The sequence below is a fragment of the Tyto alba genome, unplaced genomic scaffold (genome assembly GCF_018691265.1).
Source record: "Tyto alba isolate M040663 unplaced genomic scaffold, T.alba_DEE_v4.0 Super-Scaffold_33, whole genome shotgun sequence".
In the NCBI taxonomy this organism is placed as follows: domain Eukaryota; kingdom Metazoa; phylum Chordata; class Aves; order Strigiformes; family Tytonidae; genus Tyto; species Tyto alba.
In genome coordinates this window covers 11,674,699-11,746,134 of record NW_024881308.1, presented here as the reverse complement: position 1 = coordinate 11,746,134, position 71,436 = coordinate 11,674,699, and the positions used below count along the sequence as shown (strand labels likewise).

General features: G+C 39.3%; 2 protein-coding genes across 3 annotated transcripts; one reads left to right on the top strand and one right to left on the bottom strand.

Moving 5' to 3' along the window:
* Positions 1-12,047: 12,047 nt before the first annotated feature.
* PCK1 (phosphoenolpyruvate carboxykinase 1) lies at positions 12,048-19,682 on the bottom strand. The gene is made up of 10 exons (XM_032982503.1): positions 19,596-19,682; positions 19,126-19,400; positions 17,574-17,755; positions 16,768-16,971; positions 16,257-16,444; positions 15,153-15,315; positions 14,798-15,022; positions 14,573-14,704; positions 13,729-13,824; positions 12,048-13,126 (listed from the first exon to the last, which is right to left on the bottom strand). The coding sequence occupies exons 2-10, from the start codon at positions 19,347-19,349 to the stop codon at positions 12,672-12,674; spliced, it is 1,869 nt and encodes a 622-aa protein (XP_032838394.1). The 5' UTR covers positions 19,350-19,400; positions 19,596-19,682; the 3' UTR covers positions 12,048-12,671.
* A 13,750-nt stretch (positions 19,683-33,432) lies between these two features.
* Positions 33,433-46,917, top strand: CTCFL (CCCTC-binding factor like). Of its 2 annotated transcripts, none has more exons than XM_032982508.2 (10): positions 33,433-33,684; positions 34,616-34,823; positions 36,495-36,665; positions 37,124-37,257; positions 39,234-39,354; positions 40,614-40,763; positions 42,555-42,715; positions 43,345-43,527; positions 44,312-44,432; positions 46,725-46,917. In XM_032982508.2, the coding sequence occupies exons 1-10, from the start codon at positions 33,466-33,468 to the stop codon at positions 46,877-46,879; spliced, it is 1,623 nt and encodes a 540-aa protein (XP_032838399.2). In that variant the 5' UTR covers positions 33,433-33,465; the 3' UTR covers positions 46,880-46,917. The 2 variants fall into 2 exon arrangements, with proteins under 2 accessions (XP_032838399.2, XP_032838397.2); XM_032982506.2 differs by having other exon boundaries at positions 33,433-33,702; positions 34,571-34,823.
* The last annotated feature ends 24,519 nt before the right edge of the window (positions 46,918-71,436 follow it).

The window sequence follows — 71,436 nt, the reverse complement described above, 5'->3', positions numbered from 1 at the left end:
CCAAAGAAATATATATTTTTCAGTAAAAACAAACGCTGCATGGTCTTGTTCTTGCTGCTGGCCTGTGTCAGTCCTGAGGTCTGCTCAGTCCCTTCCTCACGGGTAGCAGACAGCAGATGTCCTATGGCTCAAAAATGAAATCTGCCCCGAGAGGAAATGCCTTCCTGGTACCCAGCTGGGAAGCCTGAATTTTTCTGTCCTTTTAAAATACATTTATTTTTTAAAAATGTTCTTTACCCACCATTTTAGCTGAAGCCAGAGTGGTGAATGCTGCTGGGAAATGGGGTTTGGATCTGAACGCTTCCTCTGTGAGCTCCAGAGGGGTGGTAGAGTCTTATCGCTCCTCAGTCTCCCTTGGCAACATCTATATACATGGCTGCACAAGCTGCTGAAATAGTTACTTCATCGTAGCCTTTTGTTTTGTTTCATTGGAAACCAGTATTTTGGCCATGTCAAGGCTTGAATTCTTTTGTGGCATATTTAATCCAGGTTTGATGGCTTGCTCAGGTCCCAGAGGTAGAAAACAGAGTAGAAATAAATACAGGGAAGGGATTGTTGGGATGTAAAAGAAACTGAGGTTGGGGCGGGGGGGAGAAAGGAGGAACCCCTGAAGTCTCCACAGTTTGGCAGAAAGCCTCTGTAATTTTTTTGTAGTATAGCTCACAAGACTTTATAAATATCTGTTTTAAAAAGAGGAAGGACATGGTTTCAAAGCCTCTGGTGGCATGGCCAGATCAGTAAGGAAGGTGTCACAGACTGAAGGGTTTTGGGTTTCTGTGCACAGCTGATGGGGGTTAGTCCATCCTGCAGGTTGGGGATGTTCCTGTTGCCTGTACTTTTCCTCCTGGCTGGTGGCAGCAGCACAGGACAGTTTCAATGGGTGTTGTCTCCTTCAGCCCACAGTGATGGGGACCTCACTGGTAGTGCTGGCCTGTGAGCTGGTTTCTAGTGCCTGTATCTCTACTTGCCTCTGTATTTTGTAAGCTAACAGCATCCTCATCCTTGCACAGAACTGGGGAAGAGCCTGGGGGGGAGCCTGCTTCCCCAAGGGTGGTGGCCTTGGATTGTGTCTAAAGAGCCACCTCCTGCTGGGTCTCCCACCCATCCCTGTGCCTCCAAGGAGGACTCTGGGTGCCTCTTTTTCCTCCCATCTGCTCCATCTTGCCTGTTTTGACCATAAGTTCTTTCAACAAGGAGCTTTAGATGGAAATGGGAGGTTATTGTCCTGTTTGTGCCTGGGGGGTGCTGTTATTTCAAACAACCAAAGCAGTATTTCTGCTGTGGCTGAGCAGCCTTTGCCCAAGTATGTATTTGCATGGGAGCCTGGAGGAGAATTTCACTTACTGCCTTATCAGCCTTATCTGCTTCTCCCCTGAAGCCAGAGCGGTGATGAGTGTTTTCTTCTCATTTATCTGTGTACCTGCCTTAGCAATTGGCTAGAAGAGATGGGGAATATTGTAGATATCTAAACAAATCACTTTCTTCTGATGTGTATAACTTACTTCAGGAATCAATTTTATCACATTGCTTATTAGCCCTGATAGGGCACCGCTGCTCCCTTTGCAAAGCTCAGAGGCAAATCTAAGCAGAATCTTTTGGAAAGCTTTTATCTTGATTTGATTTCTAGCAAAGATAGGCATTATCTGCACAAAATAAACCTTTCTGCCCTGTAACCTCCAGTGATATTACAGATGAGAGGCCATGACAGGACTGCCAAAGCAGAGCCAGATAAAGGGCCACATTGCATTTGCTTCTTGGGCTTGGGCTGTGCTGGCAGCAGTGCCTGGCTCTGCTAGCCAAACTGCAGCCTGGTCCTGCTGGGCTGCTCAAACCTGCCTTCAAAGGTGCCTCATTCCTCATTGCTGCTCTGCTGTCTCCTTTGAGCTCCATGTGTGCTCCCAGCCCTCATCCCACCTTGCAAGTGGTTATCTTTTTTCCTTCCTTTCCCCAAGCCCATAGGGATGCAGCCCCAGCAGGCGCCACATGCTACCACTGCATAGGACAGTTTGTGCTCCTCCTTTTTCTCATATTCCTCTTCCTTCTCCCCTCCCACTGGTGTTAAGGGGCTGGGGAAGTCTAACCCTCACCCCAAGGGGACCCACATCACACCTTCATGGTCACTGTCTTGTGTTTGGCAGCACATCATTGCTAGTGACACAGGATAACTTGGGCTAAATAATATATTACAAGAGCTGATCACACTGTGCGGATCATTTTGCTGGCTTTGTAAAGTTAATCAGTTTACATGTTGCCATTAGGTCAGGAAAGCTCCATTTACCTTAAATAATTAATCAAGATCAATTAAACACAGGGTAATTGTGAAGAACAGCAAAAAGCAGAATGACCCTTGTTTCTTCCAATTCTTTATCCTGCTTAGACAACCCAGTGCAATAGCACATCTTACAGAGCTCAGGCAGTGGAAGAGTAACTTACATTTATGTTTAGTGGTGACAGCTCTATCCCAAAGGTTTGACCTAATTACTATGTCTTGTCTCGACTTCTGTCTGGGAGTTATTGTTGTTGTCAAAGTGGCAAATGCAGCTAATGAAAACACCCAGTGATTCCATTAAAGTATTAGTGTGGCGAGTTGGCTCTGTTGTGCAAGTGCAAAGGAATGTTTCTGTATTTCTGAATTTTTTGGTGACTGTCTTCTCAAATGTATCATCAAAACAAGTATTTGTCAGAACTCCTGGATGATTATCTTCCAAAGAAGAAATTTATTGAAAAAAAAATCTATAATGTATTTGATAATCATTAAAAAGCTGATAGAAACTACACAGGACTGAGTTTCTGGCAAGGTTGGATGAGGGAGCAACATGTCAGACCAGAAAGCAGCATAAAGCATCTCCTGTAACAGGGAATTGAAATGACTCTTATGTAGGAAAACTTTATAGAGGCTGAGAGCTTTGGCCATTTTAGCTGATCTAGGAGCTGCTTGCTGGTAACTTGCAGTACACAGGTGGTTTCCTGGGCTCTTTATTGCATAAATAAGTTGGTTCAGCGTAGTAGCAGCCAATATAGAAACTAGCAGAAAGGCACACGGTATCTCCCGGTGACACAGCTTCAGACAAGCCCTTTGGAGGTGGGGGCTGGATGGACAATGCAGGATGTTCCTGGAAGGAGCTTCTTTCCTTCACTCCCACTGAGTTACAAAACTTGTTTTCCCATTCTGAGAATCATCAGTGCAAAAGGACCATAAAGAGTTTTAAGAAGACTTTCTTCAGCTTGCTTATTAGGAAGCTCTTTGCAGCGAACTGGCAAATGCCTGCTGCTTGCTGGCTGGCCTCCTCCCAGAGCAGGGGAAGGATTAGGTAAAGTGGCTGTGTTTGTAGTCCTCTTAACTGGTGTAAGAATTGCTTTAGTATGATAATCTCTCTTGCCCCAACTTCCGGAAAGAAGAACAGCAAGTCTCTGAGCCATGGCAGACTTTGAGAATAGCACAAACCTGCAAGATACTGTAACATGGGCTCTTTTTTCAAAATGGGAGACTCTTATCCCAAAGAAGCAAAGGCAAATAGTTTATTGCTCAAAAGGGTGTGCTGACAGAGATGAACAGACTGGACATGAATTATGGCTCTGAAATGATCTCTTCTGCTTCCTTTCACTCTTGTGGAGTCTGTCTGCTTGTGGTCTGTTGTGATAGTTTTGCTTATTCTTTCTCCTCAGGCATGGTATTTTTACATGGATAAATCTATAAATAATACATTGTAAACAACATTCTGCACAGTGATCACTCACTGATCTTTTTGCTTCTGATTGGGGAATTGAAGAGGTTTTGTTTGGCTGTAATTCCTAGGGATCAGAATGTTAATGAAGTAGTTGACGAACTTTGGGTTGGATGTTGCAATGTCCTGCGAGCTGTAGTACTTATCTGGATTACTTTTCAGAGGACGTGTGTCCTATCAGCTCCACAGGTGGGTTCATAGAGCAGTCCATAAATCCTCAGTAATGCACACAATGGATTTTGTTTTAATTTCTAATCTACCTCAAGTCACAGTACACTGCTAACTAGTTGTTGATCTGGCTGGGGTGCCTGCTGTAATGACATAACCAGTGGGCAATGTACACTGAATAGCTCTCCAGGTAAACGTGGTTCCCCTTCAGTCTAAATCCCCTTACCTGGCAGCAAAGCACAATGGTCTAATATACCCAAGGCCTGGAAATATTTATGCTAGAGGGACTTCTGGGCTAATGTGTGGCTGGTATTGTGGGTTCCTGTGTTGTGTACACCATGCAGCAGCAACTGTCAGGCACCTAATTTCAGTAGTGTTAATATTGAGAGGTATTTGGTTCTGCACACAATCAGGCTGCAAACCTTCTGTTAACAACGTAACCTCCAGTCACCAAAATCATTGACCTACTTTCTTCAGAGGGGTTGCATTCCTTCTCTTAGATACTTTTGAGGTTTCGGGATAAGGGAGTACTGAGTACTGTAACCAGAGGTTTGGGGGAGGAAAACTGGCAGCTGCAGGAGCCTTGGGTGCCTGCAAAGAGTTAACTTGCACCACTGGTTGCATGACAGCCCCCAGCTGTCTGTGCCTTCCCCTCCAGCATTTCTCTCTATTATTTCATCAAAGCAACAGGCATGGTTTTAATTTTCCATGACTTGCTTATGAAATATGATCCTTGCTGTAATAAAGAAATGATTTGGTTTGTAATGGATACATAAGAAATCAATTTCCTATTTTTAAATTAGGTGGGATTAACAATGAAGCAAACAATAAGCAGAGCGACGGGGAGAGAAGAAGGATGGGAGAAAGACCCAGCAGTCCCCAGACAGGGCTGACTGCACTTGGATGTGTTACACTGCATTTGTTAATGGCTTTACCAAGGCAGTCACAGCTGTAGTGTTTCTTCCAATGTATATTCATTTTCTGCTTGAAAATTATGATGTTGGGAAGATTGCTGAAGTTTCATGACTTCCCTTCTGCCTAGCAGTGACATTTAAGGTGCAACATGGTTTCTGTTCAAATTCATGGTTCAAAAAAACCGGCACAATCATAAATGTCTTGGGAACAGATGCCCTCCCTGGCCTTCACACTGTGTCTGCAGCAGGGACAGCATCCAGCAAACACATTCACCTGGACTGGGAGGTTGGGAGCTGCTCTCCAGCAACTGGAACAGAAGCTTCCAGCTTCTACTTTCTAAGGGTATAGCTATATGGGAGAGCGCTGCTTGTTTGGAGGTACCGCAGCAGTGTCACATAGCCTGTGGGGAGTTTTCTAGCTGTCATTGCAGGAAACCTCTGGTCCTCCTCCTTTACCTTCCTCCTACAGCACTGAACAGTGCTGCTTGGGGACCCCCAGGCCAGACAGTTGTCAGCAGTCCCACAGTCCTGCACAAGACTTATCAGTACAGTCACTTTCCTGGCAGCTCTATGCACTGTATCCCTAAAAAAAAAAAAAAAAGGGGAGCGGGGGGGAGGCATTTTCCAGTCCCTGCTGTAGTAAATATTCCCAGCAGCTGGTAAGCCTGTGCTGGTGTCTCACATACTCTGCCTGTTCTGGCAGAGCAGTCCCTCTGGTGAGGTCTGTTGGAGGGGTCTGAGAAGCACAGGGATTAGCCTTTAACCTCTTGAGATGCTCTGTGTGCTTTTTTTTTCCCCCTAGCTCCCTGGGAAATTCACCTCCGGTGTGGCATGACGCAGGTCCAGTGCTTGCTTGGCACATGTCAGGGGCCTGGTGCAGGCTGCGCGCTTCAGAGGTACCGATTTCACTCCAGGACACAGTTCCTTGAAGCTGCAGGCGTCTCTGAAGGCAGATTGCCCTTTAGACCTTGGACTGCAGACAGTTGATATAGGTTCCCCTGCCAAGCCGCACCGAGCATTGCCAGCGTGTTTTTGTGTCGTTAACAGATGTGCTGTTACTCCGTTTTCCTATGCACGCACACGGCGCGCGCTCTGCTGTGCAGGGATCTCGGGGATCACAGTGTCCCTGGAGCTGTCTGACTTGGAGGGGTTCGGAGGTGGGGAGCTGTGCGTTTGTGGTACTGGGGGTACAAGCCTGTCCCCCTCAGCAAATCACCAAATTGCAGTCTGGACTTGCTAGAGCTGCTCTTCTGGTGCCAGCGTCTCCTCCTGGCCCAGCTCCACGCTTGTGCTAAGTGGCTTTGGAGCTGCCCCAGGGGTCTGTCACGGGTTGGAATTAGAGTTGCATTTGGCTGGCTGGTCCATCTTTCCTTCCTGGATGCTATTGCTTTTTTTAGCTTATCTCAGTTCTGCATGGGTTTGTGAGTTCCTGCTGAAGTCTCTAACAAGATTTGTATGGTGGCTTCTTTTTCCTCCAAGCAATCATAATTTGGCCAGAAATAAATGTCTGCAAAAATCTTTTTAAAGTCTTTCCTTCATGTAGGTTTCAGCAGCCTTCTTGAGAGACAAGCCATAAAAACTGATAGGACTTTTGGAAATGGCTGGTGGGACTTCTAGGACTGGGCAGAAGTCCAAATAATTTCTTGTAATCTTCTCCACATAGATCTGTTATTGCTGGGGCAGGTACCAGATGCATTATCACTACTAATCTCCTTCAAGGGTGGAGGGGTGCCTGAGTACAGATAACTATGATGAAATAGAGCCAGATTTCTGTCTTTATAGAATAAAGAATACTCCATGGAATCTGAGGCCTGCTTCTACTTACTAGTGTCAGAAGGATATTGTTTTTATACTCTAAGACCACCAGTCAACCCACAGTTCTCAAACAGCCCCTGTCTCCCTTTCCAAACTGCTGTCCTAGTTAAATTTATAGCTTTTTTTTTTTTTTTTTTCTTGACTGGCTACCTCTGGAGCTTCAAGTAATTGTTGGTAGTAATCCAAACTGAAAGGCAAAACCAGACTCAATGTACAAACACAAGCCTCAGCAAAGAACCCACAGATTCTTCTTGTCACTGCCGAAGCCAGCGGGAGCTCTGCTGTCCAGCTTCACTGTCACTGCCGTGTGGCTCTTCTGAAACTTGCTATTCAGCATTAAGGCAATCCAGTGATTGAGATGGAACAAAAGTTCAGGTGCACTTACCTTGGCCTGGTCATATTTGAACGAGCTTTAGGCAGAGGAACATAGGAGTCAAGTTGCTTGATGGGGGTCACTGCAACGCACTGTCACCTCCAGAAGTTTCGCTTGGGTCACACCACCCTTCTGGCTTCTGCCAGCAGGAATAACTCCTGGGAGAGTTGTATCGCTCTAGGCTTAGCAGTGCGTAAGTCATGCAAAGTCATACCACTTTTGTAGCATTACTGGATACTGATGGTGATGTTGTTCACCCTGTAGGCTGGAATTTATCTCCATGCCACTTGCAAGCAAGTCTCTGTTGGCTTCTGAACCAGCTGAGCTGGCAGCATCTTGTAGCATTTAGGTTTCACTCTCTTTCCAACCTTGGTTAAATTTAAAGCTGCTATTCATAGCTGCTCTCAGGAGCTGTAGCTCCAGAACACCATGGGAAGTTTCTCATCTGTTCAGGAAGACACAGATAAATATAGTGATGGTTTCCGGTGGGTAAAATGAGGTTTTGTTGTGCTCTTCACATTCATAGCTGAGATGGCATTTGTACGCACATGCTGTTGCTGTGCCAGTCTCCACCATGGTGACAGGGCCTTCCTGGGATTTCACTAATGAGATGGGGAAGGGCAAGAGTTCAGACTATTAGTTTAGTTTAAAGACCCCACAACCATACAAAGCAGGGGTAAGATCTATTAACTATGGGCCTAGAAGTTTTTTTCCATGGATGATGAGCTTAGTTTGTTCTGGAGAACAGCCATTCAACAGGAGCAAATTTCTGGGAAGGACTGTTCCTTGGCCATCTCAACCTGGGAAATGGTGTTGTGATGCTTTACAAGAAAAAGAACAAAAACTAGTAGCTTGGTTTAAAAAAAAAAAAAAAAAAAGGACAACAATAACAGAAAAAACCCGGCAGTTTTACAAAGGTTTGGTTTTTTTTTAGCTGAATAAAAGACCTTGAGACTGCATAAAAACAGCACAAAAAATTTGATATGTTCCTTTGGGAAGATTAAAACAGATGTTTTCTCTTTTCCAATAGCCAGTATCTGACATTTCCAAAGAGGACACAAAGAACATTTCTGGGATGTGTGTTAGAAAAAGTTCTGCTAGCAGTTTATCGGCTTGAACAAAAGCTGGAGTCAACTAATCTCAGAACCTACATCTGGTCACACTTACTCTGGAGAAAAGCCACGGCAAGTCTGATGGAGCCAGTGTGAGGAGGAGCAAGATGAATGCTGAGGTGACCAATGTCCCTGATGGTAACAAAGGCAGCATAAAGCCCTTCATGCTGGGTAGGGACAGCTCAGAGGTCTTCTGAATGGCCTGTTACAACAAAGATGCCATAATGATGTTTGTGTTTGCAAGGATCAGATACAGCCTGAATTTTGCATATTAATATATGTGGATTGCCGCAATTTGCTGACAAAATCCTTCTCTGTTAAAAGTTTTGCAGCCAAAAGTTATATCCATGATGGCTGTAGAATGCAGTAAAGGCATACAATAGCAATTCATTTTTTTCTTTCTTCTCTCTTTTTTCCACCTAGCTGTTTTGCATACAGATTCACAGATGTGGCAGGATGTGTTTTGGAATCTCGGTGACTGGGGTTTGCCAGCACCCATTTGACAAATGTGCCCTTTTGTACCGCTGAGGTTAAACCACTGCCAGAAATGTCCTCTGTGATCAACAATAATGATTACTAATTTGGAATTTAGAGCACTCTGCCATTCATAAGCAGCATTTCAGTAGTCTTCCAGCCAGGTACATATCTAGTTACAATAATTGTCTTTCTGTTAGGGAGCTAATTGACTATACTGCAGCAAGTATGGAATAAATCATGTTACTATGGTAGCCAAGATTTTTGGAAAACAGTATTTCCCAGAGAACAAATGCCATTTCTCTGAATTTTACTTCTTTCCCTGAAAATAACCCTATCATCACAGAATTGTGAAGGACTTGAAGTTGGGGTTCACTTTTTTCCAATAAGAGTTCAGCAGCAAGCTCGATGTTGCTTTTCAGTTTTATTTATTTGGTTTAACCTTCATTATGTTGACAGAATACAGGTGTGTGGATATCCTATATACTCAAGCTAATTACTATTGAGACTGACACCTGAGAAAGGGATTTGAAGGAACAAGACAAAACACAGTCAAAATTTGACCTTGAAATGTTATCAATGAGTCCAAGGGATGGCATCAGGCTTGGAGACATCTCAACCTGTGCAAATATTGGACCAAGGTCTGGGTCTGAGCTCTATGGATTTATCTGTGTTAATGGGAGTACTTGGCACTGAAGACAGACTTTTTGCCTGAGTAGATAAAGGTCGTTTAGAGGGACTGCACTAATTTTAAGGGAGTCGAGCACAGCCTCCTCTGCATGTGGTGCATCCATTACTGTGTTGCCTTGTTCAGTGAATCATGGCCTAAACAAGGTACCAGAGACTGTATCCTCAATAGCATTAATGATTAAACTGTGATTTTGATGTTGTCTCTCTTCTTTCAGCCACCGGTACATCCACAAGTGTTTTAACAAAGTATTTTGTTTCTTGCTTCCCAGAATACCAAGTGCATTTCATAACACAGCTGTTGCAAATGTTATGGCTCTGTACACTTCATGTGTTAGTCTTTCCTGTGCTTTCCTTCTCTGAATCACATTTAATAGGCCAAGTTTTATATTTCTCTACTAATTTGTTGAAATTTATTGCATTTGTTGCCTTCCCCTCTTTCTTTTGAAAATCAGGGGAACTTCCAAATTTCAATTTAAAAGCATTTTGTTCTAATTCATTTTGTTTTTATGGAGCATAGTATTTGTTGGAGGGAGAGAAGTTGAGATCATAATTTGGCATGGTTGACTAAGTTTCTAAATTTTAAACCATCGCCTTCTCTCTTTTTAAACATTTTCTCTGCCAATACTAAACATTTTGATCATTCAAAATGTAAATTGTACTCCCCATAGATGCTGATGGGTTGTGGACATATTTACATACAAAGGAGCTTTTGAATGACTCACGCAAAAAGTTATTTTCTCATTCTCAGCCTTAACAGTACAGCAGGTTTTTTCCCCGTTTTCTGTAGTTTCTGGAATGATTTGCGTGCCCGTCAGTCTCTGAGCAGTGTTTGTAAAGGTGCATGTGGTTAAAATGTGTGGAGTGGGGGGAACTGCAAGTGGTTTAAATATTTCTGCCAGAAGTGCTCGTGATACTCACTTTCCATGACTTGCGTTGTGTTACATGGAAGGAATACCCAGAGGAGAATCCCGAGGGCAGCGGCGGTCGAGGGAAGGAAAGTCTGCCAACCTCTTGGGGTGAGGAGGAGAAAGCGAGGGTTTAGTCAGAACACTAAATCCAGTGTTTTAGGCTGGGATATGATGTTTTCAAGGCAGTTAGCACCTTATAACACCAATGTTGCTAGCTGGGTGTATGCTCTAAGATCCCAGTTATGTTGGCCAGGAGTGATGGTACCTATCTCCTCACTGAGCAGCATTCTATGGGACAAGTGTCACTCAGTCCTCCCATGTCCATATGCCTGCTGGTCTTGGGCCTTTGGCACAGATTCCTCTGGCACAAAGTATGAGTCTTTTCTCTTGTAATACTCAGAATATCGAGCCTGGTTGTGTTTGAGAAGGCAGAACAGCATGCTGGAGCTGTTCAGAGGGCTCTGGAAAGCCCCAAGCCTCTGTACAGCTCCCGGGCAGTATTTCAAAATGTGCTTGGAACATGTTTGCAGGGCTCAGGACTGGAATCTTCTCATGAAGCCCATAAGAAACTCTGAGACTGTAACTGGCTATAACTCTGATACTAGCATGACAGATTTTCTTAGATCTCCTTGTTCTTCCTTAGACATATCCACATACCAGGTCCAATACTGACATATCAGTTTGGAATATCCCAGGCCCTCCATCAACTATTTATAGAATTACTTTATAAACAACTTTAACAACTTTGTTTTATTAATGTGATAGTAGTCCTTGAATCTGAGGAGTGCATATACTAGTCTGTCTTGGCTCACTTCCTCTGGCTTATTTACTGTCTTTCACCTTGATTTTTCTGTTAGTTTGGAGCCCACTCAAGAGTACACAGGCTAAAGATGACCCTATAGGAGACTTGCATCCATGCAGATGTGGTTTTTGTCCAGCAAGCAGGTCAACTGATGATTATCTCTACAGAGGCTGCACTGCTCTTCTCTGCTTTCATCACAGCTTTCTATTGTCTGTTTTTGGTGTGATCTATCTATTGACTTATGCTGTATTATTCGCTTCAGAATTGATAATGTTTGTGTTAAGTCCTCAACATCGAGTCAGGGGGTAGTTAGAGGCTTTTCAGGCGATGTGACCTCTCCTAGCAAACTTTGAAGGGCATCTGTTGACCAGCCCTGGTACTGTTTGTTTTGCAAGGAAGCAGGGTCTATAAAAAGGCTTATTACACAATGTAAGTGATTTTCTTTTTGCTAAGCAAATATTTGCAATATATTTTGGGAGATCAAGCATTCAAAGTGAAAAAGCAGGATACCTGCCAAGGACATGGGAAGCATGTAAAGGACACTTTTAATTGGGACAACATGGGATGGTTTTAATATCTTGGCTCTACAAGGAAGCCAACACTCCTACCCCTATTTTCATTGAACTCACTAAGGCTTTAGGCATCTCAACAAATCTGGAAATCTCTTCCCAAACTTCAATGGCTCCACTAGTTATTCTTGCAAAAGCCAAGGTACTGTAGAACAGAGACAACTCCTATGACTTTAGCAAATGAGCAAGATCCTAATATGGGGCTTTCCTAGAGGGTAGTTTATTTTATAAATGCCTGAACTAACAATGCCCAGTTATGGAGAGCACATCCCTAGCTGGATGACTGCTTGCAGCTGGTATCATAATTTCTGGACCACTATTTTGGCTTGAATAAAAGTTGCAAAGATAGTATGTGGCTTAAACTAGTTGGTTTAAGAGTAGCAGATCAATGCTAGTCAACATCTAACTTCCACATGTGAATTTTTCCCTGTGCTGTGGTATTGACAGGAGGCCCAATTTATATGCATGTAGTTTATAAACAGTAAGAATACTGGAAATGAGGTCACATTTTGTATAAACATTTATTTCAATAGTTTAAAGAACAAGCCATTCAAAACATCTGGAAATCACAGGAACATGAGTCATATATAATAGCAATATCTTAAATATGCATTAGTAATACAAAGTCATCTCTCTGATAAAAGTTACAACTTCATTTTTCTAAAAAATATTTAAGCCATGAAATATGTTTAGGTAATACATATATACAGCATCTAATTTTCTTTCTTCTTTCCTGTAGAGTTTGAAACTCTAGAGGTTTGTGTGATAGAAACAATATGCTACACCTTGAAGGCTGGATTGGTTTGGATTGTATATGCAGAACTAGGCAAATAATTTACACACATCATGGCTATATGTGCATGTAAGTGACAGATCAGGGTTTTGAAGACCATGTGCACATACATTTCCACAGCTGCTCACCTTCTTACAACAACTGATGTAGTTATAAATCATTAGGTCTGGAGTTACTTCTAGAATGCCCCTATCTACATTCTAACTAAACTAAGACCTACTTTCATTATAACGCCCTGCCCATCAGATGCTTCCAGTGGTGATTTAGTAAAATGTGTTTGTCTTGTCTTAGTATGTGTGGATTGATAAATAATTGTGGGTTTGATCAGCTACAACTGTTTTATCCTCATCTCTAAGGCAAGGGTTTCCCTTTCTATTTCATAGGGAAGGTCAGCATTAACTTGCATTTCAAAGTATTGTTTGATTTCTTCTACCTCCTTTTCCCAGAACTCTTTGGAGATACCAAACAGTTCGGTCAAGTTGACATCTTCTAAACCCTTCAAGTTCAAAGCAGTGTCAGCAGGGATGTAACCTATGGCAGTTGGCTTGGCGGAGGCTCTCCCTTCAATTCTGTTGAACATCCACTCCAGTACACGGGAATTCTCTCCATAGCCAGGCCACAGGAATTTCCCTTGGCTGTCTTTCCGGAACCAGTTAACATGAAAGATCCTTGGTAGTTTTGCAGCTGGACGATGTGCCATGCTGAGCCAGTGGGCCAAGTATTTGCCAAAGTTGTAGCCAAAGAAAGGTCTCATGGCAAATGGATCATGCATAATGATTTTGCCTGTTCAAAACACAAATGGAGAATGTAAGGTAATAAATAGCACATTTTTCCTAAAGCACAAAGATTCAGATCCTCCCAAGATTTAGAACCCATGGTCCCTTAACTCCACTTCTGTATCTGAACCAAAGAGCTTTAAGAAACAATACAAGCATTATCCTTGATGTACAAAAAAAGTACAAATTAAATTAATTTTTGTAATCAGTAGAAATTAAATTTCTTAAATCTCAGGTCCAGCAGCTTAAATGAAGATCCTCAAGAGCTGGTTTTCATCATTCATGTATTTCTGTTGAGCTTTAGCAGAAGAGAAAATTTAAGTTTATTCATCCCAGACTGTAACAAGAACTCCATATCAAGGCTTCTGGCAACCCCACGCTTGCACCCTGTTCTGTATGCTTGCCATCTAGGGGATTATTTTGCTTAATTTGACTTTTACAGAGAATTTGGCTTTTAATTCCAGTACAAATATTTTCTATTGTGAAAACACACAGGTTGCAAAATTAGCTGCCAAATCTGAAATGTGAAAGAGCAGGGGAGGAGGACAGAGCTAGCAGATCACAGGGGATTGCTTTTAATACAGGTAGGCAGATTAAATTTTGATTTACCTTTGTGCTCAGCAGCTGCTGTTGCTTCAGATCTCATAGCTGCTCCTATAAATACTCCATGCTGCCAGTTAAAGGCCTCATATACAAGAGGCACACCTGTAAAGAACAAAATCACTTCAGTACTTAGAGGTCCAAAACCAGTTTTACATCAGGTTTTGTTACCTGAGATACTGCTGAATGCATGTTACTGTATAATGTATTCTATTTTTTTTCTGGTTTTTAATCAGTTCATTTCCTGTCTTCTTACAGCAAAGGTTACATGAATGTTTTCAAAACTGGCTACTGATTACTGAACACATCCAGGTTCAGCTGCTCAGTAGGAGATATCTGGGAACTCAGAATCCCCAGCAGATTTTACTAGAAATAGAATCTGGTCCTGTGGTCATGATATTAGCTCACACTTAGCATCCCTTCTATTTCTTTTCCAGCTTTAGGTGACTTTTAACAGATCATTTTATCTTACTTCCTTTTCTGTAAACTGCCTATAACCGGTTCATTTCTCTAACCGTTTCCTATCTGAACTAGTTAAACTGCAAGCAAATTGAGACAAGCATAGATATTTGCTATGCATCTATGTATCACCCAGGTTAGCAGGTCTTGATCTCTCTCCAGTCCTTTATTATTACTGTTATCTGTTTTGTGTTAACATCTAGCAATTCAGACATTGAAATATCAATGGCTGTTAAGTGTGTGTGTCAAAGGCTAACATGGAGAAATTAGACTAACATGGTTATTACCCTACTTTTGCAGCTGTGAAAGCAAAACCTGTGCGTCTAACCAGTTGTGTTTCAACCCTTCTGTTGTCAGCACTTCAGCCCTGATGTGTGGCTGCTTTATCTCTTACCAACAGGTCTGCGGCCTCCAAATATTATCCCTTCAATGGGCACACCTTCGGGTGATTCCCATGCAGGGTCCAGAATGGGGCACTGGCTAGCTGGAGTGCAGAATCGTGAGTTGGGATGAGCACAAGGTTCCCCTGTTCGGAATACAATAAAAAGGGTCATAATGGCAGAACTAACTTGAATTAGGTAGAAAAAGCCAACAGAGACACTAGAATGGGCCAGGTTACCATTATCTGGGGTCCAATCCTTGTTCTTCCATGAAGTCAGTGTTACTCCTGGTGGTAATGGCTCATCAATGCCTTCCCAATAGACACCTCCATCACTGGTTTCTGCTACATTGGTAAAGATGGTGTTCTTGAATATGGTTTTAATAGCATTGGGGTTTGTTCTGACTGAGGTTCCAGGGGCGACACCAAAAAAGCCATTTTCTGGATTGATTGCCCTTAAGTTGCCTGGAAGTTAAATGACAGAATATAAGTAAATCAAACTGGATTAATTCTATCCAGAATTTTGTAGCATGTCTTGCTGCGCCTAAAAGCAACTCATACTGGACTGTAAAACAATCCAATTTGAGTTCCATACCTTGCTCATCAAATTTCATCCAGGCAATATCATCACCCACACACTCAATTTTCCATCCTGGCAGGCTTGGGTTCATCATGGCCAAGTTAGTTTTTCCACATGCGCTAGGGAATGCTGCAGCAAAATACTTCTTTTCACCTTCTGGATTCGTAATGCCCAGGATCTATTGAAGAATTAATGCAACTGTTGAGTGCAGTCTTTTTTCTTGCACTTTTCATTTTGAAGATTGTCTTCCAGCAAGTGGTAATGATAAAATATTTAATTATGCAAATTAAATATTATGCAGAAGCACCACATAATGTAGTTGACAAATAACTCAAACCGTACTTTATTAATCAAAACGTCTACTCGTCTTGACCTTAGAATATTGGTAAGGAGTTCTTATGTTTTTAAAAAATGTCACGTATATACATAATTCAGTTATTTTTATTTTGCTGATTAAAGATATACAGACTGTATACAGCTGTGTTTCTCAGCTGAGACAGAAGAAAACCAGGCAATATTCTTTTGGCTGCACAACTGGAGTGAAGTGAAAGCACTTCACATATGGATACTCCTGCACTTCTCAGAGTCCACAGATATTTTTTCTGAGACCTTTAAATTCCTTTTATCAGTGGAATTTTATGGTAGTAGAATGTTTAAATGACAGCAGAAAGTAAAGGCAGGAAGGGCACAAAGCAGAACCCATTTAGAAAATCAGTATTTGCAGATTTTTGAGTGCACAGGCCTCCTTAGAATATGAAAGACAATTTTCAAAACTTGCATTCATCTTTTGCTATTAGACTTGTAGAGTCTATGTGGATGCCTAGTGATGATGTTTAGGTTCTGCTCAGGTACAAGAGTCTGCCTACAAGTAGCCACTATCAGAAGTGCCAAATCTTTCTTGGTTTCTGATTTTACAGGTACTATTTTAAAACATTTGGTACTTAACCTTGCAGACAGTTTCCTATTTCTCATAAGCCTGCCATGTGATAAATTCATATCTAATGTTACAGGACTATCCATACGAGACTAATTTCACTGATAGCAAGATGTGATGTATTTATGTTGAGCTAATTTAGGGTTTAACGGCTGTTCAAGCACACATGATTTAATAGCTCTTACCAGCATGTGCTCAGCTAGCCAGCCCTCCTCTTTGGCGATTCTGCTGGCAATTCTGAGAGCAAAGCATTTTTTCCCCAGTAAGGAGTTTCCTCCATAACCGCTGCCAAATGAAATGATCTCTCTGCGATCTGGGAGATGGGCAATCAGCGTTAACTCTGGGTTGCACGGCCAGTTGTTGATTAATGGTTCTGCAGAACAGAATGTTATACTCATGAATGCAGCAATTTCCATGCTGGATCACACTGTTGTTTCATCAGCATCGAGCTTCTGACAGCAACCCCTACCAGATGCTTTAAAGGAAACCCCCTGGTAAGTACTAGGGATAATAATCTCCTTTCTGTGAAACTCTCATTGAGCTTTAATTCTGTTAACTGAGTTCCAAACCTAGTGCTGTGGCACAAACCATCCTGGTCTTCTACGGTGAGTGTCTTGGATGTGCTGAGAACACACAGTCAGCTCTAAAACATGGCCCTGGGAGTTTCCAGCAGTGACAGTTTTTAATGTCTCTTACCTTTTAGCGGTAGAGGACATCCAACTGAGTGAAGGCATTTTACAAACTCCCCATTGCTCAGGGCTTTCAAAGCAGCTGTTCCCATCCGTGTCATGATCCTCATGCTGGCCACTACATAAGGTGAATCTGTCAGCTCAATCCCAATCTTGGACAAAGGAGATCCAATAGGCCCCATGCTGAAGGGGATGACATACATTGTACGCCCTGGAAAACAGGGAGTAGCAAGATGTGGCAATGAGCAAAACAAGGAACTTTTGAAATAATCTTTATTAACATGGAGGTTGTTGCTCACTCCTTTAAAAGCTGTTTGTCTTGTGGGTGTTTCTGATGATGTTTAAAGAGAGCTCTAGCTTTGTTTGTCTAATTGTGAAGCAAGAAGTTCTATTTTAAATGCCAAAAGCAGCTGTTCAGATAAATTGTCTAGCCAGTAGTAAAGGTGGCTGGAGGCCAAGTTCTCTGCTGGTGTAAATCACTGAACCTGAAATTATTGCTGGGGATGGGGGTCCTCCATTCTCATCTCACTTCCTATCTGCTGCTTAGTTGCTGCGTGGCTTCCTGAAAAAAATCACCCAAATTTTCTTACCTCACTTTGCCCCCCTTTATGAAGAGAATAATGCTGGAAAGAGACTGAGGACTATCCTTCCACAGGCATTCGGATCTATGGTAAAGATCCAGATGAAACCAACAAATTACTAATATCAGGGGTATAAACCTAAATCTTCAGCTAAAATCTTTGTTTGAAGATTACAGTAGTAGTGTCTCTGTACTCCTGGAAGTTCAACGTCAACCACCTTTTTCTTGCCTACCTTGCATGCAGCCTGGGAACCTGGTATTGAAGGCTTTCTCAAAATCTTCTTCAGACATCCAGCGGCCCAGCTGACTAGTTCCAGTTTTAGGGATTGGAGTGGTATCTCTCTGTTCTTGAGTGATGATGACTGTTTTGCTCTCAATTCTTGCCACATCTCTTGGATCAGTGAGAGCCAACCAGCTGCATTTCACCAGAAATCAGGAAATTAGACTTTCATTATCAATATAGCACTTTTTACCCTTCTGTGGTACTGGTTTAGCCCCAAAATGTATTTTTTTGGCCTTGTAAGGCCAAAACGACAGTGACAGAACCAGTACAACAGACAGTCTCAAAAATCAGTCAGATACATTCTCTCATACAAATTGTTTCAAGACTTTCCAGTATGCATAACAAATTATATGGCCTAGGAAATTCTGGTTATGCGTTAATACTCCTTTGCCTCTTATCGTAGTCTTATTCTCTGTTGCTAACTTCCAGGGAAAAGTTAATCTCATTTAATTCTCATTCTCATCAGTGTGAAGTTGTTTTGCATGGGGACAACAAAATGATGCCTCAAGCAAAGTGGATGCCAAGCAAGTACTTTAAGTGTTGGTGTAAGTGCCTGTGGGATCAGAATCCAGTTTAGTAGATTGGCATAGTCCTTTAAATTAGAGGCATCACAAAAGCAATATTAAGTATAAGCATGATCATAAAAAGTGAAGGAATTTATTAAAGGGGATTCTTTTTCTCCTCTAAAGAATTTTTGCCATCTATTTACAATAGAGAGAATTGTTTTACATTTTCACCTCTGTGCATAGAAATTTTCCACGAGTTTAAAAATGTTCTAGTTGGGCTGTCATAACCATCATCACTACAGCTAAGCATATAATTAACAATGAATAATTTATCTGGTGAATCTTGCCCTTTTCTCTCCCAAATAGTCTGCAAACAGATTGCCAAATTCCTGCACTTAGTTATTCAAAAGTCTTTGCAGATTTCTTCCATGAAGATCTCTTGGTCGGCACGTAATTCCTGAGTATGTACTTGTTGTTAATATTCTCCTTTCATGTTGGGTTAGTTGGGAGAGATGATGAAATATTTGAAAAAAGCATTTGCTGAATACATTACAGTCAAAGCTCATCGGCACGATATGAATAATGCTTGTACTGAATAATATTTGAACACCCACAGAGCTATTTGAATGCCACAAGAAAGTATTTGATGAATAAACTAATTGACTAAAATAGTAGAATTCTCCAAAAGATGTATTTGCTAAATAATATTTAGCCATTGCTAATGATTAGTTACATAAGTCTCATGACATTATTTCAGTTCCTTGATGTAACTAATCAATAGACACAATGTACAGTTGGTAGTCCAATTGAATAATACACTTTATGTTAAATTTTAGAGGAAAAAATTTGCTTTTCCTGAGTATTTCACCTATGGAAGCTACAGTGCCAAAATATTAATGGAAAGAAAATACTGAAGGGTTAGAAGCAGTTTTAAAAGTAAAGAGGATAGAAAATGCATATTCCGAGATGGTATTTAACTTTCTTCAGGCTACTTACCAGTTCTCATACTTTCTCAGGTTCTTGATCATGCCTTGTTCTACCATGATGTCCAGAATTTTTTTGTTTTCTTCTTCTGAGCCATCGCAGATATGAATGTTCTCAGGCTGGCACAGCTTGGCATTACTTTCAATGAAATCCCTTGCTTCTGGAGGCAGACTCTGCAAATCCCCCTGGACAACCTTGGGCATGACATTTACCTCAGCTTTCAGCTGTGGGGGCATTATTGAACCTGTAGTGGATCTCGTTGATGGCTTTGCAATACTGATCACAATCTAAAATCAAATATATTGGGTGTGTTAGCATACTATTGACATTCTAACCAGTGTCAATAAACCTTCCTGACAATGTACATACAAAGGTAGAATTTGTTATAGATTTGATCCTGTACTTCTGCTTTAAAATCAATATAGAGAACTTGGATCACCGGTAATTTAAAGCTGGAAAAAAATACAGGCCATTCTACTTACTGTCTTTATAAGATTGAGTTGGATGTCAGAGAGGAATCTGCTGTCCCTTTCAGTTGATCCCGTTCCACTTGCTTTGGAGGACTCTTGCGATCACTGCTTTACAAGGGAGCATCCTCCTTCCTTAAATATTCTTCAAGGTAGTGTCCATCCCACCAGGTGAGGTGAGGGAGGCTTGTCCTTTACGTCACCACTGGATGTGTCTTGGGACAGTGCCACTGACATTGTCATCATGCAGAGCTGTCAACAAAGCAGCCCTGACGAGGTAATCATTTAACAGGGCTGATTAATGAATGTTGAAAGTGGTGATTCTTAGCCCCTGGGTTTGCTGTTTTGAAGCAGTTACAAAATTTAGCAGTTTAACCAAACTTTGATCCAATTTGGCTTTGAAACCAAAAGCGTTGTAACTTCTCAGTGCGTGGGAAAGGTTGAGTACAGAGTATCTGGAACCGGGAACACGGGGGTCGTCCAGGCAAAGCGCAGTTGGCACATTTGGTAGGCAGATGCTCGCTAGTTGGCTGTGAAGTGGAGGCTCGTCTGAGGTGTGTTTACTCATCTTGGGAACATTGCCTGATTCAGGGATAAAGTTCAACAGTGAGTACTGACAGGCCTGAATAACCCCTACATACGCCTGCCTGAAGGCCTTATTCTTGTCCACACAATTCTGAAAAAAACAAGCAATGCAAATCTAAATATTGGATTTCCTTCAGTGCAGGAGAGAAGATTTTTGCTTATGGCTTGCTTTAGGCTCTTGCAAACTGAACAACTATTTTCTAGTGCTACAAGCTCAGAAGAGGCAGATCAGCAACTGTCTCAGTGATTAAACCCCTCCTTCAAAGGATATGATTTATTTTACTGTGAGTCCTATGGGGGTAATAAAATACTAACCCATCTTTAAATTAGTGCATGAAGAAAATGCACAAAACTACACAGGAATGTGGCTGCACACTTTGTTATATGCGTAAAGTACACTGTATGTGTGTGTATATATATGCAGACATGTACATATCTGTATCTGTTGTGGCAGTATATGATACCAACAGCCACTACTACTCTTAGAATTCTGAGGGTGAGTGTGACCTCAGACATTTTGAGGTTCTGCTGCTAACTGTTCCTGCCTGCCTGTCTTTCAGCTGTTTACCTTCCCCTACACCATTTCAGACCATCTTGTCCATAAAGAAAGGCTGATCTTTATGTCCATTTGTCCATGCAGTCTGGGTGGGTGAAGACCGAAGTATTTCAGACAAATAAAACTGCAGAAATAACCCTGCTGCCATTTCATCGCACCCTGCTTACTCCCAGTCCCAGAAAAGCATCTGGGGCCTGGATGGAGGCGATATTTTCCTGCCAACCTGTCACTTTTTATGGTGACGGGGCTTCCACCATACATGTAAAATATTGTCAATGGTAGTTTGCAGACCAGGAAATCTGGGAATCCCAGCTAAGTTTCAGGGAGTTCTTTAAGGTGGCAAAATTGGTGTGAGTCTCCTACATAAAGGATGTCCATAACCTGTCACCTGCTCGGGTTCATGCAGTCAATGAGATGTTTCCTTTTGCTGAGGCAGCCAGCAGTGACTTGCAAGCCCTGAAAAGCCAGGTCTGGCAGAGCTGCATGGATCAGGATTGCAGCTCGCCTTCCTGCCCTGCAAGCCTGAAATACCATGGAGTTGAAGCTCACACTGCAGAAACACTTCCCCTGGGACTGTATCCTCTATCTCTCCTGCAAAGCTTTTTATTATGTTTTGTAAATGCAAAGGGAAGAAAACAGTGAAGTAAGAAGAGCTGTCCTTGATGCACTGCAAGGCCAAACATTCCTGAAAAGGAAAACAAAAATCTGGTAGGATAAGAGGTGCTAAAGAATGCTCCAGATGGGGCTCTGCCGTAAGCAAAGGTAAAATCAAAGACAACTTAATAATGACAGCAGTGGTGTTTGTCTTTTGGAGTCCACATACTGTGCTGCTGGTGGACCTGATCAGAAATATTTTGGCCAACTGTTTTCCTTTCAAAACATATCATTAAATACTGCATTAAAAATAAAATGGGGCATAATCTTCTGCAATGCTACGCAGACCCCTTTTTCAGTGAAGTACAAAAATACCGAGTCCTTCCTGCTGGCCAGATCAGTCATCATACATAGAACTAACAACTGAGAGTAAAACAGCAATGCTTCAGTTGTCAGAAAAAAAAGAGCGGACCAGAAAATTATCATATTGCAGCACAAGTAAAGTCAGAATAAAAGCTTAAAATTGACAGTGTAAGACAGCAGGATTAGTCCTAGTGTCTCTTCAGTTTTGAGCAGAGGAAAAAATTCCCAAACCCGGAGCATTAGTTTCTGCCAATTAAATTATAGTCAGGCAGGTGTTGTGCAAATTTTCTCACACTGCAATCCTAACCTCCCACAATCTTGCTATACAAACTGTGGGCTTCTCTTGAGAAGACACTAAATATGCCAAATTGGTGGCACTGTGTTATGAACATATGTCCATTAAAAATCACATTAAGGATTCCAAATGTTTTTCATTTGTGATGGCAGCAGGGCTCGAGTGCAGATGTCCACTGGGAATTCTAGACACTTAAGCATCAAATTACTTGTATTTAGGTAACACCTCCCATCAGAGGATCTCAAAGCATATCACAAACACTCAGTAAGCCTCAAGCCCCTATATAAAACACGCATAGTATTTACTGCAATGAAATAACTGGAGCATATGCAAATCAGGGCCAAGATTTTTTTTCAAGAATCTTCTCATTTAGAGATTCAGCTTTTTGATACCCAACAGAAGGCATTAAAGGTTTAATCTGAAGATACTGATTTCTCATAACTCAGTATCTCCCACAGAAAAAAAAAAAAACAAGAAGTAGCATCTCTGATGGCTCAGTTACAGTGGTCTTGAGGTGTTCACCCAATACCAGTATGTACTGTTTGCCATGTATGTGTCTGCCTTCTGGATTCAGTTTGCCAGAAGATCTCACTAGTGAGAAACATAGGAGGTGGTATGGGGGCAATGTAAGGTCTTTTTTTAAAAAAAAAAAAAATTCTTGAATGTAAAGTTTATTTTCCATTTAAATGAGAAATCTTTTTTAGTAGTAACTATATTATAATACTCATCTAATAGCGGATAGAATTTCTTCGGATTTAACTTTTTTTGGCACTTTTTCTCTGTGCTTCTTGACACTTGAATGTGATGCTCATCAGGTGTCTTCTTGGAAACTGTCAAATTATTTAAATGAGTGTGAATCTGACATTTTGAGATGATAGCGTTCAACAAGTGCCTTGAAAGGAATGTTTTCAGGATGTTTGCTTTGATGGACACTATTCAGGCTGTTCAAAATAGAGGTTTTGAGCACTTCAACCTTTGCAGACTTACTGGAACTCAATGCAATAAATGTAAAGCTTCTTAGATGCTCAGAAAAAGTGTCACAAGAAAGCTTAACTCATCACTACAAACTGAGGTGCAACAAAGCACTCTGAGATCTGAAAGTTGTTAATAGCATATAATAATACTCAGAAATTCTGCTCCCCTCCCATTGCTAATTATCCTACATATTGTTACCTCTAAAGAGTTTGTCACTTGGGTTTTTTGTTATAAAATTGTAGGGTTTTTTTTTAAGATTCTCTGAGTTATTCTACTAACAGAAGAACATTGATTCTTGATTGTTATTTTTGATTTGACGTTGTGCTCAGCTGATACTGAGCATACTGCAATTGCTGCTGGACTGGACACCCATGAGCCCAGATCCAAGGGCAGCTCTTACAAGCATACAGCTCACAGAGACCAGAGCAGGGACTGCTCCCTCAGTTTCCAGAAGAAAACATGAACCATACAAATTGCCTGCAGTTACAAAAGAGTCTGTGGCTGAGCCAAGTGTTTATTCCAGACCCTGCACAGCCCTGTGTGATATTCCTGCCTCTCAGATCCTTTTCTTACAGGCACTGACCTAGCTGCAGGAGGTCTGGGGGCTCTGGCCACACGTGCTGCACACTCCTCTCCTCGTCCATCGTGTGAATCGCGAGACTGAGCCTTTGCGGCCAGGCAGAACAGGTAGCAGCAAACTGGTTGCACAGTGCTTCCCTCCTTCTCTTCTAACCCTAAATGATATGTAATTTGTCTTGGGCAGATTGTAAGATATAACGTTTGTGGGTCACTGAGGCAATGTTACATTTTTTGTATGTCTTCAAGTGGCTTGTTCTGATGGTAAAGAAATGAGAAAGGTCAAAAAAAAATACCTGGATTTATTGTGATTAGACTGCACTTCCATTAGCCTGTCTAGCATTTTCATTTGATAACAGACATGCTAAAACTTCTCAAAAATAATAGAAGTAAATCTCAGCAAAAAGGAGCATGCATTAGTGCATGTTTGTGGTCTCTGATGAAAGTCACCAACCTTTCATGTTTAGTTTAGTATCAGCGTGAGTGATCAGTTCTGGGCTGTATTTTAAGGAAAGTCCTGGCTGTGTTACAGTCCATGCCAAGGCCGACATTATACCACAAGCAGACTGGTTTCTTGCTTGTTGTTACTGTACTTTGGCAGAGCAACCATTTACTCTTTTTGGTTCTCTTTTTCATTTTCTCTTATAAGGAATAAAAACTGGAGTCTTGACTTGCGTGGTAGTGTGGCACATGCACACATTGCCTGTGAAGGATACTGGCGGTTTAATTCCCTCCTGTCTCACTGGTAACCCTTGTCAGCAACACAAGACACTTTGTTTGGACTCTGATTTCACACCTGAATCTCAGGTGGGAGATGGCACCCCACATGCAGAGAAGCAAGTGGCTCCCCATCAATGGTGTTTGCTCAGTTAGTGGCTCTGAGCAGCATGTTATTCAGTGTTCACCATTCTCTCTCACCAGCTCGTTAGCTCTGGAGATGGGATTGATTCATGTGGTCTTAACCGTGATAAACAGTCGCTCTTTTGGAGCTAGTTCTCAAGCTGTGACTCTAATCTGGGGACTCTCCCCCATAGGAACACTGTCCTCCCTTTTGTAAAACCCGTATCTGGCATCAGTGTAAATATGAGTAATGGGCTTTGTATCTGACCAGTGGCTGGGTATGTGTAACCCTGTCAAGTGTGAGCTCGGGAGCTCTTCTCGTTTACTGTAGAAGGTCTAATAGCCACACAGAGAGTTTGGGCCCACCAAGACTTCAACTGACTTTACCTTAGCTGGCACAAGGTTGATAACATGACAATGATTTTTGCGTGGTTACTGCATTTTTTTGGCTGGATGCACAGCAGAACCACAGCCAGGAGAGAAGGGGACAAACTGTACTAAACAGAGTGGAAAACAGTCAGCATAAGGTTGTGTGTTTCCCATCACCTATGTAGCATCTGCTCTGCTCAGTCATACAAAGCCCAGATGGCACTGAGATTCAGCTTTGCAAATAAAAATGGTAACCCTTGCTGGAGCGAAATATGTTTACCACAGAGCTGTGTGTTTGCAGCTGTCAAGGGCTCCCTGCTTCCTACCTGTGGAGGGGGTAAATGACAAATCCTTGCACAGGTTCAAGCAGCAGGAGATGTTTCAACCTTTTGTTCAAGAGCAGTCTTCTGGCTTCCTGCTGATAACTAGAGTCCTGCTCAGGCCTTAAGAAATTACATGGCAGCACTTTTTAAAATTTAAACTATTTTTTTTTTTTCTAGGATGAGATAACCCTGTCTCCTTTTGCTCCTTCCTTTTTCATGCTATTTGTTATTTCCCCGTGATCCTTCACTTACTAGCAGTGTTCTGTTGTCAGTTGTCATTTCAGGGTTACACAGCTCTGCCTACCTGACTGGCAATGTGTTTTTTCTCATTTATTTAAACACTTCCAGTTGCCTTTTATCTTTCTTATCCCTCATTACATGCACTCTGGTGCACGGGACACAGTTCTAGATGCCCTTCTTGAACCAATTTCTTTAAAGAAGGATGTAAGTGTGGGTACAGATTCAGGTTTAGGTTCTGTTTCTTCCTCTGCTATGTATTTCCCATTTGACTTTGGACATGTAACTTTACATCACCAAGCCTTCATCTTCTCCATGGGAAGGGAGCTGGGAGGTGATAATGCCAATTTCTCTCTGTTCTTGGGCATTCTTCCTAGTTGGATAGATAGTTCCTGGCTGGAGAAGTTTAAAACCTAATTAGACAAGATCATTATCTCTTCTCATCTTTATATCTGTGCCACAGATAGTCCCTGCTGGGTCCTCTCTAGATTACTGTAGTGCAAATAGAATGTTATTATTTGAAATGAAAAACATGTACTATAACCTGTTTTCTACTTTGATAGCAACACAAAAGCACCATCTTGGGCTGAACCGTGTTTTCTGTTTCAAGCAAGATTTGTTCTTTATTTTTCCCAGGAAAATAGCTTTGATTAATGTCTCAAGCATTTTGTAACACTGGAAGCAACAACAGGATAGAGAAGCTGATTGTGAAGAAATAAAAGCCAGGCTACATCTAAAGGTCAGAAGGCAAATGTGCCTATGTCAAGCACTACATACCTTTTGGTTACTGAACCTGACTGCTGTAGGAAAATCAACATTACAAAAATACAATTACCTCTGTAATAGATCCTGTGTTTGCTGGAAAACTCTGATGTAAGTGTTAACAGGCCAGGTGAAAACCTACATACTGTACACTTACGCTTAGCACATTTCTAATAGGAAGAAAGTAACATGGGTGGACCACAAAGGGATTTTTTCAATGTAAAAGCATTTTTGTTTTGTCAATATACATGGTTCCTACCAGACAAGTGCCACAAGTATGATTATTGCTACAAAGAACACTTGGTAAATAGGTCAAGGGTTCAGCTGGACCCTGGAGATCATACTTTTTTCTTATGCTTTTAGGAAGACAGAAGTCTGACTCTGCTGTAAATCCTTCTGTTGACAACCTGTACCTGTCTGCAAATTTACTGATTCAGGATGATTCATACGCATATGAATACTGTTTACTTAAAGAGAAACCTCTTATACATGAGCTTAAACTAATAGGTACAAATGAATAGCAACCAACTTGCATTCTACAAATAAAACAAGTAACCCACTTATTAACCTGGTATAGTTCCGGTACTTGTGTTGCAATAGCACCAAGGCAGTACCTTGTTATTTTGGGTGAAAGCATAAATGCACTCCACCCAGGAGATCTTACTGTTTAAGACAGAACAAAAGAAGGGTATGAATGACAGATCTAGAGACTGTAAGTTTGTAGAGGCAACTCTGAATAGAGTAATAACCATTATTCACAAAACACAAGTTACATAGCTCTTCTCATTTGCTTGTCAGGCACTTCCTCATCTTACTGTTTAAAAAGATTATGAAGAGGAGGACTATATGTCTTTGTTTATTCTTACAGGAGCATAAAAGATATACATTTATGCCTACTACACTACGTTTCTGTTACCTGTTCTTGATGGAGAGGCATGGGGCTATCTGGTTTTGGTCTTTAGGTGATGATTCGTCACTGTAGCAGGAAGGAAGACTCTAAGATTTAAGGTATCTCTGCTGATAAATATCAAATATATCACCTGTTGTCAGTGAAGTCACACTAATATCTGTGTCTTTAAATATGCCCCTAAATGCAGCAGCCCATTTATTTGGATTTTTGAATTGAGAAGCTTGATTAAGGCTCCTCATAAACTTCAGTGCCCATGCTGATTTGTGCTCTGAGCTGGAAAAAAATTGCACAGGAAGCCACTGCTCTTCTGAACCCACCAACCAATTCCTTACTGCTGATTTTGCAAGGTTTAATGTGCACTTGCTGCACATCCACGTGGAAGCAGAATTTGAACTCCTTTAGTTTCTACATCTCATTCATTGATTTATTAGGACAATGATTTAATAGTCTCGTTCTCTGGTGATCCTATTAACTTCCAAGCAATGGTGGCTGTTTAGCTGTGCACAAAAAGCTCTTCTCAGAACTGTTTTTCTAATTAAAGATTAACAATGTGATAAAAGCAAGGAAACATGGGCATCCTTGGAGTTTGTTTCTTACATCAGCTGGGTTAAACCTTTACTATCTTTTCTCAGTGTGTATCTTCACTTTGTGTTTGGCAATCAAATTCTGCACAGCTCTAGCATGTTTCCTCCAGTTTAGTCAAAACAAGAGGAAAACTTTCTGCCTTTTAAACTTCTAACTCTTTGACCCTTGCACAAACAGCAGCAGAAACCTTTACTAACTAACTAAGGGGAGTTGTCTTTAAAACTTTCTTTGCTATCTCTTGGATTAAAGAGTATTCTGTAAAAACAGTGGAAGTCACTGAGGTGTAGTTAACTGTATAACCATGCTAATGTCTTTTGAAATGGAAGAAGTAATATGCTTCTCAAGTAAACATCCTTCTTCCAAACAGACCCAGGCACGCAGATCTGCTGTTTGCCACAAGCAGCAAACGGAGCATTACTGGATGGCAGAATTGTTTCTAAATATATCATGATGTTAGATGAAACAGTTAATAGATAAATTGCAATTATGGTTAATATTTTTTAGACCACTTTCCTGACTTGCGTCTGAGCAATCAATCATCCCTGGTACTTTCAGCTCCAATAAGCTTATGTTAAATACTTCCCCTTTCATATATTCCACATCTGTACGCTATTATGCCCTGCTTTCTTGTCATGCTATATAATTATAATCATTAACAGTATGGAGCAGGATTTTAAAAGCATAGGCAATACTTAAAAGCATTAAGTCCTTTAACTTAATAGAAGTTGCTTTGGTTCTTCCACAAGAACCACTCATATTTAAAGAGATTATTTGTCTTCTCAAAGTCAAGATTAGCACTGGGGAGAGAGCAAAGCAAGGCTTTCCCTGTGCCTTAGGCACAGCCCACATCTAGCTGATTGTGCATGAACGGCACAGTCCAAACAAGTACTGTGCCTCCAAGAGAACTCTGCAGCTCTCCTCACCCTCTTCTTTGCACTGAGAAAGAGAAGTGGTAATTTATAGCTGGGCTAGACACTAGTCAATCAATACCCTCCAGGATGACTTCCATCTGTCTTTGCTTTGCTATACTCCCATCTTCCCTTTGTTTTGAGGAGTAAGTAGGGAAACAAGTAGGACTGTATATTCTGAGGTTCCTAGGTCTGAGGTCTGACTAGCTTTTATATGACTGGAGATGGGGACCAGAGAATTGTGTCCTTTTGGGTAGTCAAGAAATCTAAGTCATATCTTAATCATAAATGATGTCTGCTATAATAAACTGCAACTCCCATTTCAGAACCAGATGTCTGGGGGAAAAAAAACAAACAAAAAGAGGGAAAAAAAAGCCAAAATATTTTAATAATAGTCTTCTTTCCAAGTGATCAGTATCTTTTCTGAAATTCAGACTGTATAATTTCTCCTGAGAATCTTCTAGGCTAGAACTGAAGCACCAAGTTAATTCTGAATCTGCAACCTTCAGTTGCTTAGAACAGCATCCAAAAGAATATACTTTTTTTTTTTTTTTAATTTCACTCATTAGCTGACATGCTTTCATTTTTTTTTTTTTAATTAAGGTTTTAAGGTCTCTGAAGAAATGTTTCATTTGTGTGAAAGTGGGACACTAAAAGAACAAGTTGACAACAGCACTAGAAAGTACAGTGAAAACATTTCAACAATTTAGTGACTACAACTTCATAAACTGAACAATATTTAAAGGAGTCACATTAATTAGAAGAGTATAAAAATAAACTCGCTTTCTCTGAAACAGGTGATGGTGTGAAGGAGGTTATCTGCTGCTGTCATTATTAAGAGGGGCAGTATCTCACTGCAAAACAGGTGATGAAGGTAGCAATTGTCCCTGGTGTAAGAGCAAAAGTAAAGGCGTGTATGTTTTCAGATCGGTGTTAAGGCACATAGATACCACTATGACAGGTGCAGTGTGAATACGACATATACTTGGAAACAAAAGTGAGACATTGCAGGAAAGTGAAAATGGAAAACTTTCCAGATGCCAGGTGGAAAATGGTATTAAAGCTGTCAAAATAAGTCACAACATAGACTGGGTTTTCTCATAGACTAACAGGAGTCATGTTCTGGAGAAGAATGGCGTTTTCAACTACAAGACAGAATATCACAAATGAAACAATTATGAGCACTGGAGGTTAAACTGGGGCTTATTTGTTTTTCTTTTTTGCTTTGGTCTCTTTTTTTCTTTTTTTCTTTTCCCCCTCTATCGAGTGTACCACAACAGTCTTGATTTACTCTGAGTTTTGTGGACAGGTCAAAAATGTGTAAATAAATCACATGGTTATTGCTTCACATATTTATCTATTCTGGGCCTAATTCCAGACCCATTTAAATCGATGGCAATCCTTCTGTTGGCATCAGAGTATTGTAGTTTAGGACCTATGATAGGAAGATGGAGGCGCAAAGCATACACAGTAAAGGCTGATTGTACAGCCTCTGCAGTCATCCAAAGTGGTTTTCTAAAATAAAGGAAGGGAATGAAACTGAAGACTTTGAACTACCTTCAAGGTCAAATATGCTTTATGTTGCATGGTAATGGGGCTGTTCAAAAAGTCAGCTTTGTCTAACAAGCATTAAGCATCTTAAATATTATAAAATACATTAGTCAGATTTAAGACTGATAACCTCAACAGATAATCCTATATTTTACTCATCAAAAAAAGTCAGCTGCGCTATTTATACGCAGAGGAAAACACAGATCAGAACAAAGTTTGCTGTGTTTCCTTAGTGCAGCCAAGGGTAGAATTTACTCTGGTGATTTAGGATTTTAGTTGTCCATGTATTCACTTTCATGCACTGGTAGGTTCTTATCAGCAATTTGTCTGCAGTTTTGTGGCTGAATTTTATTTCTTTATGTAACATTACTTTAGCACAAGAGAATGTGCCTACATTAAATTCCTTATATCCCTTATAAAATACTCCTAACAAGCAATAATTCATAGAGTATGTTTATCCCCCAAAATATAATTTTTACTTAAAAACTAAAGAAGGTCATTCTTTTTGTAATAGATTTTTCATGCAGACTGTTGATCTGTTAGAAAGAAACAGACCCTTTAGATAAGTGAGTAGAAGCTTGATTGCAGTTAGAGATAGCTGATGCAGTAGGCAGTATTGGTAACTGGAGATTGTATGTACAGTTGATCATAACAGCCATTATGGAGCTGTTAACCTCTATTGTGTCAAAACGTAATTAGAAAGCGGTTGAGTTTGTATATTGCTCATCCAAGTTGTTCCTTTAAATTCAACAAAAATGAACTTAAGGGCTATTCTGCATCTGAGTTATAAATCCTTGAAAACATCAGTTTATAATGGAAATAATGACAGACCTTTAACTGTAGCTGCACGGATGGTGTTGGTATTAATAATGCAGAAGTACAGGGCAGGACAGCTCTTGGATGCTGATGACTGTTCAAGTGCAGAAAAACTCATTAAAATGACCTAAAGAAGGATATATTATTATAGCAACTTTTTTTCCTCAGTGCTCTTCAACTACCATAATTGCACAGTATACACAGCAACTTGAAAAGATTCAGAAATGTGTAAGAAATACAATCTTTGGCTACAGTCACCAGCAGCATAATCATATGAATAGATTGTGTATTCTGCATCCTGTTCTTTGGTTTTGAGAGCCCACAGATTCTGTAGGTGATGAATATATGGTATCTACCTAAAATATCAGCCCTAAATTGCTGGAATACATATTCAACCTCAAATAATTGCTTTGAATTTGTGTTGATTCCAAGTAACATAATAGTTATGACTAATTTGTAGTTACTGATTGTAAAAAATTTGTATTACTTTTTCATTTAGGATTCTGCAGATTTGTGGATAGGAGTAGTTGTCATCAAGGGTATTTGTGGGAGTTACAGGTACTTGCTATCTCTAAGGATAAGGCCTAGTAAGGTCAATGACATAAAATCAGACTTGTCATGAGATTCGTTTTTCAAGATGTGAAGGTTTTAATTTTTCATTCTTACAGTTTGTTGCAGTGGACCTGCTGATGTACTTTTCATGGCTACATCCTTTGCAGTAATCAGAATCACTGCCTGTTCCAATGGCGCTGTATAGCACCTGCTATCTCAGGCACTCAGAACACAGATATAGTAATAATGTCCCTGCCAAATTCAGTGGAAAAGGGGACGCGTGGTTCCTGGGTACCAGCAGTGTTAACTGTGCTCAGAAACACACCATATAATATTGGCTTTATGCAAAACACCACCTCACCTGATGGAATAGTACAGCTAAACAGGCCAGTGGCATTTGCTGCTATTTTGTGCTAAGGATATTTCACAAATGCGTTTTAATGGGTTGGTTACACAGGCAAGGAAAGCCACGAATCTGGGGTTTTGCTTTGTTTAAAGTTCAGTATGTGGTTTAGCAGGATCTGGACCACGCTAGGCTATAGTCACTTCGCAATGTACTTGTACTTTGTAATGCACTGAACTAATATTTAGAGATAAAGCTACAAATTCATCCTTTGCACTGGTGTATAATAAAGTATTAAAAGTAAGTGGGCCTTGTAAAATGTTTGACGGTTGGAAATTGCTAGTCTAGAAGGGTACACAAGATTAAATGTTAAGTCTCTCAAATCGCACAAGTTTACCTCAAAGACATTTTAACAATGCCTTTGGAGAACTCTTAAGTCTCAAAGTTCTTGTTCTCATTGAATAACCAATCCTGGCCTAAAGTATAGTGTAATGATGCTTATATATTGCTCTACTGCCTCTGCAAACGTACTTCAGCCAATTTTGTAAAATACTTCAGCTCCCACGGTAAGAGATGCTGCGGCACTAGCAGTCAGCCAGCTCTTCAGCAGCACTCCAGCGACATGGCACCCAGGCTGAAGTGTTTCCGTGAGAGAAACATGCGAAGTACTTAAAATATTTTTCAAGCGGGCAAACCAATTGAGCTCAGCCCGTGGTCTGCAGCCAAGTGGGAGCGGAAGGTTAAGGGCCTGCAATTAAGACCAAGAGATCATCTAGGGACTCGAGCGTGACAAAATGGCAGGCTGGTTTGACAGGAGGCCTTGCTGCCCAGCGGTGCGGATTTGCTGTGCTTTCACTGCAGGGAGAAGGGCTCTTTGCTGAGTGTTGGGCATGGGCTGGCCTTTGGGGGCTCCCCCATGTCAGGCCCTTGCACCTCTTATGGAATTAACAGGTGAGGAACTAGCTCTCCCCCAGGGAAGACGCTGGCCGCAAGTGAGCTTCCCCCATTCCGCCGCCCCCGGCTGCGGCTGAGGGGGCGGAATCCCCCCGGGGGGCGCGCCATCACACGGCTGGCGCTGCACGACAGGGCGGGGCCCCTCTGCGCAGAGCCCCTTCTCCACCTGCCCTGCCCTGAGGGGAAGCAGCCGGGCGCGGCCGCTGCCGAAGGGCCGCCGGCACCGCGGCGGCGGAGGTGGGAGTCTTCCCGCTGCGGGGCCGTGAGGGGAACTGGGGTGGGGGGAAGCCCCTGGCCGAAGAGTAGCGGGAGTCTGGGGGGGTGAGAGCCGGCCGGGGGGCTCTGGGAGCCGGGCGGCGGGCGCGCCATGGTCGCCAGCGTGCGGGAGGTGTGAGGGCGAGCAAGCCAGCTAGGCCCCAGTTCGTGGGTTGTCCTGAAAGTCTGTGGTTTGCCCTCATTTTTAACCTCTCCTTTTGAACAGGTTCCCTCAGAAGCGTTCGTGGCCTTAGGGCCGCTGAAGCCTTTCACCTGAATAGGTAATGCCGAAAAAAACGGGCAGAAGAGGAAAAGACAGGGGCAAGATAACCCGAGTGAGGGAGAGGAGCAGTGCCAGTGACTGCAGTGCGGGACTCGACATGCAGAGGGGGACAACTGTCCGTCCAGAGTGGTCCCCGTCTCCTGAAGAGGGTGAAAAGCATTTGCTGACATTACAGACAGTGTGTCTGAAGGCAGAGGAAGAGGACTTGGAGGGAGCCTGCCAGATAACTGCCCCCCTGCAGAAAGGGGTAGCAATGGCTTCGGTGGGTGTGCTGCAGCCGGCGGTGCCCCAGGGTCAGGGTGTGCTGCACGCTGTGCCGGCAGGCATGGCTCTGAGCGTGCAGGAAGGTATAGGTGTTTTTTATGACTTGGGGCTGATGCCGCTTAACATTTTGCAAGAAGAAGGGCAAGCAGAGAGTTCAGAAAGCAAGCCAACAGAGAAGCCACCAGACATGCAACTGATGGAGATACAAGTTCTGGATGTGGTGAAGGTGATAATACGTTAGCTGTTAACTTGTACTATCACACTGATTATTTTTTCTAGGCATTCAAATTTGTTGAACTTAAATATCTATTCCTTTGTACAGCTTTTTATAATGTCATTCCATGTTTAAAAAGGCAAACTAAAAATGTAACCTTTCTAGATGACTAACCTGTTGAAATTCAGGCAAGTTTTTAATTCAGTTCGCCAGTTTGGTGCTATTTGGTTTGACAGCCTGGATCTCTTAAGCAGCCTTTGACAATTTCCCTTCTGCATTAGTACAATGCTGTAGTCATTGTTAAAGCTGGCTGTGTGATATGGTCGCATCTGAAATGCATTTTATTAAAAGGGCATGCAGACATTGGTATTTATCCTGTACTATGTATTGGTTTTATAATATTTTTTTCTTTTAAAACTAGATAATTTCTGAAGTATGGTCATATTTAAGTTTATCTAATGCAAAAAGTATCACAACCTTGTTAACTGCTGCATGACAAGGCATTACAGTTAGGCTGCAGAAGTCCCATATTTGGTAAAAGATTGAGAGCATACTTTCTTGTCAATTTCTTTTAGAAGGTAAATGTACTGAAATTAATTTTTTAATAAGTGAGGATATGTGTTTTTGTGTTCTTAGTGCTATAATCTTAAAATGATGCTCTGAAATTCTATATGAAATTCTGAAGAGCATTGGCTCAGTTTTAGTAATTGTTCACTTCCCAGTTAGGCTTCTGTATGTTAAATGCAAATTTTGTGTTGCAGTTTTGTCCATCACTTTGAAGGCTGAAAATCAAAATGAATTAGTAGTTTGTATCAGTTGTTTTGCCACTAGCAACTACCTTTGATTAAGGAAGTTGTAAAATGTTTTCTTTTTAAAATAGATTGACAGAGATAATGACGTCACTGCATTTGAAAATAAGGTCCAGCAACTGACCCCATCTGAAGAGGGGCAAAGAAAGGAACTCCTTTTCACTCTTGGGCGAACAAAGAACCAGAGCTGCAAAGCCGGCAATGATTTGTCAGACTCATGTGATGATGGTAAAGAGCAGGAATATGCAACTCCATCAAAACAAACAGTTGTAAGAAATAGCAAGAATCTAAAATTTCAGATTTGTGCTCTGCATCAGAAAAAAGGTAAAAAGTTAATAGTCTTTGTAGTTCATTTTTACATAACATGTTAAGTTAGATTTTGAAGTGAGGTATAAATTTTATATTAAATATTCACAGTGTTACTTAAGTTTAGATTAGGTTAAATCTAGTGTTATGGAAATTTGGAAGAAGGAATAACACCCTTCAGCCATAAGTGATAAAAGGTACTTGTTCAGGCTGATGTCATCTGCGTTGTGTTCAGGAGAGACATTCGGGATGGCATTTAGAAATTAATGGTCTCTTGAACAAGATCTGGTATTTGAAACCTCCAGGGAAATTTCAAAGTTAATATTGTATAAATGCCTTTGAATAAACCTAGTAATTTACTTAGCCTTTCTTAGTTCCCTCATTCAGCTTCAAAATGTGCTTGTTCAGGGGTTTATGGATGAGCTTAGAGTGGTACCAATTTGCTAACTGAGGATGGTGAGCAAGTATCAGTGCCTGTCAGGAAGGTATCTCCCAGAACCTAAGAAACAGAAAATGGCTGATTTAAGATTTTAGGAATATAAAAGTATGTTGTGGAAGATAATGACTGACTTCGAAGGGAATGGGTAAGCAACTGTTTCCCTAGAAACTGTATGTGCATACTATAAAAGTTGGATGACATCAGTAATGTCTCATCAGTCTGTAAATGTGCGTGTCATAGAATCTGTATATTAAGGTATCTTGGCTGAGATTGTTTAAAGTACAAATTGTTAATGTCCCTTGTTTTTGTTACTGCATTTGTAGGAAGCACATTTGAGCAGCTTTAACAAAGTTAACAATGTTCTTTTGTGTGGGCAGGAATCCACAATGAATAAATAAAAATAAAGTGTTTTTGTTTGCTGTTATCGACATGAAGTGCTAGCTGCACATCTCTGTGTGGTATAAAGAATTGTATAAAATACATTTTGGTCTCAGCATGAAAATCATTACAGAGAGTGCACTTGGGAGTTGAGACAACTGTTCTGGAAAGGCTCTTCAAATATGACGTATTTGCCATTTCGCAGTTTCAAATCTTCAAAACTGAAAGTGTTGCACATTTACTCTTCACTTGTTAAGCTCAAAAGAAATTCATTACTGCTGTGCCATGAACTTGGAAATTTTATGTAATCCAGAAAGCATAACTTTATCCTATGACTTCTTCAAGGATTTTTTTTTTTTCCTCAAAGTCAACTAATAATTTTAAAGAGGCTTTTACATCATGATGTTTTTTACACACACTTTATGGATTTGGCACTACCAGAAAGCTGAGAATAGCTTAACCTGCCATGTCCAAATCTTTGGACTAATTGTACAGTCATCGTCAAGAAGTGTGTTGCACAGATTGTAAGTGCCTTGATGAACTGTATCTTAATGATGCTATCAAGAGAGGAAGTTTCATCCAGTCTTGGAGGTGAGCGCTAGGCTAGGAGTTAGGTTTCCTGGGATTAGATTCTAAACTGTATCACTAACACATGGCACTATTTTGGGGGCAAATCACTTAAGTCTTTAAATAGATACTGTAATTTTTGACAGCTTGATTTTTTGTAATGTATTTGGAAGTCCTTTTACGTGGAAGCGTGAAGTAGTTTTACCCAAAGTAGAGGAACTATATTGAAATTGGTGCTGTTTTGTGAAGAAGTAAAGTCATCATTTTGTGTCTCATACGATCTAAATGTGTCTTTGTTCCCACAGGAGAAAAAGAAGTTTTCAGCTGTGGTTTGTGCACATTCACCTCACTCAGAATATCAAGTCTTAACCGTCATGTGAAAACCCATTCTGATGAGAAACGTCATGTGTGTCACCTCTGCCTTAAGGCTTTTCGTACAGCTACTCTTCTGCATAACCATGTGAATGTACATACAGGTATCTAACGTTAAAATAATTCTACATATTGTCTGCAAAATCAAATTAATAGACAAATTATTTTGTCTTAGAGCTATATTCTGTGATCATTTTGTGCTCATAAGTTTCTCTGATTTCATTTGGAGTTCCAAACTGAAAAGACACAGTCTATAGTTACTAACTCCCTGTGTATGTATTCATTCATTTTGTTAAATACCATCCTAAAAGTTTTTGTCAGCTGAATATTGACCAGTTGTGTCTGATTCCTATGTGCATAATAGAATTTGTGATGTTTTCACTTTGCTATATAACCATATAAAGCAAATACTGTGTTTTAATAAACATGTACCTTTATTGTATATGAAAGTTCAGGATTTCAGAAGAGGTTCTGTTAAAAAATTGTGCATGTTGATTTAAGACAGACAAATCATACTGTTGTGGTGTTGAATAAAATTCTAAGAAACGGTGTATTGTTACAGGGATCAGACCCTATAAATGCAGTGACTGTGATATGGCATTTGTGACCAGTGGTAAGCTTTCACGACATAGGCGTTACAAGCATACTTTAGAAAAGCCTTTCAAGTGTTCGTTGTGTAAATATTCTAGTGTAGAAGTAAGTACAGCCTTACTGAATCTTTTGGGAGGGTTTGTAGGCTTTCGCATACTAAGATTTTAATGTGCTGTCAAGTTACAACATTTTTGCACCGATTTTTAACCTTGAGAAGTTTCTGCTAAATTGGGACCTACCTGTGCTTATATTGTACTGTCTGTATCATCCTTGGTTATTGTCAGATTTCTGTATGAACTCAGTACATCACAGAGGTAGTTGCAGATGTCAAGCTAGAACATTAATACTTAGCTTGTGATGTGGATGTATGTATACGTTCTGAATTAGGAGGAATGGCCAAACTTGTGGTTGCTGTAATACTTCAGTACTGTGAAAGTGGACTGTAGAGACTGTAAAAGTAGGGAGATCTGTTGGATCCCAGGAATCAGTGGCCCATGTATAATAGCGTGGAAGCAAAGACCCCCAGGCTCCACTAATGGCCTTGCACCACACTGATGGGTTAAATAGGCCAGCTGTGTGACTGCAGGATTGATGCAGAGTAGCTGATTACTAAAACTTTGTGGTGACATGCATTTTATTTGTATGCACAGCTTTTCATCCCCATTGCCCCTCAAAAAAGGAGCAAGTAATCTGAATTCCTTGAAGCCTTACTTTGTCCATGTAGTAATATTTATAAATGAGTTGCTTCAAATTAATATTTGTACAATTATTTAGCTTTTCAAAGCTAGTTATGTTTTAAGGGAAATTTTTATTATACTAAAATTGCTGCTAGACAATACATTTGTGTGAATTTGATCCTACAAAATCATACTTGGTCCTCCTTTATTCTCCATTCCACATACTGTAGGACAAGACTGGCTAATGTCTAAAATGAAGCTCATGTATTGCTTTTATACACTTGAGGAAGTTTGGGTTTTTACATGATTGAAATTTTTTAAATCTAGAAATAAAAAAGTCTAAAATAGAAATAAAAGTCTAGAAATAAAAAAAGCCTAAGTGTTCACTTGTAAAAAAATAGGCCTTCAGTCATGTACCCGTGATTGAATCACTGCCTCAGTCACCTATAACTGAATCACTGTCACAGTTTAGTGGATATTCAGTATCTAAATTTTTTATGTGCTGTGTCCAGATCTAAAGCTGTAAGCAAACCTGAACTTTATTTCACGCACCTTATATTATTAATTAGATTTTGGATAGCTTGCATCTTTAAAAACCTTGTCAGTTTATATTAAAGTATGCTATTCTTTTCCTTAGCTTGATGAGGAAATATTCAGTACTCATTGCTCCTGCAGAACTCTCATTAATACTGTTGTAAGCTTTAACTGAATGAGGAGAGCTGAAGGAGCCCCCTAGTAATACCATGCATATGATTTTACTTTTGTATAGCAAAGATTGGTAATCATGTTTAATTTTATTTAAGTGAATAGTATTATAAATTTGAATGGATCTAGCACTGAATTCATTAGTTATGTTTATAAATGGAGGAATTGATCATTAGGTAACTGCTAATTTTAGCTTGCATACCTACAATATTTATGTAGAACATACCACAAGAACAGTAAAAAAAAGTAAAATGAATTAAACATTTGCAATGAAAGTGCTTCATTAGGACTTGAAGGTGAATAAAGGCTTTGGTTAATGAGTTTGGTCTTTCATTTGTTCTCCTGAGTATTTTCAAAGAATTTTATGTATGCCATATCCAAGTACCCTGAAGGTAGTAGGTATCCCCTTCAGCTGATTTAAAAATTCCAGCTTTTATGTTCTTATTATAAAATTTCTCCTTTTGTTTATGTTTACACTAAACATGGAAGTAAGATTATCTGGGGAAAGAGTACAGAAGTGTTACCTAAAACCACAACAGGTTGATTGTACAGTAATAAGGGGGGTGGGAGAGCACTAATTCTGGGACTGATGCAATATTAAAAATTGCAATAGATGTATTTTGTAAAATTGCTTATGTTTTAATTTATTATGCCTCTAATGTATATATTACTGCAGAAGATTTCTTATTTTTATACTAGGCAAGCAAAATGAAACGACATATTCTCTCACATACGGGAGAGCGTCCTTATGCCTGTGACCTTTGCAGCTACGCTAGCAAAGATGCATATAAACTGAAAAGGCACATGATAACTCATTCAGGTAGGACTCTGATGTAATGATCAAGTCTGTGTCCTGAGGGCCTTAACATTCACAGGGTTAGAGTGATCTCATTTCAGACTCTAAGATTAGCACTTCTTTCATTTGTGATTTTGAGTAAAAATGTGCCCGAAAAACATGTGCTCTTTAAAGTTTCTGGATATGGCTACTGGAAGTCTAGGTGTACAGTGCTAGTAGTTACTTTCTGTCTGTTCTTCCTAAACTGTTTTTTATGCTAGAAAAATACTTCATTTACGTGGTCTTGTTTTCTACAGATCGTCACTTTTATTTCTCAATTAGTTAATTTTATATGGAGAAGCATCTGATGCAAGAGTTTAAAATGTGTGTTCAAAACATGGACATCATTGTGTCCTCAAATGGCTAGTAACTAATTTGGTCAGGATATAATTAAATTGTTTTCACATTGAAAGCAGTGCCTTCCAATCATGGCTCTGTAATGTGCATGCCTTCTCAGAAGGCAGTTAGTATCTATCATGTACTTCAGGGTTTAACTTTGCTCAGTTGTGATATGTAATGTATGTTATGATTAGTGTTTTAGTTTGAATCAGTGTGAGAGTTTGGTTTGAATAAAATCTTCCAAATATCCCCACTTAGCATGGTGCAATTAAACTGCATTCTTTTTTAATGAGAGTCAACCAGAAGAGTCCAGGAGTGTTATCCAGAGAATGTCTGGAGTTGGTTTAGAATCTGTGTGCATGTTGGGTCCTCAGTTCTAGCTGTTTCTTACTAGACTGTCCCAATTGCCAGTGTAGATGTAATTTTTGATGATACTCACACCTGATGTGACTTTTGGGGGAAGAAAGGGAAGAAAATAACTTCCCTCTTCCACCATTATGAATGGCTGGTGTTGAATCACTTTTATCATCATGTTTTTGCAGCAGTTAACTTTCTCTCCTGGCACATTTGAGAATAATTCTGCATTTTTCTACTGTAAATATTCAAGAAAGAATAGAAGATAATTAAAAATAATTCCTTATTAATAATTTAGAATTATTTTAATGGCTTTATGCTTCACCTGTTTAACTAGCAGATTCTGGAAGCCAAGTTTTTGCATTGTAATCAGCCATGTCAATTTACATAAACTTGTTTAGCCTTTTGTGCATTGTCAACTAATAGTAACAACTTGGTTGGTCTGGAGACTGTTGCTTTAGAACATGGGTGTTGGGATCTGTGCGAATTTTGAATTTGTATCAAATAAGTAGAGTTTCTAAGCATATGTTATTTTAATATGTTTTTTATAGGTGAAAAACCCTATGAATGTTATGTTTGCCAGGCCAAATTCACTCAAAGTGGTTTAGTGAAAATCCATATGTTACAGAAGCATGGAGAAAATGTGCCAAAATACCAGTGTCCACATTGTAGTACATTTATCGCACGAAAAAGTGACTTGGGTGAGTTTAAAGGAGAAAAATGAAAATTAAATATAGAGATAATTAGAGGTGAAATTTTTAATGTTCACTGCTTACAATGATACAAAATATATATGACTTCATATTATTACAGGATATTTCTATGGAAAATGTACTTACTGTTTTACAGAAAGGTTCCTCCTGCAAGGAGATGTGGTGACATCTTGTGGTTGATGTTTTAATTTGCTTAAAATGCGATGCAACAAACATTTTTTGGCTCGATAACTGTGGCATAGTGACCTTCTGTTTTTTAGTAAGAAGGTACCTCACAAAAATATATGTCCAGGTTGTATTGAAAAGTTTTTTTTTTCTCAAAGCCACAGAAAATGGTCAGATCTGTATAAAGCCATTTCACTTCTCACCTGTTTCTTTCTCAGCTCTGATTGAAATGTGTATATGCATCTAGCTATACAAGAAACTAAAATAGATTGATTATTTTAGTGTATGTGGTTTTTAGTATATACCAAATCAGCTTTTACCTCTTAATCTAAAATTGTACTGCATGTTTAGTTGCTGAGTGCATTGTCCTTGTAATTTAAAGAAATACATGTAATTGCATTAGTTAGTAAAGTGCAAGTTAACTTTTAAATTGGACTTCACTGGACCAGCAGAAAATGGTTTTACCATACTTCAAGCATTCAGAACTCTTAGAATTCTAAACTCTATTGCAGCAATATCAAAGATTATTTTGGGGCTATATAACACTCATGAAACACTGAAGGTGATACAGTAAACTAAAATGTCTCTTAGCTAGTTGGGGCCTTTTTCCAGAATGCAAGGAACAAACTACTGCGTAGATTCATCTTCATTCTATATGCAGATAATGGAATCTTTTATTTTGCCATCAGTATCAAACAGTACTGATACACAGGTTGATACTGAAAATGAAATTATAATTGTAACTGAAAATATAAATTACAATTTTTCCATGTACAAATCGCAGTTCTTGAAATACAAGCTGTCATGATTTTCTGGGAATGTTATAAACTAAATTTTTAAACTAATCTTGTTTGTAACAGTATTTGCTTCAAGTACCAGTAAAGTTGTCCCTATTCATACATTTCATATGTAAATGAATCTTCTTTTGTTAGAAGAAAATGGTTTTGTACAGATGAAAGTATTATTACTAAATCAGTGTATTAGAAATATAGTGTATTTACTTATAGTATATTTGAGGCAATAAAGCTGACCAATACCAACAAAACCTATATAAAATCTTAAATTTCCAGAAATATTTGATAAAGTTATATTAAAAAAATATTTAGACATACAAAGATGCCTTTAGCATCTATTTATATTTTCAAATAAAGATCCCGTTGAAGTCTGTTCAGTATTTGGATGTAGAATTGGATTTACATGTATACAATTTCTTTGTTCATGTATATTTTCACTTTTCATTTTAATATGGTAAATTGTGCTTTGGGTATCATTTTCAAATGATTTTTTGTGTATAGACAAAAGCAGGAAGTTACTGGAGTTTTTTAAAGGATTTGATTTGTTGAATGATTTCCATTGACATCAGTAAGATTTAGGCTTAAATTGCTTAATTTCTCTAGAAAGTTACAATGTCTTGCTGTGACTTTAATTATCTTGAACTAATTTGAAAAAATGCCTATTTGGTGATTTTACCCCTACTGTGGAGAACACGGAAGGTTCTTTTTTGTGTTTTCCTCTACTATGTATGCATTACTCAGGGCTATGCACAATCTAACTGTTGTTCAAAATTGTGGAAATCAAAAAGTTACCATTAAAATTGTTTTTAATAACTGTTAGGTGTCCACTTGAGAAATCTGCATTCCTACATGGCAGTGGCAATTAAATGCAGTTACTGTGAAGCTGTTTTTCATGAGCGCTATGCTCTTATTCAGCACAAGAAGACTCATAGAAATGAAAAAAGATTCAAATGTGATCAGTGCAGCTACGCATGTAAGCAGGTATTTGAATTCACTGAAAAATTATTGCTTATTCAGTTGATGGTTTGGCAAGGTAGGCTTGGCTTTGGGGTTATATTTACCTTAAGATAAGAATGTTTGTGACTGCAATCTAAAATAGTGTAATTACATTTATTTGCAAGATAAATGATTCACAAATAAACAATAAAATTGAAATTCTGGAAAGTCTGAGGCTATCTTCTTGATAAATCTTCCGCAGATGAATTGCTTGTAAGTATAAAGTAAAAGCAATCACTTCCATTGACATTCCGATGAGAACAAAATATAATATTTGCACCTTCAATGTGATTTTCAGCATTGACACAGAATAAATTCGGTCTGAACTGAAAATTTTATTTTAAAGAATACACTTAGGATAGCATCACTTTGGCCTTGATATGTTGGATTGTACCATTTCTCCATTCTGATTATTTTCTCTGCTAACCTTAATAAGGTAGGAGGAGAACCTCTGATCTTCACCAAGTCAGTGACGGGTGTCCCAATGTGTTCTTCAGCATCTGCTTACAGTGGAGGATAATTAAGGAGACTGTGCAACATGGTTGCACTTTTCTGTGTACCTATGTGGTTTTTTTGAATGTGTATCACAGAGCTGGATATTTTCTTTGTTTCAGGAAAGACGCTTAATTGTACATAAACAAACCCATACTTGTGAGAAGCCTTTCACTTGCTTGTGCTGCAGCAAAAGCTTTGGACAGGAGCAGCTTCTCAATCTTCACTTTAGGAAGCACCATGATTCTAATATTAAGCCTACAGTTTATAAATGCCCTAAATGTGGTAAGGGCTATTCACTCTGGGTAAGGTACTTCCTTTTAAGGAATCTCAGTGGAGTTATCTTTAGCTAAGTATTGCAGATCATATTGTCACAAAGGACTGAGAGTAAAAAGCAGTGCTGGCTAGAATGTTAACTCCTTAATGCTAAGCCAGCACAACTTGTTTGTTTTCTTTCACAACCCTCACACTGGGGGATTAATAAAGAACTTTACAGTATTCCTGTTTAGGTAGAAAATACCTGCCACATCATATTTTCAGGGTGGGTACTGGTTTGTGCAATCCAGTATTGAAGTTAGTAATGTTTAATACAGTAGTTGTCTTGAATAAAAAGGCAGTGTGGAAGTGTGAATTTTAAGACAAATTAAAGAACTTGGAAAGATAATTAAAATGTAAGAATGCTAGGACCAGTTCAGCAAGGAAAGTAAGAAATTATTATTCACTTCTTCAAAACCATCTGCAGTGAGAACATATCTCTGGTTTTGAGTTAACTGTGCACACTTCTAAAGTAAATGTAACCTTTTTTCCACATACAGATTTTACATGTAAAACTTTATTGCTTATCCAGGAACCAGAAAATGATAAATTTGATTTTATACCCACCAAATGGCAATGTTCCTTTAAAGCAGAATTTCAATATGTATTCTGGAAAATCTTCAGGAGTTTTATGGAGGTTGTTAACTAAGTTAGCCTTTCACTTAGTGTTCTAAAATTTGTCTGTCAGAACTATATTTGGTTTTTGTGTGTGTGTTAAATTGCTTACATACATTAATATTTGATTCATATATTTATGCTTCATTATGCTAACAGAATAATATGCATAAGCATGCTGAAAATTGTGGATTGGTGAGGGCAAAAACTGCTACACCCAGAAAAAGAAGCAAGGGCAAAAATAAAACCCGTGAGAACCCAAAGCGTGTTAAGCAAGAAGGTAATCAGTGAATAAGTTAGAATTTAATCATGTAAATTAGAATCAAGAATAAAAGGCTAAGGCAGTGAATCTCCCCTGCTGTTTAATTACTGTTTCACAATGAAGCTAATTTAAGTGCTAATAATGGAAGAATACTTAAGAATAGTCTTTATTGTGTGTCAGAAATTCTTGTCATCTGAGTTGGGTCATTGCTCAGGTACCCATTCTGAGACTTCTATTCCCCTGCTCCTGCAAACTCCTTCTTCCTAAAGTCTCTGCTTAGCAGTGCTTACAAATGTGTTTTTCTTTTCCCTTTTACAAATTCCCTTTGCCTTTATAAAGGAAGGTGGAACACATGATTATTGAGTTGAGCCATAGTGACTTTTCGTAAGAGCTCATGATTTATAATACAGTTTTAATACAGACTAGATAGAAAACTTCCATTTCAGAACTCAGATTGCATGTTAATCACAGAAGATCTAGCACATCTTAATAAAGGAATTGTTCATCTTCTTTCTCTCATACTTAGACCAGATAGTGCTCAAATAATAATGCTACTGATTTAAATAGCTAGAGTCATTCTTCTGTCGTTTTGCAGAAATGATCAGGCCAGTTTATAGAGCTCGTGGTTCAGTGCATCTGTAATCAGAAACTCACTTGTAATTACTTAGTGTTACTCATTGTGGATGGATCTTGAGCACTGAGTGTTTATTCTGTAAATGTCAGTATAAACCAAAAGATAGTCCATAGATTATCTCTTTCCTTCTCTTTCTTCTTCTTCCTCATCTTTACTCATAAGGTTAAGATTCCCAGAAAGTAAGTTCAAATTTTGACACACCAAAATGGTAGACTGGTTGTTCAGTTGATGTCTTGTTGGCAAGAACTCCATAGCATAAATGAAGTGCCTTTTTTATCTGGGTTATGCTAGTACATTCCTGACACAGTCATTTATGTTTTATCTTATTTGCAACTCTAAAAACATTTGAACATATGAAGTAATTTTTTTTTTTATTCTCTCAAATAAACCTTAGCCTGTCACCACATATGTAGTAATATTCTAGCAGTTTCACCTTACAGTCTAAGTTTGACACAGAGGAGGTGTCTGCTCATAATTTCATTTATGTGCATTTCTGTTGAATTAGACAAAGCACAATATGCAGTATTCAGTTAGGTCAGGCCTTGGGCAGGAGCCCTGTGTTCCTCATGCATCCTGCCTTCCCTTTGTCTGTTTGATCTAATGCTGAATATATGCACTTTTGCAGGGTGAGAGCTGGTTGCATGTTTCTGAGGTCACCACCAGGGCCAAAAAAAATAAGCTTGACCAGATCTTGTGGGGTTTTGCCACTCTGCTTCCCAGATGCTGCTGAAAGTCATAGTCGTCTCCTAGATAGGATTGTTCAGGTGGTTTTTATGGAGTAAGAGACAAGAATGGAGATATGTCTAAGGCCTAGGTGTCCTAAAAACCTTACATTTTGGTATTTTGGATTGTGTCTACACTGATTCCTGGCAAATGACACTGAGATAAAATTTGACATAGTGAAAAGAAGAAATGTTGGAGCTTTTCTGAATCTAATGAATATATATCAGCAGCTGAGTTTACATTAGCATTGACACTTCTGTTTTCACTGGTAAGGCTGTAATGGTATGGTTAGAGAGGAATGTTACAGCTGCAGTGTTTATGTTTTTCCAATAATTAGATTTTGCTGTTTATTAATGGTTTGCTACATGCAAACAATTTTTTTTCAATATCTTGCAGATACCTTCATCTGTAAGCTTAATTTTCTCGATCTAAGATAATGTGTCCTTAGATGTTGTTCATGCAGATACTCAGTCCATTAATTGACTCACACAAATATTAGAAATTTCTCTGCTGGTTCCAGTTGGTTTTTTCCCAAAGTTGACATTTGCGAGTATCTGTCACTGTCCACTTTGCACAGCGTGGAGGAGCCTGTGGGATCCTGTATGTAGCTTTACAAAAGATTACTTGTGTGACTGGTGCTGTCAATCATTTGCTGTTACCAATAATTAAAAAAGAAAATGCATGTATATGAGAATTAAATTTCCAGTTAAATAATGCTTAGTTTTCCTCTGGTAAGAATACCACAGGTGCTACTCACTAGCATGGCTTGTAATGTTAATATTCAACGTAAAATATATTAATTCTCCAAATAAACTGTAAGATAAAGTATACACTGTAGTTATATATTGGCAGTATTTTCTCCACTAAATTAAATTGCCTATTTGTTAAATTTATTGAAATATTTACTTGTCTTTCTGGTTAATCACCACAATATTTAATTTTTTTTTGCAAAGTTGACCTGGAATTGTCCCAAGATGTCTTCGCTGTGAAAAATGAACGTTGTGCCAGTGAGATTGTTCCTGTTTTAGATGGAATAGAAACAGCAACGCCAAGAGAACAGAAAACAGAAATGACTTGTAAAATTATTCTCAACATGATGGACAAGTAACGCACAGAGTCTGGTCTTCCTTGTTTTCACTGGTTGTAACTGACCAGTTCAAAGTGTGTAATTATGTCCAGTTAGAAAGCTGGAAAAGACGCTGGTTGAAAGCTGTTGAAGTCCTTCTGTGGTCATTTTTCTTTTTGTTGCAATTTCTGCTGTGTAACCCAAATACCATTTCTAAAGTGTGAAATTTATAGGGAACCTTCACATGTTTTATTACATATGTGTAATAGCAGAATGAAGAAAAGAAATAGCTAGTTTCAGAGTAATTTATGAAAAAGTATAGGTTTGTTTCACTTTGCATCTAATTTTTCTTCCAGATTTACTCACAGAATTGTATTCTGATGTGAAGCAAATTTATTTCTCAGTAGCTCTATAGAAATGAGAGCTGCATGAACTTCAGTCTATTTGTACTTTCCTGAGGTGAGTACATGAAGGGCAGTGATTTTTTTAATGCAAGGAACATTTACTAAATCTTTTTGCAAACACATTTGTTTCCAATAAAATGCACAATGCTAAAATACAATTTTGTGCTGAAAAAGCACAGGGTTTTATGCCCCATACTTCCAGTAATTAATTAATGTTATTAGCTCTATTCTCTTTTCCCAGTGGTTTTCAATAGGTATAAAGTCATTATCTTCCAAAGCATTCCTTTAGTTTTACATGAGCATGGAAAATAGTGGCAGAAGTATATCCCTTACTTTTTGGCTCGTTAGAATACTAAGTTCCTGCAAGCTTTGGGCTATGGTTTCACAGCTGGTTTATGCTCCTTGTCCTGTCTTTTTCCCCATGTCCTGGGCATAATTTTCTTTCTTCCCTCTTACTTCAGCTTTAGCAACCATATGGCTGTTGGGTGAGTTGGTTCAGCATTTTGATCTGATTAGAAACTAATCTTCTGTCTTAGTTTTGGTCAGATCAGTTAGCTGGACAGACACAAACCTGCATGACAAAAATGAAGCAGCAGCAGCAGTGTGTGCTGATTTCAGGAAAGTGTGCAGGACCACCCCTTTCTGGGAATGCGTAATTTTCTATCACCTTAAACTGACTATTTTTTGAGTGCAGGTGGTAGCTGTTTTGTTCCCCCCCTCCATCCCCCTAAAATAGCCTTATTGCAAGCGTTTCCATGTAAGATTGTGGTCATACCTTTAGCACTAGGTCCAAAACACAGCCATGACTTTGATTTTAATTAGGCCTTCAATAAAGCACACTTGTATTATTTAGGAAAGTTATTGTTTATAGTACATTTAAGAATCAGAGAAATTTTAACTGTCAAACACAATTCTCTAACTTTTTTTAGGTTATAAGAACTACTGGGTTTGCTGCTTAATTAATAGTTACTATACTTAGAGTAATTACAGTAAGTACTATTGATTTTTATGATTAGTTACAATTATCACAATTGCCATTTATGCAGTGTTCGCTCAATTTTTTGTCATTTATAATTAATACTTGGAAGCCCGTTCATAAATTCTTAAATACTTTTAAAATATTCATCTTTAATGCTGCTATTCTTATGTTACGTTTCATTATAAATAAGCACAAGCATTACTAACCAATTTTAATAATATCAGGTCATGTAACAAGTAAATAATTTTCATTAAAATGCCAAACCCTTATCCTAATTTCAAGATTAACATCTGTGTTTAACTGCATTATAAATATGATACAGAATTCAACCAGTACAAAATTGTTTGGGTTTCATGTTGAGTAAGCTGTGTTTGCTGGTTCTGCTGATGTGGTCAGGGTTAGTAAATTCTGCTGTGTGCTGTGCATTCCAGATGAACTGCAGTTTGGAATCTAAATACTGGAGCTTTTAATCTTTGTTACTTTGAAAAGTCTGTTAAAAATGAACACATAGTTTTTTCGAGTTCGTATGTTAGATTAACAGCTTTATCCTATACTTGATGTCTATGTGCTTGTTCTATTACGATAGCTTTTTAAATTCATCAGCTGTTCTGCTGTTACTATGACCCAAACCAATGGTGTGCTTAGGAACTTTAGCTGTCACACAATGTCTTAAGTATTTCCATGCACATGGTGAGGAGATAAGGATGTCAGTATTAGCAAGAGGTACGTGCTGTCTTACAGGAGTAAATGATCCAATTTTAGAAGATACAGACTGCTCTACACTAAAAGGCTTCATCAAGGCCTTAATCAGCTCAATTAAATACATGAACAGGAATTACCACTTTGGTAATAGAAACCTCATTCAGTTTTGCAGTGTATGCTTTTAGCAATCACTGAGAAGTCAGTGTATTTGAATTTATCAAAATTGCCCATTGGTTTTGTCCTCCTTCCGTTACAATAGTGTTGTTGCAGTGTTTAATAAAGCTTCATAATTATTGTTTTGTGTCTGTTTTCATAACGGTAATATTTATCCAGTTTTAGTAAATAAATAATTTGTTCTGGCTGCCTTATCAATCACAGGACTTAAGAATACTTGTATCTGTGATAATTGCTTAAATAGTATTGTTGACTTTATTCTTGTTGTGCTGTTTCCATTTGTGTCATAAATTCCAAGCAGCAGATTTCTTTGTTAAAATTCATTTTAGAAGTTGTATAAATTGTTTGATCATTTTTCTCAATGTATATTGTTCATTTGAATTGTTGTTAATAACAAACCTGACTCATTTTGTGCTGACATCTAAAAATCAGAATACGTAAAGTGGATTATGAATGTAATAGTAAAAGATCTTGTAATCTCTGAATTTGCAAAATAATTATTTAAGTAGTTAAAAGCTAGAAATGGGTCCTTTTGGAGATCAAGAAAGAATGCTTTGACCTCTTCAGGAGTTATTTCTAGTACTTTTTAACCACAAACAGTGATTGTTCTTCATGATTAAGAATTTGCATCACTATGGCTTTCAGATGTTTATTTTACAAAAATAATTTAGTTATATTATTAATATATTTTAGACCATTACACATGTATTAATATCTCTTAAAATGGTATATACTCTGAACAGATGGCAATTTTAAAATGTTATCATTTACTAATAATGGAGGAGTTGTTAAATATACAGGAATACTTCATGTCATGAAACAGATAATCCTGAAGTATTCTATAGTATTCTCTAACATTATTCTCAGATAATTTGGTTATTTGGAAAAGAAGATCTCTATATAAGAGGGAACAGGCATTCTGAGTTTCCGGTGCAAGCAGAAATTGTCTATGCTTTAAATAGTTAATGTGTGAGGAAGAGTACAGTTTTTGCACAGGTACATGTAACATGTCATACGCAGTAGTGAAAAACAGAGAAAGAGTAAAAACAGTACTTTGGATACATTTTTACTCATTAGGCTCCATAATGTAACTGGGACCTTGAAGCACAATAACTTCAACGATGCTAGTACATGATGTGTGATGCTGCAGAAGTACATTTTGATGAATCTATCAGAATGAATTTTTTTCTGAAACTTTGTAGAATTGGTCCCCAAAAAATCCTAGAATCTGCCAAGGAAATGAAGAGAAGTAGCTATTGTCAGGGAGAGTGGGGCTGTAAATTGGAATGTGTGCTTGCATGATAGCGTGTAATTATGCGTTGTGCTGCGAGGTGGCTGCTGAGGTGATAAGAGGAGCTCCCTGTAGATGGCAGTGCACGTTCACGTCTACTGCAGCCGCGGAACAAATGGTGCATGTCAAAGGTGCTTTGATTTTTTTGTCTTAGTTTTGACTCGGTAAGGTATCTTGCCGATGATTTTATCCGTGTCAAGGCTTTATAAAAAAAGAGTTCTCTGCAGCTTTTTTCCTTGGCAGGCTAATAAGTCCTGGTGTCACCACAAACCGTATTCACCTCTGCCAGGAAGGAGGATGGGGTGTGCCTGCCTGTCTGTCTGTCTGCTGAAGCACAGCTGAGATGGGATGGGGCTGCCCTGCTGCTGCTGAACCCAGCCCCAGTGGCACCACCAGTCCCAGTCCCTCGGACGCCTGAGCTGGCTTCCTGCGCTGAGCTGGCTCAAAGAAAGGTCAGGTGAGTGCCGCCAGTGCAAGGGAGGCGTAGGGAGTGTGCAAGGGAGGCCACGATCGTGTATTTTCTGTTGCTGATAAATCATTTTAAGATATGTAAAATATTTTTTTAATGATAATTTAAGTTGTTTATCTAAGAAATCTTTAGTTAAAGAGATTTTAGGGCTTTTAACAAGCAACAGATTTGTTAGACAAATTTTTAAATCACCTTAAGGTGAGATGAAGTGTGCACACAGGCCATGAGGAGTGATCTGGCCCATCGTAAAAGGGTGAGCTTGTCAATTCCTGTAGATTTCTTTTATGTTTTCTCCAAGTTAGGCTTTGACACAACAGTGTGGGAATGGTATACAGTCAGTGTTACCACGAGGACTAGGTCTTTGCATACTGTGATGTAAGATTTTACCATGGGATGATCTTTACTCATTGTCTAAACATTATTCTGTTAGACTAGATGAAGAAACAGTGGATTTCCAGCTGATTTCCATTTTTGTGAATGTTCCAAGAAATTTTCTTGAACTGTCATCATTAAGTTCCTGCCATGCTCTCCTTCATATCCAAACTAATCTTTTTCCTCTTTCAAATCTTTTCGCTGATTACCAAGTCTGGATTAGGGAAAGGTATCTGCTGTCTGTCAGTACATCTACTGAAGATCTTTGCCATCATTACTTTTTTGTTAGTTAAAATGAATTTGATTATTTAACAATCTTGCAACTATAATGCAAAGATAACTGACAAAAAGTTAACAGATGGAAGTTTAATTTTTGTTGTAAGGAAGCCTAGCTGTCTCTCTCAACCATAACTATGGTGTCTCCATTGTACAGAAGAGAACGATGATAACGCAGAACAAAATCTCTGAATTAATCCTCTTGCCTTCAGGAGCAATGAAGCCCACTGGTAATACAGTATGCTGCTGCTGCTTATTATTAGTTTAATCTCACTGAAGTAGAAATAGAAACCTGGGTTTTTGCAGCATATAATGATTAAATTACATTAGCAGAAGGTGGTGAGCAAACAGGCAAGGACCTAACGACATTAAGCCAGTGCTGTTAATCACTTCCAGAGACATTAAACTCAGAATATTAAAACTGAAATAACATAACTTCTTAAAGGTCAGCACTTAAGATGACATGAAGGCACTATGACAGCATGGCTAGCAGCCATGGGCATGAGTGGTGGTTTAGCATAAAATAAGGAGGAAATGCTCATCAGGTAATTGGAAGGTTCATAAAGGAGTCGCAGGCTCCACAGTCTTAAGACCTTTCTAAAGTAGGAAGAGTGAAATGAATAGCATTTTCCCTTGACACAGGTAGATGTTCCTTTTGCTGTCCTTCCCACTGAATGTAAGCTCACCCCATGCAGTCACTACTGTATGACTGAACTGCAGCTGACAAAGTTACATATGACTCTTAATAGTAACTTCCACTTGTACAGCTTAATACCTATTTTTTGTTTTGTTTAAGAAACTGAATGTGCATTTGGAAGCAATTTACATTAATACACTATGTCTTCAGGCAAATATCATTCCCTGTTGTTGTGCTTTTAAAACAGCCCAGCTATTGTTTGATGTTAGTCACTGAAACAGTTGGACTCTGTCTGGCGTTATGGGTGTGTGATCATTACAAAATGGTAAAGAATTTTCTGGCAGTTTTGATTCAATCTGTTTTCACTTTGAATTGGGACTTGACAATGAAGAATTCGGGTTTTTTTCTTCTTTGGTCATTGACTGAGTTACCTCTGTAAATGGTTTTGTTTATTTTTAGATAGTTTGTTTTTTGTTTTTTTTTTTTTTTTTCCCAGATTTGGTCTATTATTGGTTTTGTCCCTGCCCTGTCCACATAACATTTGCAGCTAGTGGGAGGAATGAAAAGAAGGAGTGACATTGCTGTTTGCTTTTATAAGAAAGAGACTTGCTTTTATTGCCAGAAAATCAAATGGTAGATAGCAGTTAATGGTGATTATAATTAAGCCTTGGAACTTCCATCGTTTTTCTGGAAGAACTGCATGGTGAGAGAACTAAGCTATCCTTCCTTTAAGGCAAAGGTGATTTTCCATTATTCTTTTATAGTAACTCATCAGCTGTTTGCCTGTGAAGTGAAAGTTATGAAACTCTTTATACTAGTTATTTTCCCATCCTAATTTAAATGTCCAGCTCTTTGAATTGTGTTATTTATCCCCTCATCATTTAGCATTACTAAGTGTGAATTGAAATTGCTTAATTTTAAATGTCCTGTATCCTCCAAACCATGCCTTCCAACAAAACATTTGCAGGAGTTTTACTTCAATAACAATTGTGTGATAATAAATGTCATAGTAGTGTTAATGTAAGACTGTGCTCCATCTTTACATAGGTGTAAGTTTAGAGTAAATCCATTTAGTTCAGTGAATTCATTCCAATTAGATGTGAGCTGAGACAGTGTTCTCTTCCTTTTGGGGCTAACTTCCAAAAATTGATGCATTTCCAACAAAATCTATTGAAGACTAAGATACTCATTACTTCTTAAGATGAGGCAATGCATCATTACTTTGCAGACAAAAATATTTTTTTCCTGCTTCTCTTGAAATTCCTAAGAGAAATGCAGAAGTGTGCGAAGGTGCCTGCCGGCTCCGTCTTGACAGAAGAACAGTGTAGGAGTGAACTGCTGCTCGTTCTGGGGCTTGCCGCTCCGCCTGGCAGATGCAGGCTAACTACAGGAGGTCATATGTATGGGCAGGCAGGCTGTCCTAATCGTGGAGTTTTCTCTTTCTCAGAAGCAGCTGATTGAATAGAAACAATACGTTGCTTTCCCCGTTTGATGATGAAGACTGACAGTTTGTAGGAGATGAGTCAAAGGTTACTGATGAGAAGATCCGTCCAGATAATTGCTGTAATTGCACCCTGAGGATGCAGCTCCTATCACAAAGCATTAGGCAGTGATTCTATTTGTAAATATATACTTGACAGTGAACTTCATCCTGTGCCTTAAATCAAGGAAGTTCCTTCATGAGATATAAACGGAGAAAGTTCTCTTGACTTTTTCTTAATCCAGTCATGTTTTCTTCTGTCAGCAGGTGAATAGGAAATAGTCCCATTCTGAAACAGAGAAGTAGTTGTGATTCGAATGTAAAAATACCATTTACTGTTAAATCCTTTGATGAATACACTAACTGGTTATTTCACAACAACTACCAATAAGCATCATGAATGAATGAATATAAATAATTCATAATATTTGATTTTAAAGTGCAGCTTTTTCTTACAATGATTGGTTCATTTTTTTTGAGTTTGTCCAGTGACTTCTTTACAATTTAATACAAAAAGCTTTTCTGTTGGAGAGTGAATAGTTACAGACAGGACAACAAGCAGCATCCTTGCCACAAAATTAGCTCTTTATTCCACCCCTTCACAAGGTGCAGAAATCAGCAGTGCTAAAGCATAAGGGTGAGAATTCATACTGGATAATGAAAGGCAATGAAAGCACATCAAATTTCTCAGCGTATCAGTAGTTTTTGTTAAATAAATGATCAACTATTATGAGCTAAAACTCCAAAATTAGTCTTGTAACAGTTAGGTAGCAATTTTAGATACTGTGGCCCTAGCTTCTTAAACTTGTAAATGAGAGGAAGGCGAAACCATTTGGATTTCCTAGAAAACACACAAGTAATTTTAAAGGTATATATGTGTCTGAAAATGAATTTAAATGTAGCTTTCAGAAGCATCAGTGGCTTGGTCTGCGGCAGGGGTGGGGGTGGGGTGTGCTCTGGTACCCGATGGGGTTTCCAGGTGAGCAAAATGCTATGTGCTCCAGCCTGTTTGTGAGTGCACTTGGCATGAAAGCAAGCCTGAATTTGAGAACAGCCACTGTTTAATGTGTATAGACAAAGTTACTTCATGTAATGTCCACTGAAATAATTGAACCAAAGATTCATTTTTATTTTTCAGAATTCGGGTTGTTCTGTGGTTGTTTATGACACCAGTAAAAGTCCCTCTAAGACTTCAAAAAAATTAGATTCATGATCAATCCTATTTTTAGGAGCTGAAAATTTTTTTTTTTTTACGTGCTCTGACTTCAGAAAATATATCTTGCCTGAATACATGCGTACTCTTCCTTAATAAAGAAGTAACTTACATAAGTTCTTGTGCCGCATGATACAGAGATGAGGAAGTGAGGAAGTGATGAAATTTGTTCTATTCTAGCCCACGCTCCCTGGGATACACATCTAGCCTGGGAATCAGCACAAACTGGGCACATAAGTATATTTACATTTATTTATGTTTACCATAATGCTTATCTGTTAGGAATGTCTTTTGAATATGACTCAGTTTGTTAAGACTATGCACTTAGAAAGGAACTGTGAACAGTATTGATAACTGACAGCGATCTGTTCCTTGCAGTGTAGACTTTTTAGATTAACTGTCTGTTCTGAGTTTATATTCATGCCTTACAAAAGACACAAAAATAATGACATCATTTTATGTTTCTCTGTAGTGTTACAAAACAAAGCCACTCTCATGCTTGTCGCTGGGTAGGACTAAAATCCAACAGCTTTGTGGTTTCATTGCTGAGTGAAACTAAAAGTAAGTGGCACCATTATCTGTCAGCCCAGCCCTTGACACTTAGGATTTAATTATATGAAAAATAAGAAACCTTAAACAGAGCTTGTGTTCACTAAGAAGGAGTTAAAATAGCAGGAACTAACTCAAATACAAAAATCAAGTTGTGTTTTCTACCTCAGACAACAATTTATGTTTGAATGTTGTGTATACCACAGAATGCTTCCTACTTTAATAGACTGTATCTTTGCCCACAGGGGAATTTTCTCTGCTTTTGTTGGTTTGGTTTTTTTGTTTTTTGTTTTTTTTTTTTTAAGAGTGGTCCAAGGGACTGGAAGCAAACTGTTTCTGAGAGAAATTATAGCGTTTGTTTTCTGACAAAACTATATAAAGAGTGCTGATCGGCCAACCATTAGTGAGGAAGGTAAATAAGCATCCAACATTACATGTGATCCTGTTTATTAACAGACATTTGCATTTGCTGTTCAGGCTGTGTGTTCTGTATATCAGTTTTCTATGGTTACCAAAAGCTGACAGAATAAAGAAGTGTAGGGTAACCTTGTGCTGCTTTAAACAAAGACTTGTTCCTCTCTGATGCACTCTGGGGCTGGTTTGCGTGTCGAGGCATGTTCTTTTCCTAACGGCACTTATACAAAGGCAGGGGGAAAGTACCATTTTCTGGAAACCACTTCAGTTTTTTTTTAAATCTGCTGTTATTTCCCCCTTCATAGATTTTTCTGTTCAAACTCCAAGAAAGTGTTATAGGAAAGACAAGTACGTGTCTCTAAAGTACATGTCAATGTAGGTATTATAATAATAAAGCTTTGCTCTCATAGTGCAATTTATTCAGTCAGGTTTCCTTTTTGTTCTGTTAAATTGCTATGAAAATTTTCACACTGATAAAGGCTGCAGTATCAGAGATGTAGTGGTTTACATCATGTAACTCTCATGCAAGTATTAATTTAAACCTGTCTTTACTATTATGAAATAGGTAGGTAGTAACATGGTCATAAGAAAAATTGTGCCAACATAGAGAAGCATGTTTAGATTTAGATTAGTAGAAATTGTTTATAGGTTTCAGATTCATTTAGTACAATAGAATATGCATACAATTTGTAAAATTCAGTGATTCCCTACTTATTTTGGTAGAAATTCCTTTGAAGTAAATTATATTTCGGAACAGAATTTTACATTTTTTAATGTTAGTCCTATAACAGAACAGTAGGCTGATATTATGATGGTTTTGTTTATGCCTTTTGCCACTTACTCAGCGAAATATGTAACGGTACTTTGTGCCCAGCATAGATCTTGATATTTAATTATAATTCATTCAGTGTCTGTAATTCAAATATACTCTTGAAGTCTCCCCAAAGCTCTTGCTCTTCGGAAACTAACAGACTTACACCAAACATATCTGCCACTACTAAAAGCTGTTTGATGGGAGACTTGGAAAAAAATCTTCTTAAAATACAGTATAAGAGAACTGCAAAAATCTGAGACTGTCTTCTTGAGACAACTGCTGCACAGGAGATCTGGCAGCTATTTTTGCTGGGAGTGCTTTGGAGAGAAGACAAACATGGCCAAATTAGCTAGAATGCTGGAAGTTCAGTCAAGGATACTGCCTTAAATAGTTCACCCAGAAAAGGACAAAGCTTTCTTAGGGCAACCCCTTCAGAATTCCAATTGCAGTAACAATTTTTAATAAGTAAATATAAAATCCAGTAATTTTTCTATGGTTTTGTTTTACAACAGATTATTGAAATGTTCCGAGGTCAAATTCAGCCTTCTTAACTATTAAAAGCTCACTAATGCAAAAATCTATAGCTGAGAGTAGACCTTGATTAATATTCTTGTTTTCCTATGCTAGGTTATATTTTTTTCTATTTATGGCAATAGGTCACATAGCTGGAAAAAAGGGATAATAAGATGCTGAAATTTAAAGGAAAATGTGTTCATTATTTGGCTTCCTTTACTGTGTGAAGGTTTTTATTTCTTGCCAGATACCTGCTATTTGACCTTCTCTGGGCTATGATAATATTGACCTAAAGGATATTATCTTCCAATGTAGGAACAAAATTCAATATTTACTCATAAATATTTTTGTATTCATTCTTGTTCAGTTGCGGGGAAATGGGGAGGAGTGAAGTTGCAGGGCAAGTTGCAGAACAAGAAAGTGTTGAAGTTGCTATAGATGTAGGCCCTCATTCATTAAGTCAGTTCTAGCTTGTTCAGGAGGCCACAGAAGTTGGCTTGAACATTAACCTGTTCTAGGGACAAAGGAGCATTTCTAGGGGATAGCAGCAACCCAGAAGTTTTCAAAATGCAATTGGACAGGGTGCTAGATAATCTCACCTAGACTCCCTTTCCTGAGAAAGGTTGGACCAGATGGTGGTTCAAGGTTCCTTCCAACCTGGGCTGCTTTGTGATTCTGTGGTTCGTTTTTGCTTTTCAAGGGCAGTCTAGGGGGTTTTGATGTGCTGCTTGGTGTTACAAGTGAAAACTTATCAGAGTTCAATTTTAGAAGCTTCTGGCAGCTGGTTAGAGGTGGCTGATGTGAGTGAGGTTGGGCAAACCCTTCTGTTGCCAGGGAATTCAGTAGGTTGAGCTTGAGACAGGTATGTGCTGTCAGGCTGTGGAGGGCTGACCCCTCATTTTCACCCCTCAAATGTAGACTTCAGTTTGGCCCGTTGGCTGCCATTAAGCTTCAGTGTTGGGATCAAATTTGGAGGGGCAAATCAGTGTGCCTGATGCCAGGCATCCTTATGCTTCTCTCCTGCTTCTCTCTCAGGTGAAATGATCACCTACCACCCCATCTTCTGGCTCACATATTCCATGCCAGCTTGCCCCTGGTCCTCACATCCGTGTTTCCTGCTTGTGCCACTGTTACAGCCAATGTATATGTACCTGACACTGCAAACATCCAGCCTTTCACTGGATCATTCCCATTCTCTCATCTCAGATTGCTTCAGCTGCCACAGAAGCTTTAAAGAAGTTCCAGTCTCTCCCAAAATGCCATATGTGTGGGTGCGACCCCCCATCCGTTAATTAACATTTGCAGGCACAGACCAGTTTCTAATCATGTGGGTAGGTAGTGGCTGTACTCAGCCCACTTGTATAAAAGAGTAATTTTCAAATGTCAAAAGTAGAAACAATTCTATGGATCATTTGTCGAGACCCCTTTGCAAATGCAGCCCTCACTGTGGTTTTACATTGATCTCAGCAAAGGGTTAACACAGGCTGTGCACAGCCAGTCCCCTTACTGCCTCTGCTAAAGAAACATTAATTATAGAGAGCCCTAAGGGTTCAGAGCAGCTAAAGAGGCTGAGTAGTATTTAAAACCAAGACAGTCAAATAACTGGTTGGATTTGATCTCTAATAAATTACTATGTTCTGATGATAAAATTCAGCAAGAGTGTGACAGTCAGATGGGGAGGTTGGCAGCAAAAGTTTTAAAAATAAATAGTCTTAAATTGCAGGAAATTACAGCAAGCAGCTCCATGGAGTTATTTTTCTCCGTGCATTGTGTGTGTGAGAAGGCAGGCAGCCTGCTGGCAAGCTTTTGACCTTTTGTGTGTGAAATAAAATATGCAGGTGCAACAGTGAGAATGCACAACGGGTGACAGTGACTTTCAGCTGCACGTTTGTGCACTGAGGGCCCCGTGGGGCTGCCAGGGGTGCGCCAGATCAGCTCCATTAAACTTCAGATAATTCAGTGAGAGGCTATGGCTGTAAAGGATTGCAGAATGTGTATTTCCTACATATATCCTTGTATGCAAAACCTGTAAATCAGCCAACGGAAGATATGTTTTAAATTACCTTACTGATAACTGATCTGATTATCATATTGCCCTATTCATAATTCAGTCTGGAGTAACTCTGCTCAGGGCAGTTGAGTTTAGCTCAATTATTTTGCTGCAACCATGATCTAACTCCCAGTTCCCTGTGTGAAAGGAAATCCATACCTGCATGGTATGGACTTCTCAGTGTAATTGCATTTCAGGAAAACCAGGACAAATTTATATCAAGACATTTTAAAGCTTCTTTTACCATCTGAGCAGCTTGTAATCTTTTATGTGCTTTTCATCACAGAAAAACAAACAAAAAACCAACCAACCAACCAACCAACCAAAGAAACTGTGGAATTGGGGAAGCATTATTACCTTTTTCTGTGTGGTTTTGGAGCTGATGCAGTGGAAGACTGACTTATTATCAAGTGAAGTTTATGGGAGAAAAAGCCATGCCAAGCTGTAGGCTGACACTGCAGCATTTTTTTCCCATGAAATCTTTGTCATGACAAGCAAAATATAGGGATATTTTTGACAGGGAAAAAGGGTCAGCTGTTATTCTGATATTTCCTTGCTCTCCTTAAAGTTTTGCATGAGATTCTTTCTGTGTGGAGGATGAGTTTTGTGTCATTTTTGCTTTGTAGCATCAGTGTTGTTTGGCCCATCCTAAATTCAAGCTTCAGTCCTGGGGAAAAAAAAAAAAACTGAGATAGTTTCTGTCTATAGGAGAATAGACAAACTCTAATGGTGAATGTGCTTTATTAGCATACCTTTTAATTTTGTATGCCACAGTATGTTATTTTTAATTGTTCATAGTTTTAGCTTCATGAAGGCTTTTAATGTAACTGTTCCTGAAATAACGCTACAAATTATATATGGGAAGCCTTGCAAGCAGCTGGTTCCTGCAAATGTATTGGAAGAGCTTTCTTCAGATGTGTTGCTTTGTCTTATTTCCCCATTGAGAGATCTTGCTGGGCCAGACTGGAAGGTTGGAGGTGAAGGAGGTGACCAATCTTCTAACAGTGAAGAAGCAGAGTGTACCACCTCTGACTGTCCGGGTTATCAGAAGCAGATCAGACAGCAGTTTAACTGACTTCACCCAAGATGGAGCAGGCAGTGTCTGAGCTGGTAGCTTCCAGGACGTATGGAAATTTGATCAAGGAATGAAGAAGCACTGGTGAACTGTGGCAAGGTTCTGCATTCGGGTTTTGTTCTGGCTTTCTAACAAATTGAGGAGCAACACCTCTTAGTGTCCACTTTTCCACATTTTCCTTGCAAGTCCTTATGCTTGAAAACCTATCTAGGAAGTGTGTTATATTCAAAATACCTAAGTAAATATGAACAAGTGACCAATTTTAAATGTAATGAAGGTACTATAGATAGAAAGGTAACAGTAACATTGGGGATGTGGACACTGCAGTAGCTGGAGAAACATGTACTCTCAGTTCTCCCTCTGCAACAGAAGTGACAAGAATCTTGGGTCTCCCCGGAGAAAAGGAGTTGCTCCACTCAGATATTCAGTGTTTATCAGGTCAATATTCATATAAACAAAACTGAAGAGTTCCAGTCATTCAGTTCTCAGACTTTAATATTGTTACTGTTCCAGTGCTTGTCAGTTGTTCAGGCATGGAAAATCACCAGTTTCTACTGTGGAAAAAATCCTGACACTGTCCCAAACACTTCCCTGGCTTTATAAATCAGTGGAACACATAAGGAACTTATACAGAGAATTATGAATCCAAATTTTTAGCTACTGATAAAACACATTTAGAATCAATTTTTAGCTTCCATATTCTTATCAAAATATTGCTTTAAAAAATGAAAGGATATGCTCTTGGAAGCTTAAATAATCTACGTAGAGAAATTTGTATTCTTGTCTAGGTTTTTCAGATAAAACCATTTCTAACTATTATCTGCTGGTGGCACCATTACACCAGAAGAATTTAATATCCAAGTCTTAAACAGAAAGAAGGCCACAGATTATACCTTTCAATCTGATTTAATGGAAAAAAAATGTAATTTTTGAGTTATTCATAGTTTGATGTCAGTTAGACTATTTAGCTTGTCTGTCCTCCTCAACAGCAGATGTTATTAAAACAGGTGATTGCAGTAGATTTTGAACTGAGCACGCCAACATGGCTCAAACAGTTCGTAAGGAAAGAAAGAACAAACACTTGTGGAGTTGAAGATAGACATTGAGATTTTTACATTAAATGCATGTGATGTTGCTGAAATCCAGTAAGAGGGAATGCCTTGAGATTCTGGCTCTCCTGTCAGGACAGGACTCTCAGATCCAGCAGAGTTTCAGGGTTGACCGTAGTCTGCACTAGTGAGCTTCAGGAGCAGGTCAGACAAAGAACTGCAGTGCTCTATCAAAAAAAGGTCCAGATCCAAGGCAGCTGGAGAGATGGACACTAGGAGCTGGCAAGGCTTTGACTATCTACTCATATGTTAAAATTGCTCACCTTAGAGCTTCAAGAGCTGTTAACTCTGAAAGCTCCACTTGCTTCCACCCCTGAGGCTCTGAGCTGCTCAGCACACCCTTTAGACAGCAGCAGAGCCTGGACCCTGTCCTCACTAACAAAGCCTCCCGTGAATAGAACTTTTTGATGCCATGGGGCCTTTATGGGTGACTTTTAAAGAAATGAGTTTAGTAAGGAACCTAACGGTGATGTAACAGGGAAGGAAATTGTCTGGCAGTGTCACCTAAAGTGGGTGAGCCTTTATGCAATCATACCCTGGTTTTTTCCTGCATCAGAAGTATTTCTACATTGAGTTTTATTTCCTTTTTTTCATTTTCTTTCAGGAATCTTGACTAGATAAATAAAAAACAGTTTGGAACTTGGTTCATCATTTGGATGCTGATGGTTATTCTCTGACACTTTGGTTTTCTAATTGTAAGTGGGTAGGAACAAGGCCCTTAATCTTATATCTCATCTCTAAATGTTGACAATGGTTTGGTTTGTGGTATGATCTATAAATAAAAAGCTTCCTGGTAGTTCTTCATTTGCTACAGAATGACTGAACACAGGTACATTAGCTTTTGTTTGTGGACTAGTCGTAGCCATTTGTTTTTGTTGGCAACTATCTTACAGCTGATCCTGTTTTCTTCACAAGCTTATACTTATGTGAAAAATCGATGGGTTAAAAACAAGACCTCATTTTTGAAATATACCAGTTGCATTTGTGTGTGCAGAGAGGCACAGGGATTTTTGGTTTGTTTTTTATATAATGAACACTGTACATTCACAATCTTTGAATACAGCCTATATCCATTCTATACACGGTGGTTGCATATATGTGTATTTAATGCCTGTACCAAATCTTTCTGCTTCCTTAATTTTAATTTTTAAGGACGATACTGATTGCTGCAGTTCTCCTGTTGTTAGTGTGGGTTTAAATCATCCTCTGGCTCAGGGAGTGCTAGCAGTGTTGAATGTGGCATGGAGGGGGTTTTCCAGGTAGCCTCACGTTGTATTTACCAGGCTTGTAATACTCTACAGGTTTGCTGTTGGCCAGTACTGAAAGCAGGTTAGTGTGTTTGGTGGCTCCTCCTGCAGCTGATGAATTGCAGCAGTTGGTAGTTAAATAGTTATTTTCTGTGCACTTTTTCACAGAAATAGATTACAGGAAATATTTTGGATGTACATTTGCGTGAGTTTAGTAGTTGCTAAGTTTCCTGAATCTGAATATTCATTTCCTTTGTTTCTGCATTCCCTTTCCAACTCAGACAAAAGTTTTGAGGTGTGAAAATGTCTGACGTCTTACACTTTCTATTTCTTTCACTGAGCTTTTCCTAATCTTTCATGTAATTTCCTAGACTTTTTTATTATTGATGTATATTGATACGTAACTATGAGCCAATTGTATATCACAGTACACATTGCAATTTGGCTTCTCCCATGGCTAGGACAGGCACTTCCAACACAGAGTAGTAAATATTTCTCCATGCGGGTTTCTTCTAACTTTAGTTTCTAGCTTAATGCCATGAAATATGAAAACTTTTAGTAGCTGCCTAAATTAATCTTTCTTCTCCCTGGAAGACACAAACATTTCTAATTAAATATATCATGGATTCTATTAATTCTGTTTCTTACAAGAAACTAATTACTGTAGTTTTCTTCCTTTACTCAAAAATGGGAGAATCACATAACACTTCAGTCCATTGTAAATGTCCTTATCCATGGCACATGATCCTGTATGTTAGGATTAAAAGAGAGAGAAAATGATGCAGTTTATAAATCCTCTTATAACTCCCAGTAATTTTCTCCCAATTTTTGAAAACACAAATTCATTCCATGTTGATCTCTCCTTCTCATGGTTAATATTGCTTTATATCTGGGCAGAAGTAATTTGTGCAAGACCTATTGCTTATAGGACAGTCCCTAAAAATATTCCAAAAGGTCATTGCACATCAGACAGAAGGCAGCGCTTGTTCCAGCCACTCACACTGAGAACTACAGGTCTTGGTTAATATTAGGTGTGCGTGTTTTAAACAGTACATGTTTTAAATATACACTGTGCAAACATGCAGCGATGAGCATTTTGTAAGCCCTGGGACTGGACGATGGAGGTCAGTTCTTCACTGATGATTTTAGTCATAAATGTTTGCTGTTCTTACTAACTTCAGGGCTTGTGAATTAGAGCCATATTGTACGTATGCTTCCAGGAAAGCAGGGTATATTTCCACACTCACCATTTTCAAAAATACAAGTAAAATAAAAATAATAACAAAGATGTATAAAGTACCAGGAAGATTCAGAGCTAATAATTTGCACAAACGTTCACCGTGATTGTGCTTATAATAGCAGCTATGTACACAGAACACGGGGAAAAAAATCTGCTGGGAGATCAAGGCCAGATTCTCTACGTGCTCGTAAGAAGCTGAGCTGCTGTGAGGAGGTGGACTTCCAGCCTCGACAGCCTCCAGCTCCTCTCTCCTGCCCTGGTAGCTGCCGGCCCAAGGACGCATCTGCCAGGAGGGCTCTGCGCTCATGGTGCAGCCGCTTTCCCGGCCACCCGGGATGGTGCAAGCGGCTCCCGAAGGCCGAGGTGGCAGGCTGCTCCGGGGGCGGGCGTGAGGATCCGGTTGGCTTGTCCGCAGGGCTTATCTTATTTCTTACAGGGGTGGTACAACTGGGAAAGGGTGTAGTGAAATTGAAAACTAGCTCCCAAAATGTAATGCATGCATACATTCATCTTTTCTGACATCCCTTCTTGTGAGCCCAGACAAAATCAAAAAGACACAATTCTCTCTTCAGGCGGACATTATCTAAGAGTGATGGTTTTACTCAAAAAAACCTGATTCTGAGGATTTTAAGAAAAGGCTGCAATATTTGAAAGACTATATCAATATTAAACAACCTTAACACCTGGACACCATTCCTGTCAAGGCCATCTCGCTCTGGCATGCTTGGTTTGTTCTGTAATTTATCCTTAATAAGAAAATGTTGAAAATGTAAAATTCTGGCTTTGCATCAAAGGCAGTGAAGCTGTACATGTACATTGTTGTTTATAATATAAGAGAATGCTGCATAGCAATTTACAAACCAAATTTATGTTGCTGTTGAGTATGGCTTTTTTGAAAACTGGTGCATAAATGTGTTTACACACAGATTTTGAAAAACAGTGTGGTGGAAGTCACAGTGTCACAAGTCTGGAAGGTGATTCTGTGTAGGTAAACTAATTTCAGAAATTCTTTAAGTGTTAAGCTTATTATGATAAATATTAATTCTCTTTTGGAGAAAGACTGAGATAAAACAAATGGAGCGGTTGTCAAGAAAATGGTTTAAAAGGAAGTAATGTGCACATGTTGACATTTCCTGCTTTTACATCAATTTTTTTTTTTTTTAAATAACTTAGGAAATAGCCTTGAGTGGAATAATAGTGTTTGTTAGTGTGATATGAAGACAAGCATTTCCAGCATCTCAGAAGGACTGTCTTGCACTGTACCTCTTTTCTGTTATATTCAACCACCCCATTTCATCTCTGCCCAACACATGCTTTTGTTTTGTTTTTGAGACAGCTAGATGCTATGACTTGAACAGAAACCGAGCAGCATCTTTTACTTGTGGTGCATGCAGCCATTTCCACCTAGAGAGGTTAAATGTGAGCGGGACTTTGACCACCTTCCTGTGGCTGCCCACCTGAGGTGGAACGTCCTCAGCCTTGCATGCCCAGGGCACAGGTTTCACCTCTCTCTTCCTCTGAGCACACTCACAATTCATCGGTTCATTCCCACCCTCCCTACCTGAGAATCAGATCCATGAAGCAGGTTTGGGAGAGGAGGATATTGGAAGGTTGAAAGCCAAGGCTTCTTCCCTGGTCCCACTGGGTATCTGTCCATGCAGTCCCTGCCCCGTGCGCTGAGTATCTTCTACCTTTCTGCTCCTGAGAGATTCCCTTGTTTTTCCCTGTGAGGATCCCAGTCTTCTCCCTGAGCATCCCCCCCCCCCCCCAGCATCCTGTAGCTCTGCAAATAATGCACATAATGTTCTGCTGTCTCTTTTCCAAGTAACATTTGAACATATGTTTTATATGGAGATGCTGATGGGCAGCAACATCTGCTGCTCCCAGCCAGCTCATACCATCCTTATTTGGGTTGTAATTACTTCATCGGCTGTGATCTGTGTCCTGTGTTTGCCCACTATCTGTTTCTGTCAGGTCTTCGTCTTCTACAAACTACCCATTATGTAGTGATAATAATTAAATCTCCCCTCCACCAGGCAAGTCTGAGCAGTGCAAGAAGGGCCCTCCTTGTCCGTGCAGCTGCCAAAGAAGATGCAGCTTGTAATGATGCCTTAATCACCTGCCTGCTAGACAATGGCTGGGACCACCTATTTGTTCCAAACAAGCTATTTTAGCAGCTGTCAGATGCTAATGGCTTTCAGCTGCTGACAACCTGTGCCCTATGCAAACCAGGGGACATACCATGGAAATGTGCATAAATATTCATGTGGGACTAACAAAACCAAAAGTGCAAGTATCGTTATCAGAGCTCTTGCATGAATATATTGTAGCCAGCCCTGTTGGTTTTAGTGTGATGAATGCAGGGTGAATGTTTTGAAGTAATGTTGTCCATTTTATGTTAGTGAAAAAAAAAAAATCTACCAAAGGTAGTGGGGCTGCAGGGGCACATGAATAAGAGCAGGATTTGTGCCCCTGCATAATGTAGGCTGTTCTAGATCGGCACTGCTGCCCATCATGGGTGATGCACTAAAACTTGTTATTGAGAGAAAGGAGTTGCTGTGTTTAATCATTTTGTTTGCATTTCTCTTCTGAATCTGTGTATGAAAAATTGAAAGTTTCTCACCAGATCTGTGCTAGGAGCTTAAGGAACACAATAACCCAGTGACTGAGTTCAGTGTTTTAGTTTTTAAATTAATTAAATCATTTAAAGAACGGGAAAGTATGTGATTTGGTTAAGATTTGATAATTTCCCACCATTCTAGCATCCTGAGGCCTCAAAACATTGACATCAAAATAGAAATGTTGTGAGTCAGTCTCTTTAGACAGACTGTTTTACAGATTAATTCTGTCAATGTGTCTGCATGGGATTATTTTAAAAATATTTTGTTTGTAGTGCATTTTCCTCAGCAGATTCTGGATAGCCATGCTGAGAGGGGGTGTGTTCAGATTACAGTACATCATGGGGATGACCAAGATTCTGTAACAACAAAGTCAATAGAAAAGGATGATGGTCCTCTTGAAACTCTTCCTTGGTAGGTGCATATAAGGTACATAAGAAGCAGCAATACATGTTTGCTCATGTCTCTCTACCGTATGAATAACCTGCAGTAACATTCAAAATCTGTAAAGTGTTTTTTATCAGTCTTCTGTAAAAGTAGTTGATTTTGGGAAGACTGGTAAAGCTGTCTTTATATATCACATCTTTTACCTTTACTGCCTGGAGTGAAGTTTACCATTCAAATTCACTAAAAAGGTGCTGTCTTTAGTATCGCATAAAAAGGTGTGGAGCTGGACAGGGATTAAAAGGTCAATCCTGCAAACAGTTGGAACGCAACCAATTTTACTTATGAGAGCTTCAGTGGGAAGAATTCACACTGTGGTTTGATTGTGGTCTGCTTCTTATTTGCACTGACTGTGCTATATACTGCTAGAAATGGGTAGGATTCAGTCTTGAGTGGGATTGACCACATAAGAAATGTTTCTTGGGTATGTGTGAACAAGACAGGCTCTGTAAAGGCATCTAGTTGATTAGCTTAATCTAAATCAGAAAATAATTCTAAATTGTTGCTGGTACCTTCATTCCCTCACATAATTATTCATATACCCAGTGTATGTATATGTTCGTGGTGAAGAGGTCTTGTGAAAATTAAGTTAATTCAGTGTTTGAGATAAATAAGGATATTTTAGTTACAAATTGTTGTCATAATGATTACACAAAAGAATTAAAATATTCTGTAACTTGGTATGAATAGAATATTAAAAGATACCGGTGTTGTCCATGAACCATCAAAGAGTTTTCCACTGCCACCGTGCTTTATAAAAATTAAAAGAAGAAGAGAAAAGGAAAAAAAAATAGAGCCATGTGCTAATCCTTTCCTTTGTTGCTTAAGGGAAATTTCAGTATAAAGTAGCAATTTCCATATCATTTGAACAGCAGTTGCAGCCCATTGATGTTTAAAGTAAAATGTGCAACTACTATAATCAGCAAAACAGATGCAAATGTCTTGTCTGTCTTTAAAAGTAGCTCCCTACTTGCTATCTCAATTAGATTTAGAGTGGGAACCTTGACCAGATAATTAAAACCATAGAAGCTATTCTTTCGTTTCTTTCATAGTAGCGGTTTGTTTAAAAGCAAGCTGGAGTGTGCTTGGCTAGATGCAGCGTGGTGAGGGTCCCCGCGGCCTGCCCTGGCTGGAGGGGGGAAGGGGACACGTCTCCCACCCGCCGCCCTTCTCCTGCCCCTGGGGACAGGAATGGCCTTTTAGTTCTGTTTACGCCCGGTGGCATCCCAGTGCAAGTCTCTGCACATTTTTGTAAATAAGTAATAACAAAAATAAATGACATTTAGCATTTAGATCTCAGACCAGTGGTTTTGCTTATGCAGGGTACAGTGCAGCAGGTTAGATAAAATCCCACTGAACTCCCCGAGCTCTGCCATCCCAGGCTCTGGGTGGCCAGAATCGTTTCTCAGGGTTTTTTACCTCTAAAAAATCCTGTAACAGTACGAAGAAAGAGTTTGCTTTATCCTTCGGATTTCCAAATTAAACAACGAACAGAGGTCGATGATGCTTTTCTCTGCGTGGTATATCTGAGCTGCTGGCATAACAACTAAAGCAGGCTAGGGGTTTCCATCAGAATGATTTCTGCATGAAACTGCCCTTCTTGGAAAAGGGAAAACGTCTCAGGAAAAGACTTGGGTTTTGATCAAATTAAACTTCTGTTACATAAATGAAATTGCTGACCACCTGGGTAAAGGGATCTTACCAATTTCTGTAAGGTGTCTGCTGGTAACACCCCCCCGTGTCTGTGTCTGGGGACCTGCGCTTGTCCTGGGTCAAGGGAGGAAAGTGAGGGTGGCACAGCCCCCCACCTTCCCTTCAGCTCCTGCTGCCACGATGCCAGGCAGAGCAGGCTGCAGAGGGGGAGGCCCGGGAGCTTCCCCATCTTTTCCGAAGCCCCTTCTCATTTTTTTTTCCTGGAAATAACATGAAATGGATGAGGCTACCCAAACAGGTTGCTGATGGGATAAGAAACCGTGCTTTGCTGCTTCTAAAACACTTTCCTAGAAAAAAGGCTGTATTTTTTTCTATTAGTATTTTTCCTAATCAGGAGACATCCTATGGAAAAGGATTTCCATCTTGTGGTCAGCTGTGGTAATAAAGCACGCCTGCTGCTTGTTTTTTTATAACAAAACAAAATGCTTTTAATAAAAAATAGTGCAAATCTATTTTAGTTCCTTATGAAGGTAAATGTTGAAGACCTCTCAAAGTCTGCTTGCATTTGTACTTGGACATGTCTACCTATTAGGAAGTTAAAATGTTTCAGGATTAACCCCCTTCAGAAAGTCATCTTTGGAAAAAAACATAATTGGAAAAGGTATAAACTATTCATGCCAGAATATTCAATTTTGACAGATTATACAGTATGTCGGCTACGGGAGCCCAGAGTCAGAATTATTTGTACCCTTAGTGGAAGAGAGGCAGTTACTTGTGAACTTATGGGAAAATTTCTATCCAGAGCCAAATATTGTTGCTTGGATTTTTTTCTATTCCAGGATGACTCTTAGGCTCAGTACAGCGTCATCATAACTTCATGCAGATATTTGTTCTTCAGGACAAATTTTTAAACTCGTGCTCTAATCTTGAAATAGTAAAATGCTGCAGGGTTAAGTGCTGGAGTTCACTGGAAAATCTCCTCACTTCAGTGGGAAAGATTTTTTAATGTATTAAAAACAAAACAAATTTGGAAAGGTCATTTTAAATACTAACAACTGTGACTGAAGGGCAGAGCTGTGCACACTGGAGAAGTTTATTGCTGCCGGCTGTCAGGATCTCGTGTAGGTTGTATCTCCGGTGCTCTTTAAATGACCTCTGTTGTACAAGCCTACACATATAGGTGAGGCTGGTAAAAAAGAATCATTTGATTCTTATGTTATTGTCTTATTTGTCCAGTTGTACACTGTGATGCCACCAATGACTACACCAAAGATACTCTGACTTCAGTGGGAGCAGAACCAGCTCTGAATATTTATAAAGAGAGTTAAATAAGATCTCAGATCAAATTCTAAGGACACATGTAAGAACTTTATAAGTTCTTTTTATTTTGAGGGCTTGTAACTAAAGAAGATGTTCAGTGTGTTCCTTAGCGGGTGCCAAAAAGCTTATTTTCAGAAGTGTCTGAGTTTCAGGGAAAGTCAGTGACTGCTATATTTAATCTGAAGTCTATGCAACTGCTGCTGAAATCAAGCCATGTTCTTTTTGTAGGAATAATAAAAAAACTCCAGCATTTAGATGAAGAATCAGGCACCATAAATATGACTTACCTGACATAGAGTTACGTGATTTTTAAAAAACAGTTCAACAAAACCATCTGAGGTTGTGCTTTAAATGTTACTGTCAGGAAAAGTAGAAAATACGAAAAAACTGTGAACTCTTTGAAGTATTTTATAAACAGTTAAGTTTCCAGAAAAACTTATTTCCAAAGTTTGCACATGGGCCTTATTCTACTGGTAACTGCAGTCAGTGGGAGTTTTTGCCGTTGCCTGTACTGAAACAGGATCCTATTTATTTTTTTTCTTCTTATGTGGAAATATAAATCTTGGACCTTAATCACAGGAACACTTAAGGAGAAAAATACTTCGGGTTTGTATTTAAAAAAAAAGTAATCAGAACTACTGTTTAGTTACAGCATTAAAAAATACTCAAGGAAAAGCTTCCTTAAATCAAACAAATCTCTCATTTTACTTTTAGACCTTCTTGGAGAGTGCTGTGTTTATACCATTTATTTTAAGTGTGAGAACTTTATGTCAGATCAAACCATTAGCAACTCTCCGGGGAGCAAACAGCGAAGTGCCCGGCACGGCTCGGGGCTGCTGTGGAGAAACACAGTTTTTACACTTCTGTGTTTCGCCACAGGAAGCAAGCAATGAGGAGAAATCAGCCAGAGCGAGGAGAGAGGCAGATAATTTGGCAACGCAGGGAGCAGCGGCGGCCTCGGGGTGTCTGTCGGGCAGCCGGCGGGGCCGCGGGCACCCCCAGCCAGCCCTCGCGCCTCAGCTGCAGCGGGCGATGCGCGGTGTGAACCATGCACCCCGCAGGCCAGGCTGCCTGGGTCCCGCCCCGGTTTTGGACTATTCTGTGAAGTGCAGTAGGTATGTGGATGGGCATTTCTTCTTCCAAGGTTTTGGGAGTTCATGAGTGGTCCCATGCCCATGGCAAAGCCAATTTGAGGAGCTTTGATGGACCTGCTGGTAAAGATGCTGGTTTGGTTGAGGAATGAATAACTTTTTTCTTCAGGATTGTTTCCCTTCTCCATTTTGAACTACTGGGTAACCATATAATTTGAAAAACTTTACTTCATTTATTCAGATGGTTTGGACCAATAATGCTAGCCAGTGCACTCTGCTCATGTTGGTGAAGAAGTGTTTTACTTGTCTGAAATTGCATTGGCAAATGTCGACTTGCTTGTCTGGAGGTGGGGTTTGTGCACATGCTTGTGTTTTAATTTCAAAAAGTTTTCCCTGTGCAAGTAACTGCAATACTTGTGTAAGCATTCATGTATCTTGCAGGCCTGACAACAGTAGGTGGGCACC

What these genes read in the sequence shown, in the direction of transcription:
- PCK1 (XM_032982503.1), bottom strand. Translation starts at nt 19,349, where the DNA reads ATGCCCCCACAGCTGAAAGCTGAGGTAAATGTCATGCCCAAGGTTGTC. An exon ending in GATGAAATTTGATGAGCAAG is followed by an intron (nt 15,023 to 15,152) that starts GTATGGAACTCA and finishes TTTAACTTCCAG; the next exon opens with GCAACTTAAGGGCAATCAAT. An exon ending in AGCAGCTGCTGAGCACAAAG is followed by an intron (nt 13,127 to 13,728) that starts GTAAATCAAAAT and finishes TGTTTTGAACAG; the next exon opens with GCAAAATCATTATGCATGAT.
- CTCFL (XM_032982506.2), top strand. Translation starts at nt 33,466, where the DNA reads ATGGCTTCGGTGGGTGTGCTGCAGCCGGCGGTGCCCCAGGGTCAGGGT. An exon ending in GTAAATATTCTAGTGTAGAA is followed by an intron (nt 37,258 to 39,233) that starts GTAAGTACAGCC and finishes TTTTTATACTAG; the next exon opens with GCAAGCAAAATGAAACGACA. An exon ending in GCACATGATAACTCATTCAG is followed by an intron (nt 39,355 to 40,613) that starts GTAGGACTCTGA and finishes TGTTTTTTATAG; the next exon opens with GTGAAAAACCCTATGAATGT.